Source organism: Lotus japonicus, chromosome 2, assembly GCF_012489685.1.
Source record: "Lotus japonicus ecotype B-129 chromosome 2, LjGifu_v1.2".
NCBI lineage: Eukaryota > Viridiplantae > Streptophyta > Magnoliopsida > Fabales > Fabaceae > Lotus > Lotus japonicus.
This window is the reverse complement of record NC_080042.1, coordinates 11,975,812-12,047,900: the sequence shown is the minus strand read 5'-3', so window position 1 is coordinate 12,047,900 and position 72,089 is coordinate 11,975,812. Positions and strand designations below refer to the sequence as shown.

Here is a 72,089-nt window from a genome sequence, read left to right as displayed (position 1 = left end):
ATAGTTTAAAAATATAATAATATATAATTAAATTCATTTTTGTTAATTTAGGTACAAGATCAAGCTCGAATTTTTTTATGGATCTAACTTTGCTAATTTGATCATGTTTGACTCGGATGCACAACAACTTGTCAAGAAATAGTGCAAGGACATGTTGGCTGATGTGAAGGTAAGTTATTTTCATGTCTACCTATTTGCACATATGATTTCTAAGTCTTGTTTATAATATATTTAAAATTTACTTGTGAACAAGGTCTGAATGGAAGATTGTGTTTAGTTTTAATTTTTTTAAAGATAGATACAATTAAAATTAAAAGTTTTTATGTCTTATATAATGCAACCGGGGGTCAATGATGCAACTGTGGAGGTTCACATATGGAATGCTTGTTATTTTTTTGCTTAAATTTCTCAGATTCGTTGCAAATGTGGAAAAGCTATCACTTATTGACTTTGCTATAGAGGTTTGATCTCATCTTCTGATATTTTATCAAATAGATTCTCTTACATGTAATTTTATAATTCTTTTGATGGTGTATGTCATAGACTCAATCTCATACCTATTATTTAGTGGAGTACTTACCTTTGTTTCACAATTTGGTTGAGCTTCATATAAGCGCATCGGAACTCCCTATTAACTTGGCTAGTGAAGCCTACATGACCATATTACGAAAATCATACCTATCCTTAAAGTTGTTAACTTTGTTAAGATATCATCTTTTTAGTTGAATTTTTTATTTCAATTTCCATACGCATGCTCACAAGTTTTTTAATAGTTAGCTAATATTTTTTTTGTCAATAACGATATAGGGGGTTTCTCTTCCTCTAAATGATGAAAACAACATTGGTCCACTACCAGTGTGTTTTAGGACACACCTCATGTAACACCCCTGACTTTCGGGACGTCACTTTAGTAACCAATTATAAACTATGTGTGGAAAATGCAAGTATTTTTTTCTCTTTTTAAAGCAAGACTTGTCCAATGAGGACTTAAATCAAAACTCAAGACATACCCCGATAAACTATATATATATATATATATATATATATATATATATATATATATATATATAACACGTACAAGCATTGTTGTAACTAAAAACATCACCAGTACTTGTAAGTGACAGAAATATGCCCGAAGGCAAGTGTACGCAAAAGTGATTAAGTGTAAGAGTTATAATTACAATCCTCCAAATATGGGAGAGTCAACCCAAAACAACCTCCTTAGACCTCCTATCGTCCGACTACTCCCTGTGATTCCCATACAGAGAACCACACAAAAAGCAAAATGTCAGGAACCTACCTTGTCCCACAATGTACAACTGACGAACCAAAGCTACGACTATATACACCCTAAACCCAGTCATGCGAAGAAGCAGGTCTCCCAACCCTCCTCTTCCTTCTCGCTTGTGTAGTCATCCTCAGTGTGTGAGTCTACAGTAATCACATCGACATCCAGATCTAGAACCTCCCTCCTCACAGTCTTACGTGCCACCCTAGTCAAGCCGGCCTCCAAGTCGACCGCGTCAGTGGCAATATCCTCCTCAACCACGTGAACCAAGGGTTGCATGCGGTATCCACGAGAGGAAGTTGACGCACCCAAACGAGTCGAAGGCATGGCGACTAGTTCCTCCTTTGGCTCAATGAGCCTCGAAGAAGACGCGATGTTCGTAGGGTCCACAACAAGAGGCGGAGTCGGTCCATAAGGTGTCTCAGTAGCAGCATCAATCTCGGAAGGATCCTCCTCCTTAGACGACGAGGACGACGATGGTGTAGGTGGTCGCACTCCACAACCTGGTCCAAAGCAAACCATCGGTGGCAGGTCAAAGGCTAGTATATATTTCCGCAAAACTCCTGTCGTCAGGTCTCCATATCCATAAATCACATCCTCCATCAATCTCCCCTTATAGGTAGCGCGGTGGTTGGTAAGGTCCGACTCCAATGCGGCAGGGTCGACACGATCAATCATCTCGTACCTGATTCCCCCGGAATGGAGAACGAATGTGAACCACTCTCCCAGCGACATCTGGCAGTTTGCCGACCGCCCAAACACAAACAAGGCATGGCGCGAGGGTCAAGTCACTTAATAGGGTAGATAATACAGATAGCAAGTAAAGTATAGGGATAGATACATACAAGTTCGATAAATCTTATCATGGCATATATTATCATATCCTCAGGTTACCATGTCAACAAACAGTAACATCAATTATCAAAACACATAGCGATGTTCATCAACATCAGATCACCATAACACATAACGATGTTTATCAACATCAAATCATCAAGTGCATGGTATGAAATGCAATGTCATGCTAAAAGAATGCTCCGGACAGGCTGGGCATCCTCGAGTCGCTCTTTTGACTGGCCTTTGTGTTAACCACAATGCTCGTGTGTCGCTTACAACCTAAATGTAGTCAAATCGGCCTTAACCCGTAGGTTAGCTACTAAGTCTACTACTTAAGAAACACTCTCGGTGTTCTTATGTGGAAACTTGATCTTTTAATCCTACTAGCTCCACCGAGGCCCGACATTCCGTCGTGTATCTTCAGACATGAATGAATGATGCAATATGGTTAGCCAAACATCTTACCGTCCTCATAAACGTAAGTGTCTAGCTAAGAATATTGTCTCTAAGATCCCCTAAGGTAATTGTCGAACTATCGACCTCGAATTCCCATAACAAAGAGGCAAACACGCTTGATGACTACTCGAATCATCTGAATCATCTTTTGGCTGGTCGAACTGCTTTGATTCCCTAAGGTACTTGGAAACTTATTGGTTTGCCAGACTTATCCCTTAGGTAGCCTAAACATGAAAATGCATGTTGGCAAAGGTGCAAAAGCACACATGGTTTCTCCTAAACTAGGATCATCAACGCTTCTCATATTCCCGAAACTCATATTCAAGCTCTAAGAATTTTTCACGAAGTTATCAATACTTTAAAGTGTTCGATTGTTGTTTAGCATATTATGAATTTCATTTTTAAAACGATTTCTATTCCTTTTTGTCTCTAACTCTATAAGTTCTAAGATTTCCCTGAAACCCGTGTAATTCTCTGAGAAGGTCTCGATCTCCTAAAACAACAAAGGGTCATACCTTGGTCAGACCTGTTAATCATTCCCTTTAAATTTTCGTAACTAGCATGACATAAACTCTCGTTACCCACACTCTGACGATTCCACAATATATATATATATATATATATATATATATATATAATTAATTGCACAATCAGTTAGTACAATCCAATAAAGCATATTCACAGATATCAACACATCCTACGATTAGCCACTTAGCACAGATAAAGCATGTGATTCAGTCAACATCAATCCTATAAATAATCAAATCATAACCACATATGTCGGGCGAAGCCCCAGAAATCGGAGACACAAGTCTCAAGTTTCACAACGGCTGAAGCCTCAGAAAACATTTTTCAATTCAGCATAATCAACATCAATCATAATCAAAGAAGCAAGTCAAAGTTATCAACGCCCAAGTCATTACCTAGCAAGTAAGTTGCCCTCACCTCCCACTCGTCCAGCTTCACCGTGCAAGGGTTCCTCACTTGTTTCCTCAGCAGCTCCAAGAGTTTCCAAAGTCAAGCCTTTGAGAAAATTCAACATTACTCAGTCAAAAGCAATGCTGAACTTCAGAACTTCTCCTTCTGGAACGTTCATTCTGAACTTCTGGTCTTCAGAACTTGAAGTGCTTTGGTCTTGGAAGCCAGTTACTCTTGGACTTCAGAGTCTTCAAGTCTTCAGCTACTGGACCGTTCCTCGGAACATCTGGTCTTCAGAGCTTCAGTGCTTGAATCTTTCAGAGTCCACATCAGAGCTTTAAACTTGATAACATCTGAAGCGTTTGCTACCGTTCAGAAGAACGTAGTGATTGCAGAAGCATTTCATTGGTTACTCTTGGGTCTTCAACTTTTGATAAGTATGTCTTTGAATCAGAATCAGAGTCTGTTTTTCACACACTTAAAAGACAAACGTTAGAGTACCCTAATTATTCATACACAATAATAAACTTGTTATCTTCAAAACATAGAGTTATACCACCTGACCAAATCTTGGTCTTACAATATTGACAATAAACTCCTTCACAAGCTTATCAAAACACCTCCCCAGACCATACACGTTCTTCATAAGACAAGCAGCAATCAAATCCATAATCTCTTGGCAGCCAAGAGTTTATGGAACAAGCTCCCTCTCTGAGGCAATTCTTCTTTGGAAGACATACTTCCATTTAGCAGCATTTTCAAACTGAAGCTTAATGTAGTAAAGTATAATCTTAGTTGGTTGATATTGGGAAGTTCATTATACATTTCATCGTAATAGGATCAAATTAACAATTTTCACACACTAACAATCCAAAAAACTGGAGAAATTAAAGTCTAACTTTGTTAGTTGAGCCATCTCAGTCATTTGATCCTCTCACTGGCTCAGGTAGTGCGGGCCCATGATCCATATCTTTTGATTTTCCCAATTCGTTGGTAAATTTCTGGGTCAAAGATAAATGAATCATTAACATTTAAGACCATTACAAGTGTAAAATTCTTATGCTTAGAAACAATTAGAATAACTTACCGTCATCTACGAATTGAGAGATTCACGAACCATATTACTGAGATTTTTCTCTTCGTTAATTGAAGAAGTATTGTTGTAGGATTCTGACTCTGGTACACTTGCAGCATTGCTCGACTCGCTTTGCACAGAACTTGCCATCACCACACTAAACACTTATTCGAAGGAACCTTACTCCGGAAAATAAAGCCTAGAGAAACAAGAGGTGATAGAAATATGGTTGGAAGAAGATCTTGTATTTTGTGTGTTTCATATAACCTTATAATCTTAAGTATAAAAAAAATAAATTCACTTTGAAGTGGTGCATGTATTTTGATAAGGTTCTTGTCTTTGTCACAGAGCATTAATTTAATAGCCTTTAATTTTTACATTGACTTTTGGCCAAATATTAAAAAAATTGAGTATTAATAAACATGGCATTTAATAGGGGTTACCAATTATTTTTCTTTTTTATAGTCAAAATGTTTTCTATGCCAAAATCATAACCATTTTGGCATAGAAAAAATTTTTACTATAAAAAAGAAAATAAATTTGTAACCTCTATTAAATTCCATGTCTATTAATACTTGAAAAGTTTAATATTTCTCCAAAAGTCAATGTAAAAATTAAAGGCTATTAAATTAATTTTTTGTGATAAGTACAAGAACCTTATCAAAATGCATGCAAAACTTCAAACTGATTTTTTTTTACTTAAGATTACAAGTTAAAACAAACACACAAAATACAAGATCTTCTTCCAACCATATTTCTATCTCAACTTTTTCTATAGGCTTTATTTTCCTGAGTAAGGTTCCTTCTAATAAGTGTTTAGTGTGGTGATGGCAAGTTCTGTGCAAAGCGAGTCGAGCAATGCTGCAAGTGTACCAGAGTCAGAATACTACAGCAATACTTCTTTATTTAACGAAGAGAAAAATCTGAGTGATATAGTTCATGAATCTCTCAATTCGCAGATGACGGTAAGTTAATCTAATTATTTCTAAGCATAATAATTTTATACTGGTAATGGTCTTAAATGTTAATGATTTTATGTGACACTAGAAATTTACCAACGAATTGGGGAAATCAAAATATGTGCATCATGGGCCTGCCACACCCGAGCCAGTGAGAGAATCAAATGATGGAGATGGCTCAACTTACAAACTAAGAATTTAATTTCTCTAGTTTTTTGGATTGTTAGTGTGTGAAAATAGTTAATTTGATTCTATTACGGTGAAATGTATAATGAATTCCCCAATATCAACCAACTAAGATTATGTTTACATTTCTTGAATTTGTTTTTGTTTTTTCACATCATCATTCTTCATCATCATGATTCTTATGAACTTCTTGTCTTTCAAACTTCACTTCTGGACCATCCATGAATTTTAGAAGAAAAAATCATGCTCTAAAATCACATCTCACAAGCTTTAGGGTTTGTTTCCGTTTGAAAGAATCCATCCGTTGGAGGGCAATTCTGGAATTTCCAGAGGAAGCTAAGGCTGAGCCTCGTACGTAAGGCGGTCAGAGTAGTACACTGCTTTTGTACAATTGACAATGACATTGGCTTAGCCTAGTTGACTCTTGATCTTTGGCAACGCTTCATGTTGGAACTTGTGAAGCAATATGATCAGAGTATGAAGGAAGCTTGGCTCCTCTAACCTTCAGAACTTCTCCTTCTAGACCGTTCATTCTGAACTTCTGGTCTTCAGAACTTGAACTGCTTTGGTCTTGGAAGCCAGCTTACTCTTGGACTTCAGAGTCTTCAGCTTCTGGACCGTTCCTCCGAAATTTGGTGTTCAGAACTTTAGTGCTTGAATCTTTTAGAGTCCACATCAGAGCTTTAATCTTGAGAACATCTAAAACGTTTGCTACCGTTCAGAAGAACGTAGTGATTACAAAAGCGTTTCATTGGTTACTCTTGGGTCTTCAACTTCTGATAAGTATGTCTTTGAATCAGAATCAGAACCTGTTTGTCACACACATAAAAGACAAACGTTAGAGTACCCTAATTTTTCATACACTATAATAAACTTGTTATCATCAAAACATAGAGTTGTACCACCTGGCCAAATCTTGGTCTTACAATGTTGACAATAAACTCCTTCACAAGCTTATCAAAACACCTCCCCAAACCATACACTTTCTTCATAAGACCAGCAGCAATCAAATCAATAATCTCTTGGCAGCCAAGAGTTTCTGGAACAAGCTCCCTCTCCGGGGAAATTCTTCTCTGGAAGACATACTTCCATTTAGCAGCATTTTCAAACTGAAGCATAGCGTAGTAAAGTATAATCTTAGTTGGTTGATATTGGGGAGTTCATTATATATTTCATCGTAATAGGATCAAATTAACAATTTTCACACACTAACAATCCAAAAAACTAGAGAAATTAAAGTCTTACTTTGTTAGTTGAGCCATCTCAGTCATTTGATCCTCTCACTGGCTTAGGTAGTGCAGGCCCATGATCCATATCTTTTGATTTTCCCAATTCGTTGGTAAATTTAGGGTGTCAAAGATAAATGAATCATTAGCATTTAAGACCATTACAAGTATAAAATTCTTATGCTTAGAAACAATTAGAATAACTTACCGTCATCTACGAATTGAGAGATTCACGAACCATATTACTGAGATTTTTCTCTTCGTTAATTGAAGAAGTATTGTTGTAGGATTCTGACTCTGGTACACTTGCAGCATTGCTCGACTCGCTTTGCACAGAACTTGCCATCACCACACTAAACACTTATTCGAAGGAACCTTACTCAGGAAAATAAAGCCTATAGAAACAAGATGTGATAGAAATATGGTTGGAAGAAGATCTTGTATGTTGTGAGTTTCTTATAACCTTATAATCTTAAGTATAAAAAAAATAAATTCACTTTGAAGTGGTGCATATATTTTGATAAGGTTCTTGTACTTGTCACAAAACATTAATTTAATAGCCTTTATTTTTTACATTGGCTTTTGGAAAAATATTAAAAAATTTGAGTATTAATAAACACGGCATTTAATAGGGGTTACCAATTATTTTTCTTTTTTATAGTCAAAATGTTTTCTATTCCAAAATCATAACCATTTTGGCATAGAAAAAAGTTTTACTATAAAAAAGAAAATAAATTTGTAACTCCTATTAAATGCCATGTCTATTAATACTTGAAAAGTTTAATATTTCTCCAAAAGTCAATGTAAAAATTAAAGGCTATTAAATTAATTTTTTGTGATAAGTACAAGAACCTTCTCAAAATACATGCACCAATTCAAACTGATTTTTTTTTTACTTAAGATTACAAGTTATAAGAAACACACAAAATACAAGATCTTCTTCCAACCATATTTCTATCACAACTTGTTTCTATAGGCTTTATTTTCCTGAGTAAGGTTCCTTCGAATAAGTGTTTAGTGTGGTGATGGCAAGTTCTGTGCAAAGCGAGTCGAGCGATGCTGCAAGTGTACCAGAGTCAGAATCCTACAGCAATACTTCTTCATTTAACGAAGAGAAAAATCTCAGTGATATAGTTCATGAATCTCTCAATTCGCAGATGACGGTAAGTTAATCTAATTGTTTCTAAGCATAATAATTTTATACTGGTAATGATCTTAAATGTTAATGATTTTATGTGACACTAGAAATTTACCAACGAATTGGGGAAATCAAAAGATGTGGATCATGGGCCTGCCATACCCGAGCCGTGAGAGGGTCAAATGATGGAGATGACTCAACTAACAAACTAAGACTTTAATTTCTCTACTTTTTTGGATTGTTAGTGTGTGAAAATAGTTAATTTGATTATATTACGGTGAAATGTATAATGAATTCCCCAATGTCAACCAACTAAGATTATGTTTACATTTCTGGAATTTGTTTTTCTTTTTTCACATCATCATTCTTCATGATCATGATTCTTATGAACTTCTTGTCTTTCAAACTTCACTTCTGGATCATCCATGAATTTTAGAAGAAAAAATCATGCTTTAAAATCACATCTCACAAGCTTTAAGAGATAAAAATCACATTGTGAGAACAAACATGATCACTTGATTTTTGGAACTCTATACTATGAGAGGAGGAGAGTTCAGACTCCTCACCCCATCCCACTCTCATCGCCCTCTGCTGTTGAGAAGAGAGGGGGACTCCTCAACTTCTCTCTCCATCTTCATCCTCTTATTTTCCTTGTTTTCCCTTCAATCATTAGCCAAACTTTGTTAAAATGATTCTAAGATGTTTCTGGAAGTCTCTACATGAGATCTGGGTTGCGAGACGAATTTTTGTGCAAAACATGCCAAAAATCAGACTCACCATATCCATAATTCCGTGAAAATGTAAATTCCAAATCATACACTCAAGTGAATAATCTTACAATAAAAAACATGAAAGATCAAGTCGTAGAAAACCCACCTAAGACTCTCTATAGGCTATAGCTGTTGAATGAGCAAAATCCAAGCAAAAGATCCAATAGGACCACTAACTAAAGAGGGCCTACCAACAAGATTAACATAATGATTTAAATGTGGTAACAATCTTCTAGTCATTTGCCTGTAATTCTGTAAATGAAAAATAAATAAAGGGGTCAGTTTCCCTCATCTCCCACTCGTCCAGCTTCACCGTGCAAGGGTTCCTCACTTGTTCCCTCAGCAGCTCCAAGAGTTTCCAAAGTCAAGCCTTTGAGAAAATACAACATTACCCAGTCAAAAGCAATGCTGAACTTCAGAACTTCTCCTTCTGGACCGTTCATTCTGAACTTCTGGTCTTCAGAACTTGAAGTGCTTTGGTCTTGGAAGCCAGCTTACTCTTGGACTTCAGAGTCTCCAAGTCTTCAGCTTCTGGACCGTTCCTCGGAACATCTGGTCTTCAGAGCTTCAGTGCTTGAATCTTTCAGAGTCCACATCAGAGCTTTAATCTTGATAACATCTGAAGTGATTGCTACCGTTCAGAAGAACGTAGTGATTGCAGAAGTGTTTCATTGGTTACTCTTGGGTCTTCAACTTCTGATAAGTATGTCTTTGAATCAGAATCAGAGTCTGTTTTTCACACACTTAAAAGACAAACGTTAGAGTACCCTAATTATTCATACACAATAATAAACTTGTTATCATCAAAACATAGAGTTATACCACCTGACCAAATCTTGGTCTTACAATGTTGACAATAAACTCCTTCACAAGCTTATCAAAACACCTCCCTAGACCATACACATTCTTCATAAGAACAGCAGCAATCAAATCCATAATCTCTTGGCAGCCAAGAGTTTATGGAACAAGCTCCCTCTCTGGGGCAATTCTTCTCTGGAAGACATACTTCCATTTAGCAGCATTTTCAAAATGAAGCTTAATGTAGTAAAGTATAATCTTAGTTGGTTGATATTGGGAAGTTCATTATACATTTCATCGTAATAGGATCAAATTAACAATTTCCACACACTAACAATCCAAAAAACTGGAGAAATTAAAGTCTTACTTTGTTAGTTGAGCCATCTCAGTCATTTGATCCTCTCACTGGCTCAGGTAGTGCAGGCCCATGATCCATATCTTTTGATTTTCTTAATTCGTTGGTAAATTTCTGGTGTCAAAGATAAATGAATCATTAACATTTAAGACCATTACAAGTATAAAATTCTTATGCTTAGAAACAATTAGAATAACTTATCGTCATCTACGAATTGAGAGATTCACGAACCATATTACTGAGATTTTTCTCTTTCGTTAATTGAAGAAGTATTGTTGTAGGATTCTGACTCTGGTACACTTGTAGCATTGCTCGACTCGCTTTGCACAGAACTTGCCATCACCACACTAAACACTTATTCGAAGGAACCTTACTCGGGAAAATAAAGCCTAGAGAAACAAGAGGTGATAGAAATATGGTTGGAAGAAGATCTTGTATTTTGTGTGTTTCTTATAACCTTATAATCTTAAGTATAAAAAAAATAAATTCACTTTGAAGTGGTGCATGTATTTTGATAAGGTTATTGTCCTTGTCACAAAGCATTAATTTAATAGCCTTTAATTTTTAGATTGACTTTTGGCCAAATATTAAAAACATTTAGTATTAATAAACATGCATTTAATAGAGGTTACCAATTATTTTTCTTTTTTATAGTCAAAATGTCTTCTATGCCAAAATCATCACCATTTTGGCATAGAAAAAATTTTTACTATAAAAAAGAAAATAAATTTGTAACCCCTATTAAATGCCATGTCTATTAATACTTGAAAAGTTTAATATTTTACCCAAAGTCAATGTAAAAATTAAAGGCTATTAAATTAATGATTTGTGATAAGTAGAAGAACCTTATCAAACTTCATGCACCTCTTCAAACTGAATTTTTTTTTACTTAAGATTACAAGTTATAAGAAACACACAAAATACAAGATCTTCTTCCAACCATATTTCTATCACAACTTGTTTCTATAGGCTTTATTTTCCTGAGTAAGGTTCCTTCGAATAAGTGTTTAGTGTGGTGATGGCAAGTTCTGTGCAAAGCGAGTCGAGCGATGCTGCAAGTGTACCAGAGTCAGAATCCTACAGCAATACTTCTTCATTTAACGAAGAGAAAAATCTCAGTGATATAGTTCATGAGTCTCTCAATTCGCAGATGACGGTAAGTTAATCTAATTGTTTCTAAGCATAATAATTTTATACTGGTAATGGTATTAAATGTTAATGATTTTATGTGACACTAAAATTTACGAACGAATTGGGGAAATCAAAAGATGTGGATCATGGGCCTGCCACATCCGAGCCAGTGAGAGAATCAAATGATGGAGATGGCTCAACTTACAAACTAAGACTTTAATTTCTCTAGTTTTTTGGATTGTCAGTGTGTGAAAATAGTTAATTTCATTCTATTACGGTGAAATGTATAATGAATTCCCCAATATCAACCAACTAAGATTATGTTTACATTTCTGAAATTTGTTTTTGTTTTTTCACATCACCATTCTTCATTATCATGATTCTTATGAACTTCTTGTCTTTCAAACTTCACTTCTGGACCATCCATGAATTTTAGAAGAAAAAATCATGCTCTAAAATCACATCTCACAAGCTTTAGGGTTTGTTTCCGTTTGAAAGAATCCATCCGTTGGAGGGAAATTCTGGAATTTTCAGAGCCTGCTAAGGCTGAACCTCGTAGGTAAGGCAGTCAGAATAGTACACTGCTTTTGTAAAATTGACAATGACATTACCTTAGCTAGTTGACTCTTGATCTTTGGCGACGCTTCATGTTGGAACTTGTGAAGCAATATGATCAGAGTCAGAAGGAAGCTTGGATCCTCTGACCTTCAGAACTTCTCCTTCTGGACCGCTCATTCTGAACTTCTGGTCTTCAGAACTTGAAGTGCTTTGGTCTTGGAAGTCCGCTTACTCTTGGACTTCAGAGTCTTCAAGTCTTCAGCTTCTGGACCGTTCCTCAGAACATCTGGTCTTCAGAGCTTCAGTGCTTGAATCTTTCAGAGTCCACATCAGAGCTTTAATCTTGAGAACATCTGAAGCATTTGCTACCGTTCAGAAGAACGTAGTGATTGCAGAAACGTTTCATTCGTTACTCTTGGGTCTTCAACTTCTGATAAGTATGTCTTTGAATCAGAATCAGAGCCTGTTTGTCACACACTTAAAAGACAAACGTTAGAATACCCTAATTTTTCATGCACTATAATAAACTTGTTATCATCAAAACATAGAGTTGTCCCACCTGACCAAATCTTGGTCTTACAATGTTGACAATAAACTCCTTCACAAGCTTATCAAAACACCTCCCCAGACCATACGCTTTCTTCATAAGACCAGCAGCAATCAAATCAATAATCTCTTGGCAGCCAAGAGTTTCTGGAACAAGCTCCCTCTCTGGGGAAATTCTTCTCTGGAAGACATACTTCCATTTAGCAGCATTTTCAAACTGAAGCTTAGCGTAGTAAAGTATAATCTTAGTTGGTTGATATTGGGGAGTTCATTATACATTTCATTGTAATAGGATCAAATTAACAATTTTCACACACTAAAAATCCAAAAAACTAGAGAAATTAAAGTCTTACTTTGTTAGTTGAGCCATCTCAGTCATTTGATTCTCTCACTGGCTCAGGTAGTGCAGGCCCATGATCCATATCTTTTGATTTTCCCAATTCGTTGGTAAATTTCTGGTGTCAAAGATAAATGAATCATTAGTATTTAAGACCATTACAAGTATAAAATTCTTATGCTTAGAAACAATTAGAATAACTTACCGTCATCTACGAATTGAGAGATTCACGAACCATATTACTGAGATTTTTCTCTTCGTTAATTGAAGAAGTATTGTTGTAGGATTCTGACTCTGGTACACTTGCAGCATTGCTCGACTCGCTTTGCACAGAACTTGCCATCACCACACTAAACACTTATTCGAAGGAAACTTACTCAGGAAAATAAAGCCTATAGAAACAAGATGTGATAGAATTATGGTGGGAAGAAGATCTTGTATTTTGTGTGTTTCTTATAACCTTATAATCTTAAGTATAAAAAAAATAAATTCACTTTGAAGTGGTGCATGTATTTTGATAAGATTCTTGTACTTGTCACAGAGCATTAATTTAATATCCTTTAATTTTTACATTGACTTTTGACAAAATATTAAAAAATTTCTGTATTAATAAACATGGCATTTAATAGGGGTTACAATTATTTTTCTTTTATATAGTCAAAATGTATTCTATGCCAAAATCATAACCATTTTGGCATTGAAAAAAATTTTACAATAAAAAAAAAAATTTAACCCCTATTAAATGCCATGTCTATTAATACTTACAAAGTTTAATATTTCTCCAAAAGTCAATGTAAAAATTAAAGGCTATTAAATTAATTTTTTGTGATAAGTACAAGAACCTTATCAAAATACATGCAAAACTTCAAACTGATTTTTTTTTACTTAAGATTACAAGTTATATACAAACACACAAAATACAAGATCTTCTTCCAACCATATTTCTATCTCAACTTGTTTCAATAGGCTTTATTTTCCTGAGTAAGGTTCCTTCTAATAAGTGTTTAGTGTGGTGATGGCAAGTTCTGTGCAAAGCGAGTCGAGCAATGCTGCAAGTGTACCAGAGTCAGAATCCTACAGCAATACTTCTTCATTTAACGAAGAGAAAAATCTGAGTGATATAGTTCATGAATATCTCGATTCGCAGATGACGGTAAGTTAATCTAATTATTTCTAAGCATAATAATTTTATACTGGTAATGGTCTTAAATGTTAATGATTTTATGTGACACTCGAAATTTACCAACGAATTGGGGAAATCAAAATATGTGGATCATGGGCCTGCCACACCCGAGCCAGTGAGAGGATCAAATCATGGAGATGGCTCAACTAACAAACTAAGACTTTAATTTCTCTAGTTTTTTGGATTGTTAGTGTGTGGAAATTGTTAATTTGATCCTATTACGATGAAATGTATAATGAACTTCCCAATATCAACCAACTAAGATTATGTTTACATTTCTTGAATTTGTTTTTGTTTTTTCACATCATCATTCTTCATCATCATGATTCTTATGAACTTCTTGTCTTTCAAACTTCACTTCTGGACCATCCATGAATTTTAGAAGAAAAAATCATGCTCTAAAATCACATCTCACAAGCTTTAGGGTTTGTTTCCGTTTGAAAGAATCCATCCGTTGGAGGGCAATTCTGGAATTTCCAGAGGCAGCTAAGGCTGAGCCTCGTAGGTAAGGCGGTCAAAGTAGTACACTGCTTTTGTACAATTGACAATGACATTGCCTTAGCCTAGTTGACTCTTGATCTTTGGCGACGCTTCATGTTGGAACTTGTGAAGCAATATGATCAGAGTCAGAAGGAAGCTTGGATCCTCTGACCTTCAGAACTTCTCCTTCTAGACCGTTCATTCTGAACTTCTGGTCTTCAGAACTTGAAGTGCTTTGGTCTTGGAAGCCAGCTTACTCTTGAACTTCAGAGTCTTCAGCTTCTGGACCGTTCCTCCGAAATTTGGTCTTCAGAGCTTCAGTGCTTGAATCTTTCAGAGTCCACATCAGAGCTTTAATCTTGAGAACATCTAAAGCGTTTGCTACCGTTCCGAAGAACGTAGTGATTACAAAAGCGTTTCATTGGTTACTCTTGGGTCTTCAACTTCTGATAAGTATGTCTTTGAATCAGAATCAGAACCTGTTTGTCACACACATAAAAGACAAACGTTAGAGTACCCTAATTTTTCATACACTATAATAAACTTGTTATCATCAAAACATAGAGTTGTACCACCTGACCAAATCTTGGTCTTACAATGTTGACAATAAACTCCTTGACAAGCTTATCAAAACTCCTCCCCAGACCATACACTTTCTTCATAAGACCAGCAGCTATCAAATCAATAATCTCTTGGCAGCCAAGAGTTTCTGGAACAAGCTCCCTCTCCGGGGAAATTCTTCTCTGGAAGTGTAACACCCCGATTTCCAGGTGTCACTTTAGTAACTCAAAAATAAACTCTACGCGGAAAACAAGTAATTTTTTTTTCGTTTGATTCCTTTAAATAAAAGCGATAAAGAAATAAAGACAAAACCCAACACTAACTAACCAATATACAAATATATACACATGTACAGCCTCAGCCGCACTCCCACGTCACGCGCACTCACAGTGACTCCAAAGTAGTGTGCCCGTAGGCAAATATATACAGATCCCGAAGTGTGAGTGAGAAAGTTATAATTACAATCCATTAGGAGAAAGTCGGCCTCAAAATGGCCTAAGAAAAACCCCTACAGTCCGACTAACTCACTGTGATCCCTCAATAAGAGAACCACACGAAAAGTCATGTGTCGGGAACCTACCCTGTCCCAAAGTAAAACGAATCAGAGCTCTACACAAAATTTGACGCCTGCCTAAACCTATCCTTCTAGTACCGAGTCCACAGCGAACTGAAGTCGGCAAGTTGAAGCTCAGCTCCATGCGTCGTAAAACTCCTTTCGTCAGACGTCCACGCTCATCAGTACGGTCCTCCAACTCAAACCTGATCCCCCCCCGAGGGAGAGACCGTCGAAACCCAATCCACCGTGACATCTGGCAGCAGGCCGACCGCCCAAACACAAACATGAAACCAAAGCCAAGGCGCTAGGGTCAACTCACGGAAATAAGTAGATATACACTCAACATGTGACAAGGGTATAAATATATATATGTTGTTATATATACATATAGATAATCCTAGCATGTTATGGCTCTAACAATGCTTCAATAAATCAAACAGCACACAATTCCAGTCAGAATGAATGTATGCGTGAAATGCAATCATGATCCGGATTTGTGACGCGTTCCCGTTCGCCACAAGTGAAGCATTCCCGTTCTTCACTATGGATGAACCATTCCCGTTATTCATCCTTGGTGAACCATTCCCGTTATTCACCGTATGATGAACCATTCCCGTTATTCATCATTAATGCAGTGGTGAACCATTCCCGTTATTCACCATGATATGCACAGGTGAACCATTCCCGTTATTCACCCGATTGATGCAATATGGTTAGCCAAACATCGAATTGTCCTCACCACATAAATGTTTAGCTCAAACCCAAACTCAAAACAAACCCAAGAGTTAGTGTCGGTCAATACAACACAACTCGGAGTTAGTGTCGGTCAATACAACACAACTCCAATAACAAAACCCAAAATCAAAGCCAGAGTCAGTGTCGGTCAATACAACACAGCTCCAACAACAAGAGAACCCAAGGGATTAGTGTCGGTCAATACAACACAACCCCCAACAACAAGAGTACGTAAGGTACTCGGTGACTTTCAATCATCACCGTAGCTCACCTCAGTGGCTTTCCCAATTCCAATAACTCTCCAAACCCACAACATAAGTCGACTTTTCCCCGTCTTTCGCAATTGTTTTTCCCCTTTAGTTCTCCTATGATTATTCGTTTAGTAAAAACGTTTCGAATTGGATTAGTCAAGTTATGAGTTTACTTCTCAAAGTCTAAGTCTCCCAAAGTCTCTAGTTTTCGAAAGTCTAATCATTCTAAGTTTCCAAAAACCCTCCAAAAGAAGTTTCTCGGGGAAAGTCTAAGAATACGAACAAATACCAATGAATGGCTAAGTCTCAAACCCCACGTTTGGACTTGCCTAGGGTTGTTCATCCAACCCGAAATATCAAAGATCACCAGATCAATGAATCTCCACTCCGAAGTCGCGTCAAAACGCACAATCCAACAATATCGCAAGTTATGGAAAAACATCATAACATCAACTCATCATCATAACCATCAGATAAAGCATAAGTCGAATTTATCGACGCCTATCATGCAATCATAGCTATTAGTAAGTTGCCCTAACATCGAGCTGCTCTAGCCTCGTAATCAAAATCTCCTTCACACAAATGCTCTGAAACTCCCAAAGTTCCTTCAACTGAACCTCGGAGAAAAACAAAGCAGAATCCAAACAAAATCGATTAGTTCGATCACAATACAACACATAAACGCTAGACAAAGCATTAAAGCTTCAGAATACGACAATCGGATGCGAAAAGACAAGTTTTCGAAAACGAAAAACTTCCCCCCCCTTGGAATAGCTCTCGGCCAAACTCCGGCTCTTTTTCTTCGATCAAATCTGTTTACAAGGTAGTTTTAGGGTAAAACTAAGGCAAAGAAACTGTCGGAACAATTTTCGGACAATCGGATCAAAATACGGCCGTTTAGGGGCGTTTTGGTCCAAAATAAAAGTTCAAAACCTCAAAGTTATCAGTTCGAAAAACAAATTTGACAGCAATGATCCTAACGACATCCGTGACAACAAATCCTAAAGGCACGAAGTTAGATTACGACTTTTCGACAGTAAAGTTTTGAAATGTGCGCAAAAAGGGTTTTGAAACTGTTTTTCAGATCCTGGACAGCTCGATCACAATCGGCGATTACTGACAGAGGTTTTAGACTCTTGGGAACGTAGGGAAGATAATCCAAGCAAGAAATCAGAGAAAACAGACAGTTTTACAAAAAGCTCAAAACTGTGAGCACAGAAACGACTACTGAAACGCAGTAGAAACAGTAATCAGAGGTAAGAATCATGTTAGTTACCTCAGTACCTTGAAGTAGGAACGAACTGCGCGAAGATCGGTCGAGTTTCGGCGAAAATCTCCTCTCCCTCTCCTCTCCCTAACTCGCGGCCAACAAGGAAGAAAATGAGAAGATATTTTGCTTTTTCGACTATTTATAGGCGGGTGAAATCGCGGGAAAATGAAAATTTCGCGATTCCGATTTTTGCAGCACGTTCACCGATGAATTCTAAGAGAGATTCTGGCGTCAGAATTCTAGAACTCAAAACATATCTCGTACATTTGGGAAAAACGATATCTAAAATCCCAAAAGCGGTGTAAGTTAATCTGTCCCGAAAAACTACTTTTTGCTGTGATGGTCAGATGACAAAACTTCCTTCTGAAGAAAGATTGGAAATGTCGAAACAAATTTGGCAACGCAGACGGAAACTTCGTTAGAAGTCCCGAATAGAAAAAGTCTACATCCATCGCTCGAATCTAGGGTTTCGAAGCAAAGAAATTAGCGTTGTCGGACTTCCGAAAAGTGAATACTATCGTGCGTACAGTCTAGAGTTCCGAAATAAAACGCTGGTCGAAGGAAAAATAAAGAGAACCTTTAAATTTTCCAAGGATTCGAAATCTCACTTAAAACGTTGCTCTAAAAGCGAAATAGCCTATTCTGGACACGCTCGCCATAAGGCAGGTGTGCAGACGACTCGCACTAATTCCTACAGCGACTACGCAACATTCCTCAAGCAATTCCTGAACTTTCTTCTTCATTAATCTTTCTCAAATAGCAAACTCCTGTCACGCTTACACTGATTCTACGCGTGAGTCGGAAATTAACTTGCTCTGTAAATCCAGGTCTTACAATACTCCCCTCCAAAAAGAAAGTTTCGTCCTCGAAACTCAGAGTTCTGCAAAAAGTCCGGGGTACAGTTCCTTGATCTTGTCTTCCAATTCCCATGTAGTATTGCCCGTGTCATTGTTCCTCATAACCCTTACTTAAGCAAGCTGTTTTCCCCTTAACTGTTTCACTCTTCTATCCCCACTGCTAACTGTCGGCGTCTCAAAAGACAACCCATCATTCAACTTCATGTCGTCTGGCTCGATCACTTGCGTCGGATCTCTGCTTGAAATGATACTAGTTGGCACTCCGTGCAGTCGCACAATCTTAACCACTTGCTTCTTTACCTTCGGTCGTCCGAAATTCTTCTTAAACTCGGTGCCTCTCTGTCATTCCAAAGTAAATACTCAACTTGTCCTCGTGATCTTCATCTACAGTCCAAAACTCCACTTGTCCGTTCGATAACTCCTAGACGAAATATTGTGTTGGAATCTAATAGTCCATTAATGTCACATCCAACTTCGTAACTATCATCACTCGCACCATGAAATCAATCTTCTACTTAGTCACCATTCAAATTAAAACTCGACTTGAGTCTTAATACCTTGTGCATCACAAGACTCATTCCCTTTAACATTAACTTATCAACAACTTATAAGCTAATCTTCATCTTAATATCTAACAATCCATTATTATCGTCTTCGTCCTCAAAACTTTCCTCACTCCAACCAATTTACACTTACTGAAATCCCTACTACTTCGCATGAATCGAGACTTATCCTCTAAAAGATCAAATCATAACTATACCTCAAGGGTCTTAACTAGTCATTTTATCATCCGATCCTTCAACCTTCTGAGATTTAACTACTATCGTAACCTGCCAACACCACTAATTCCCTTATTCGTACATGAATCTCAGCTCACTAGGTCAACCTTAGCCCTAGGATTCTCATTCAACTTTAGTAAAATTCACTTGTTATCCGTAATATGCATCATCAAAATCCATAACAAAGTTTCATTGACTCTTAAACTCCACGAAACTTGTTCAAGTATAACAACCTCAGGTATTCATCTTAATACTAACATTTTCCTTCCTGTAACTTAATCATCCTCCAATCACTCCGACACTTAGCCTCTCGATCAGAACTTGACAAGACTTCATGTCTCACGCGTTTGTGATCAAATCGATTGGCTTAAACTCTAAACCTTCACTAAGTTTGGACCACCAATATCCTTTAACTCCCCAACACTTCTTAAATGAATATTCATTTCTTAAAGCTACAACTCCTTCCCAAAGAAAATCAATTACTTAACACGAACTTTCCTCTCAAATCCGACTAATCCTCGATCAATTCAAATTCATCTTACACATCCTTCTATCAAAGTCCATGACCAGCTGTGATTCTGAATGTCACCCCCTCAATATTAGGTTGATCAGGCCCAATACATCGAAGGTGGAAATTTAGAAAAACCCACTGGAACAGACAATGAGTTCCTATCCTCCAGTAGTCACAAATATCCTGATATTACATCACAAGCCTTGATACGAAGCATCACAATAAACTTCATAAGGTTCCTCCGGTTGTGGCAAAATAAGCACAGGTGATGTCGTCAAACGTTCCTTCAGTGTCTGAAAACTTGATTCACACGCCTCAGTCCATGCAAAAGGTTGATCCTTCCTCGTCAGTTGAGTCAAAGGTCCAACAATCTTGGCAAATCCCTCAATGAAGCGTCTATAATATCCAGCTAAACCCACAAAACTTCTGATTTCTGTCACTGTCTTCGGTTGCTCCCAAGCCAAAACAGTCTCTACTTTCGCCGGATCCACAGCTATGCCTTCCATGGAGATAACATGGCCTAAGAAATTAACTTCCTCCAGCCAGAATTCACACTTGGAAGGGTTCGCATACAGCTTTTTCTCTCTCAACACTTGTAAAACTTGGCGCAAATGTCCTTCGTGTTCCTTCGCGTCCTTCGAGTAGATCAATATGTCATCAATAAACACCACCACAAACCGATCTAAGAACTCATGAAAGATGCGGTTCATATAATCCATGAAAACAGCAGGTACATTCGTCACTCCAAACGGCATCACTAGGTACTCGTAGTGTCCTTAACGTGTTCTGAATGCAGTCTTTGGTATATCCTCAGTCTTCACTCTGATCTGATGATAGCCTGACTTCAAGTCTATCTTGGAAAATACGGCAGCCCCTCGTAATTGATCCATCAAATCATCTATCCTTGGCAACGGGTATCCGTTCTTGATCGTCGCCTTGTTTAGTTGTTGATAATCCACACATAATCTTGACTTCCGTCTTTCTTCTTGACTAAAAGCACTGGCGCTCCCCATGGTGAAACACTTGGTCGAATGAATCCCTTTTGCCGAAAGATCCTTTAACGGCTCCGCTTCAAAACTAAACGCCCTAAAATCCTACGTATCGTACCCATAAGGAATCTCCCTGAGATCCTAGCTTCCTTATCGACGCATCGGTAAAACAACTCCCTAGCTCAGCGTGCTATTCTAGACCTCGTGTAACTTCTATAGTTAAATCACGAGCAACCTCGAATAAGGTCCTACTAGGGATAATAATCATAAGATCATAGTCTAAGTAGTAAATACAAGTTAGGCGCGTCGCACTCGTTTCGAGAATAAGAGAACAGTTAAAATATTATCATCGCTCCCACGTTCTTCCTCGTTCAACTCCTCAGCTCTTGCACCCTCCTTGGTGTAAACCTCTCCCTCTGCAGCAAGTTGTTTTCCTTTCCCAACATCCCCTGATGATTCGCCCTTGGGTGCCTTGCAATCTCTGGAGAAATGTCCCGGTTGGTTGCAATTGAAGCATAGACTTGCCTTGATCTTGCACCTACTGGCGTAGTGCCCGCTTTCCCCACAGTTGAAGCATAGAGATCCCCCGTCTGGACACTTGTTATTGTAGTGCCCCAATTTCCTGCACCTGTAACACGTCACTGTTTTTCCCGAAGTCTTGTTTCCTGTCCCTCCGGTAGCATCATTCCCTTTCATCTTACCGTCAGACGTTTCCCCCTGGAGTGTCTTGTAGTTCACAGCTAGATGCCCCTCTCGGTCACACTTGAAGCATCTCCGTCCAATCACTGAGCACTTGTTAGCAAAATGCCCAAACTTTCCGCAACGAAAACATATCACACCCTTGTCACCAACTGGCTTCTCTCCAGTATCAGCAGTTGTTGGTTTGTACACTCTTGAGATAAGATTTCTTCCCTCGGAACACTGATATGGTCCCCACTGATGGTAGCTCTCCCTTCTGTTGTAGCCTTGGGAACCTGACCTCATTGGTCCCCCAGCTCCTGTTCGGTTCATTCTTCTTTGTTGATTCATTTCCGTCGCCATCAGTCGTTGGTGATGCTCACGTGCAGCCTCTTCAGCGCGCATATAAGCGTCTTCCGCAGCCTGGTTCATCATTGCCTCGATCAATGTAGCTATTGCCTCCGCCATCCGGTTAAGGTCCACCATCCTATGTCTCATCAACCGTCCAATTAGTACTAACCATAAGGTAGCACTAGACAAACCATTCAATATGGTTAAGTAGTAACGCAAACAATTAGAGCGAAAATCGCTCTGCGGACAATCAATTTTCACTCTTTGCAGAGTCACACAACCTAGCACAGAAGACCTATTCCCCAAAGACTCCCAAAAGACTCGACTAAGCTTTGATACCACAATGTAACACCCCGATTTCCAGGTGTCACTTTAGTAACTCAAAAATAAACTCTACGCGGAAAACAAGTAATTTTTTTTTCGTTTGATTCCTTTAAATTAAAGCGATAAAGAAATAAAGACAAAACCCAACACTAACTAACCAATATACAAATATATACACATGTACAGCCTCAGCCGCACTCCCACGTCACGCGCACTCGCAGTGACTCCAAAGTAGTGTGCCCGTAGGCAAATATATACAGATCCCGAAGTGTGAGTGAGAAAGTTATAATTACAATCCATTAGGAGAAAGTCGGCCTCAAAATGGCCTAAGCAAAACCCCTACAGTCCGACTAACTCACTGTGATCCCTCAATAAGAGAACCACACGAAAAGTCATGCGTCGGGAACCTACCCTGTCCCAAAGTAAAACGAATCAGAGCTCTACACAAAATATGATGCCTGCCTAAACCTACCCTTCCAGTACCGAGTCCACAGCGAACTGAAGTCGGCAAGTTGAAGCTCAGCTCCATGCGTCGTAAAACTCCTTTCGTCAGACGTCCACGCTCATCAGTACGGTCCTCCAACTCAAACCTGATCCCCCCCGAGGGAGAGACCGTCGAAACCCAATCCACCGTCGACATCTGGCAGTAGGCCGACCGCCCAAACACAAACATGAAACCAAAGCCAAGGCGCTAGGGTCAACTCACGGAAATAAGTAGATATACACTCAACATGTGACAAGTGGTATAAATATATATCTTGTTATATATACATATAGATAATCCTAGCATGTTATGGCTCTAACAATGCTTCAATAAATCAAACAGCACACAATTCCAGTCAGAATGAATGTATGCGTGAAATGCAATCATGATCCGGATTTGTGACGCGTTCCCGTTCGCCACAAGTGAAGCATTCCCGTTCTTCACTATGGATGAACCATTCCCGTTATTCATCCTGGATGAACCATTCCCGTTATTCATCCTTGGTGAACCATTCCCTTTATTCACCGTATGATGAACCATTCCCGTTATTCATCATTAATGCAGTGGTGAACCATTCCCGTTATTCACCATGATATGCACAGGTGAACCATTCCCGTTATTCACCCGATTGATGCAATATGGTTAGCCAAACATCGAATCGTCCTCACCACATAAATGTTTAGCTCAAACCCAAACTCAAAACAAACCCAAGAGTTAGTGTCGGTCAATACAACACAACTCAGAGTTAGTGTCGGTCAATACAACACAACTCCAATAACAAAACCCAAAATCAAAGCCAGAGTCAGTGTCGGTCAATACAATACAGCTCCAACAACCAGAGAACCCCAGGGATTAGTGTCGGTCAATACAACACAACCCCCAACAACAAGAGTACGTAAGGTACTCGGTGACTTTCAATCATCACCGTAGCTCACCTCAGTGGCTTTCCCCAATTCCAATAACTCTCCAAACCCACAACATAAGTCGACTTTTCCCCGTCTTTCGCAATTGTTTTTCCCCTTTAGTTCTCCTATGATTATTCGTTTAGTAAAAACGTTTCGAATTGGATTAGTCAAGTTATGAGTTTACTTCTCAAAGTCTAAGTCTCCCAAAGTCTCTAGTTTTCGAATGTCTAATCATTCTAAGTTTCCAAAAACCCTCCAAAAGAAGTTTCCCGGGGAAAGTCTAAGAATACGAACAAATACCAATGAATGGCTAAGTCTCAAACCCCACGTTTGGACTTGCCTAGGGTTGTTCATCCAACCCGAAATATCAAAGATCACCAGATCAATGAATCTCCACTCCGAAGTCGCGTCAAAACGCACAATCCAACAATATCACAATATCGCAAGTTATGGAAAAACATCATAACATCAAATCATCATCATAATCATCAGATAAAGCATAAGTCGAATTTATCGACGCCTATCATGCAATCATAGCTATTAGTAAGTTGCCCTAACCTCGAGCTGCTCCAGCCTCGTAATCAAAATCTCCTTCACACAAATGCTCTGAAACTCCCAAAGTTCCTTCAACTGAACCTCGGAGAAAAACAAAGCAGAATCCAAACAAAATCGATTAATTCGATCACAATACAACACATAAACGCTAGACAAAGCATTAAAGCTTCAGAATACGACAATCGGATGCGAAAAGACAAGTTTTCGAAAACGAAAAACTTCCCCCCCTTGGAATAGCTCTCGGCCAAAAAGGAAAAAGAGCTCCAGCTCTTTTTCTTCGATCAAATCTGTTTACAAGGTAGTTTTAGGGTAAAACTAAGGCAAAGAAACTGTTGGAACTATTTTCGGACAATCGGATCAAAATACGGCCGTTCAGGGGCGTTTTGGTCCAAAATAAAAGCTCAAAACCTCAAAGTTATCAGTTCGAAAAACAAATTTGACAGCAATGATCCTAACGACATCCGTGACAACAAATCCTAAAGACACGAAGTTAGATTACGACTTTTCGACAGTAAAGTTTCGAAATGTGCGCAAAAAGGGTTTTGAAACAGTTTTTCAGATCCTGGACAGCTCGATCACAATCGGCGATTACTGACAGAGGTTTTAGACTCTTGGGAACGTAGGGAAGATAATCCAAGCAAGAAATCAGAGAAAACGGACAGTTTTACAAAAAGCTCAAAACTGTGAGCACAGAAACGACTACAGAAACGCATTAGAAACAGTAATCAGAGGTAAGAATCATGTTAGTTACCTCAGTACCTTGAAGTAGGAACGAACTGCGCGAAGATCGGTCGAGTTTCGGCTAAAATCTCCTCTCCCTCTCCTCTCCCTAACTCGCGGCCAACAAGGAAGAAAATGAGAAGATATTTTGCTTTTTCGACTATTTATAGGCAGGTGAAATCGCGGGAAAATGAAAATTTCGCGATTCCGATTTTTGCAGCATGTTCACCGATGAATTCTAAGAGAGATTCTGGCGTTAGAATTCCAGAACTCAAAACATATCTCTGACATTTGGGAAAAACGATATCTAAAATCCCAAAAGCGGTGTAAGTTAATCTGTCCCGAAAAACTACTTTTTGCAGTGATGGTCAGATGACAAAACTTCCTTCTGAAGAAAGATTGGAAATGTCGAAAAAAATCTGGCAACGCGAACGGAAACTTCGTTAGAAGTCCCGAATAGAAAAAGTCTTCATCCATCACTCGAATCTGGGGTTTCGAAGCAAAGAAATTAGCGTTGTCGGACTTCCGAAAAGTGAATACTATCGTGCGTACAGTCCAGAGTTCCGAAATGAAACGCTGGTCGAAGGAAAAATAAAGAGAACCTTTAAATTTTCCAAGGATTCGAAATCTCACTTAAAACGTTGCTCTAAAAGCGAAATAGCCTATTCTGGACACGCTCGCCATAAGGCAGGTGTGCAGACGACTCGCACTAATTCCTACAGCGACTACGCAACATTCCTCAAGCAATTCCTGAACTTTCTTCTACATTAATCTTTCTCAAATAGCAAATTCCTGTCACGCTTACACTGATTCTACGCGTGAGTCGGAAATTAACTTGCTCTGTAAATCCAGGTCTTATAGGAAGACATACTTCCATTTAGCCGCATTTTAAAACTGAAGCTTAGCGTAGTAAAGTATAATCTTAGTTGGTTGATATTGGGGAGTTCATTATACATTTCATCGTAATAGGATCAAATTAACAATTTTCACACACTAACAATCCAAAAAACTAGAGAAATTAAAGTCTTACTTTGTTAGTTGAGCCATCTCAGTCATTTGATCCTCTCACTGGCTCAGGTAGTGCAGGCCCATGATCCATATCTATTGATTTACCCAATTCGTTGGTAAATTTCTGGTCTCAAAGATAAATGAATCATTAGCATTTAAGACCATTACAAGTATAAAATTCTTATGCTTAGAAACAATTAGAATAACTTACCGTCATCTACGAATTGAGAGATTCACGAACCATATTACTGAGATTTTTCTCTTCGTTAATTGAAGAAGTATTGTTGTAGGATTCTGACTCTGGTACACTTGCAGCATTGCTTGACTCGCTTTGCACAGAACATGCCATCACCACACTAAACACTTATTCGAAGGAACCTTACTCAGGAAAATAAAGCCTATAGAAACAAGATGTGATAGAAATATGGTTGTAAGAAGATCTTGTATTTTGTGTGTTTCTTATAACCTTATAATCTTAATTATAAAAAAAATAAATTCACTTTGAAGTGGTGCATATATTTTGATAAGGTTCTTGTACTTGTCACAAAACATTAATTTAATAGCCTTTAATTTTTACATTGGCTTTTGGCAAAATATTAAAAAATTTGAGTATTAATAAACACGATATTTAATAGGGGTTACCAATTATTTTTCTTTTTTATAGTCAAAATGTTTTCTATTCCAAAATCATAACCATTTTCGCATAGAAAAAAAATTTACTATAAAAAAGAAAATAAATTTGTAACCCCTATTAAATGTCATGTCTATTAATACTTGAAAAGTTTAATATTTCTCCAAAATTCAATGTAAAAATTAAAGGCTATTAAATTAATTTTTTGTGATAAGGACAAGAACCTTCTCAAAATACATGCACCACTTTAAACTGATTTTTTTTTTTTACTTAAGATTACAAGTTATAAGAAACACACAAAATACAAGATCTTCTTCCAACCATATTTCTATTACAATCTGTTTCTATATGCTTTATTTTCCTGAGTAAGGTTCCTGCTAATAAGTGTTTAGTGTGGTGATGGCAGGTTCTGTGCAAAGCGAGTCGAGCAATGCTGCAAGTGTACCAGAGTCAGAATCCTACAGCAATACTTCTTCATTTAACGAAGAGAAAAATCTCAGTGATATAGTTCATGAATCTCTCAATTCGCAGATGACGGTAAGTTAATCTAATTGTTTCTAAGCATAATAATTTTATACTGGTAATGATCTTAAATGTTAATGATTTTATGTGACACTAGAAATTTACCAACGAATTGGGGAAATCAAAAGATGTGGATCATGGGCCTGCCATACCCGAGCCGTGAGAGGATCAAATGATGGAGATGGCTCAACTGACAAACTAAGACTTTAATTTCTCTACTTTTTTGGATTGTTTGTGTGTGAAAATAGTTAATATGATTATATTACGGTGAAATGTATAATGAATTCCCCAATGTCAACCAACTAAGATTATGTTTACATTTCTGGAATTTGTTTTTCTTTTTTCACATCATCATTCTTCATCATCATGATTCTTATGAACTTCTTGTCTTTCAAACTTCACTTCTGGACCATCCATGAATTTTAGAAGAAAAAATCATGCTTTAAAATCACACCTCACAAGCTTTAAGAGATAAAAATCACATTGTGAGAACAAACATGATCACTTGATTTTTGGAACTCTATACTATGAGAGGAGGAGAGTTCAGACTCCTCACCCCATCCCACTCTCATCGCCCTCTGCTGTTGAGAAGAGAGAGGGACTCCTCAACTTCTCTCTCCATCTTCATCCTCTTATTTTCCTTGTTTTCCCTTCAATCATTAGCCAAACTTTGTCAAAATGATTCTAAGATGTTTCTGGAAGTCTCTACATGAGATCTGGGTTGCGAGACGAATTTTTTGTGCAAAACAGGCCAAAAATGAGTCTCACCATATCCATAATTCCGTGAAAATGTAAATTTCAAATCATACACTCAAGTGCAAATCTTACAATAAAAACATGAAAGATCAAGTCGTAGAAAACCCACCTAAGACTCTCTATAGACTTTCAAATCATACACTCAAGCTGTTGAATGAGCAAAATCCAAGCAAAAGATCCAATAGGACCACTAACTAAAGAGGGCCTACCAACAAGATAAACATAATGATTTAAATGTGGTAACAATCTTCTAGTCATTTGCCTGTAATTCTGTAAATGAAAAATAAATAAAGGGGTAAGTCAAGACCTAGTGAAGATTTTTCACTCTCAAACTCGATGTAAATAATTTAAATCATCTATTATATTAATTCAAATCATTTTAATGATGAGTGTACCAAAATTGTAAAATTTATAAATAATCATTTCAAAGAAATATAATTAAATCATGTCAATTCATGAAAAACTGAAATTTAAGGGTTAAATATGTTTTTAATTCCTGCAAAATAGAGGTGTATTATATTTGATGTCTGTAAAAAAATTTCATAGCTTTTCCGACATTTATTAAATGGGTGAAATTAGTCCCATTCATTTTGAAGAGATTTAAACCACTAGTAAAATCAAGAATAAATAATTTGTGGCGGTTAAATTTCGTCGCTCATACACAAAAACTGCTACAAAAAGTTTGACAGAGACAAACTTCACTTATTTTCATAATGTTGGGGATTAAAAGTTATGATTTTTTTTTGAGAGGTCAGATTCAATTCACTCCTATTTAATAGGGATTAGGAACATATTTAACCCGAAAATTTAGTATGCGCACACCAAAAAGCATGAGGCAGTTTCATCTTACTGATTGTTCTCTCATTTTAAAGGATGACTTCTCTGATAGAGACGACTCCTTTAGAAAAAGAGGAGAAAGAGGAGAAAGAGGTGGGTGGCTCTCGCGTTTAGGAGGAGAGAGGAGTAGGAGGAAGGAAGGAACGGGGAAGAAGGAAATACATAGATTTCAATTTTCTCATAGTGACACGTAGTATTTGTAGAACTTTCTACCATTCCTTACCTGCGAAGGTTTCTAATTTGCCATAGATTTTGTCCTCATGTTAGACAAGTCACACATCTTAGTAAATTCAAGTCTTAAATATGTTGGAGGTCCCTCTCAAATAGGGGTACTTTGGTTTAGGCCCCTACAAAATATTTTTTGGGAAAATAATATGGGATAAGCCCCCACCATTACAAAAAAAGTTAGATTTCTAACGGAGTAGGATGATGTAGCAGCCACACCATAAGGCCACGTCATCAATTTTGCCAAGTAAGCACAAAAGAAAATGTTTAAAATAAAAAAAAACTGATACCTTTGCCAGGGTTTCAACACAAGACCTGCAACAGAAATCAAAGAGACCTTACCACAAGGCTACACGACTTTTTGTGCTACAAGTCTAACGCACCCAATACGTACCTGATCTTAGTGAACACAAGAATGAGTGAATTTCTCTTGAACTTAGTGGACTCTAGATAAGACCCCCAATACACACCTGACCTTCAAATCTATAAAGGCTTCGCCATAGAATATTTACACCTTTAATTTTAGGCCTTCATTCACCTTCTTGGATTGCTCATGAGTGCTCTAGAAACATTGTCAAAGTCTTTTATAGAAGATGGTCTAAATCTTCACACTCACGTAGTAGATACATCAAGTGTGTTTCTCAAGCACCATCCAAATCCTAGACTATATATGTATCCATTAAGAGATGTGCTAATTTATCAAGTGCGTCTCTACAGAACTACCGAAATAGTGGGTTATGTATTAATGATGAGTTCTGCAGATACATCAAACGTGTCTCTATAGTCTATATCACCACCCAAACACTAGGCTATGTATCAAATGGAATTTTAGCTCCATCATCACATCACGCACTACCGCATGCCATAGAGATCAGATGTAGTGTATATGAGTCTTTGCATGGCTTCGTTTTTAGCACACTTATTTTTTTAACTTTCACTTTTCCTTTTAATTCTCCATTCTTTTTCTCCCTCTCCAAAAAACTTTAAAATCACTATTTTTTTTTTATATTCTTTCATCTTACATCATTTCCTGTTATATCCCTACCTCTCATTTTAACCTCTCTATCCAAATAAAGCATTAAGAATGAACTATTAAAGGCAAAGACCTATACATATATTAAAAATTCATTCTAGTCTTTATAGTCTTTATTAACCTCATTTTTCTTTTTTATTGATGTTACTGTGTTGATTAAAATCCAGCCAAGGTTAAGGAAATAATATTCTTTATTACAAGTACGAGGAGGAAGGAAGAGGAAGAACTGAAGAAGGAAAAATATAAAGATTTCAAATTTCTCATAGTGACACGTAGTATTTGTAGATGTTTCCACCATTCCTTACCTGCGAAAGTATATAATTTGCCATAGATTTTGTCCTCGTTGGGACAAGTCACATCTTAGTAAATTCTAAATGTGATCCCTTCCTTGTCATTTCTACCAAAAATGCCTCAGGTTTCTTTCTTGACATGGTCATATTCACATACCTAGCTTGCTTGCCCAAGATACCCGTTTGCTTCAACTTCAATAAACCATTGTTTCTTCTTAACTCCCACGCACGAACCCCACCCTCATTCATTCATGTCCCCATTATTGAACCCAAAAACACCCTCTCCTCAAACACCGACCATCTAACCCAATAAACTTCTGACATACCCCTCCAACAAATCTCATCCAAAATCCAACAAATCCATCATCCATTTGAATAATAAAATCACAAATCGATGTTTGCTAAGCATCACCAAAGGTATCATCACACGACTAATCTCTCACACCAGTCAATACTCAATTATTACCTCTGACAACTTTGTCTTCAAAATATTATGGTCATAGACTCATATATATTTTGATTCAATATTTTAGTCAATAAAAACTTGTTAATTACATAATAATTATATCTCAAAAAATTATTTAATATATATTTTTTCGTAAGAAAAATCACTAGATTAAACCCTAAGATAATCATTTATTGAGAAAGACAACTACCGTTTCTCAAATGTACGTATTGGTTGGACCGCCTTGTTGGTTAAGCAAGTTAATGCAAGTTCAATTTGAATGAGCATTGAGTTGTTTAAAGTTTAATCACACTTAACTACTTCCTTGAAAAATGCTGAAAAAACTAATGCACAAAGTGAGCACATCCCTCAACAAAAGCTTTAAAAAGCGCACCAAACCCTATATAACCCACCAAACCCCATCATCTCCACCACCCCAATTGCCACCACCACCACCACCACCACCACCACCACCACTTCGATCACCATCTCCGCCACCAATGATGCCACGAAGCACAAAGCAATCAATACCATTCACATTCCCACAGGCACATTCCACTGTCCTCCCTGACCCCTCCAACTTCTTCTCCCCAAACCTGCTCTCCACACCACCACCCACAAACTCCTTCTTCCAAAACTTCACTCTCAAAAATGGTGACCAACCTGAATACATTCACCCTTACCTCATCAAATCCTCAAACTCCTCTCTTTCCCTCTCATACCCATCTCGCTTTTCCAACTCTGCTTTCATATACCAGGTTTTCAACGCCGATCTCACCATCTCTTCCTCTTTGAAAACCGACCCAGTTCCCCATTTGAACCATAGAATCTCATCCTACAATGATCTCAGTGTCACATTGGATATCCCTTCTTCAAATCTGCGGTTTTTCCTCGTCAGGGGAAGCCCCTTTTTGACTGTTTCTGTTACCCAACCAACCCCTCTTTCAATCTCAACAATCCACGCCATTCTCTCTTTTTCTTCCAATGATTCCCTCACCAAGCACACTTTTAGCCTTAACAATGGGCAGACTTGGATTCTCTATGCTTCTTCCCCAATCAGGTTGAGCCATGGCCTCTCTGAGATTGCCTCTGATGCGTTTTCCGGCGTGATTCGGATAGCGTTGTTGCCGGATTCTGATTCGACGCACGAGGCGGTTCTTGACAGGTTCAGTTCTTGTTACCCTGTGTCTGGTGATGCTGTGTTTGCAGGACCGTTTAGTGTGGAGTATAAGTGGGAGAAGAAAGGGTGGGGTGATTTGTTGCTGTTGGCTCACCCTCTTCATCTTCAGCTTTTGTCTGATACTGATTGCGATGTTACGGTTCTGAGTGATTTTAAGTATAGCAGCATTGATGGGGAGCTTGTTGGTGTTGTTGGGGATTCATGGTTTTTGAAAACTGATCCTGTTTCTGTGACTTGGCATTCCACCAGGGGTGTGAGAGATGAGTCCCGTGATGAAATTGTTACAGCCCTTTTGAAAGATGTTGATGGTCTGAATTCATCTGCAATCACAACAAATTCTTCATACTTTTATGGGAAATTGATTGCAAGGGCAGCAAGGTTGGTATTGATAGCTGAAGAGGTGAGCTTCCTTGATGTTATTCCAAAGATTAGGAAGTATTTGAAGGAAGCCATTGAGCCCTGGCTGGATGGAACTTTTAATGGGAATGGATTTCTCTATGATAGGAAGTGGGGAGGGGTTATTACAAAGCAAGGTTCTACTGATACTGGGGCTGATTTCGGGTTTGGAGTTTACAATGATCATCATTATCATTTGGGGTACTTTGTTTATGGAATTGCAGTGCTTGCAAAGATTGACCCAGTTTGGGGAAGGAAATATAAGCCTCAGGCCTATTCGCTCATGGCAGATTTCATGACCTTCAGCAGAAGATCAAACTCGAATTACACGCGTCTAAGGTGTTTCGACCTTTATAAATTGCACTCCTGGGCTGGAGGGTTAACCGAGTTTGGTGATGGAAGAAATCAGGAGAGCACCAGTGAAGCTGTGAATGCATATTACTCTGCAGCATTGATGGGTTTGGCATATGGAGACACCCATCTGGTTGCTACTGGATCGACACTTACAGCTTTCGAAATCCACGCAGCTCAAATGTGGTGGCATGTAAGAGAAGGAGATAAGCTTTATGAGGCAGATTTTACCAAAGAGAACAAGGTAGTTGGTGTGTTATGGGCTAACAAGAGAGACAGTGGACTATGGTTTGCTCCTCCTGAGTGGAGAGAGTGTAGGCTTGGGATTCAGCTCTTGCCTTTGCTGCCTATTTCTGAAGTTCTATTCTCAAATGTTGATTTTGTTAAGGAGCTTGTGGAGTGGACATTACCTGCATTGAATAGGGAAGGTGTTGGAGAAGGATGGAAGGGGTTTGTGTATGCATTGCAAGGAGTTTATGATAATGAAGGCGCATTGCAGAAGATCAGAAGCTTAAATGGTTTTGATGATGGAAACACATTGACTAATCTCTTGTGGTGGATTCACAGCAGAGGTGATGAAGAAGAGAAATTCGGTCATGGGAAACACTGCTGGTTTGGTCATTACTGCCACTAGGTATTGTTAATGATTTCAAATACTTAGAAAGAAAAGAAGATATTAGTAGTTCTTGCATTGTACCTATTTCTGTATTCAACTGATATATGTCTCTTACAATTTGTTTGTAAATAAAGTCTGTTTGTGTGGAATTTTGAATTCATTGTCTATCTTTACTGTGTCATGAAGAACCTTGTGGTTGCATTGTCTAGCAGCTTCCCTTTATTTTTGTTTTGTGCATTTTTGGCTTTTTCAGCTTTAAAATTAAAAAAAATTAGCTGTTAGCTGATGGATGCCCTCTGAAATTTGGAGACATTAACTATTATTAAGGAAGCAATATATGAGTAATGAAAATTAAATTTGTCTAATCTTGGTAAGTAATGCCAAATTTTATTGAAATATCAATGCATTTGAAAGCAGCAAAAATCTGTGTATTTGGGACTCTTCGCAATTGAAGTGTGCACTTTAAAGGTTAAAACTGAGAGTTAGTTGGTTGATTTCGTGATGAAATACAGACACATAGAGAAGTTTCTAATGATGTTACACATATCCTGATCTCTTACTGTCAAAGGTGACAAGAAAATGACAATATTTGTTTTAACTGATATCTGTGTTCTCGTGTTCCCTTCATTTTCATTTGTTGATCAAGATCAAAGGAAAACTTAATTGAAAGATGTATATTGAAAACGTTTCACATTAGCATGTGCAGGTGATAATATTTTCTTTTTAGGAGACTACAGGAACGTCTAAGTTTTTCCTACTTAACTGTTAATTATAATAGCCATGTTTCGGTGAAACTGAGCTTGGCTTCCAGCCCACTGTGCTATTTCTATGTGCCATTAGGCATTTAATAAAAGTTTGGATTTGACAGAAAGTAAATAAATAAATAAAATTTGAAACTTTGGCTCCTGGTGGTGCTCTCTGAGATAAAGACATCGAAAAGAACCACTGTCTCATGGATGAGTTTGTCTATTTCTCTCAACAGATTTTATGACAACTTCGAAACCTCCTTCAACATTTGTTGCTTCGCTTGTCCTTTTGATGCTACCTGATGTGCATTGCTGTATTATACTGAATGTTTTGGAAATCATTTATTTCAAACAAGTTGTCAAATATATGAATTAGAGTCTACTTTTCTTTTGAATCCTATAAATTAGAGACTGAATAAATTTGATGCTTGAAGCATTACTTATTTAGAGTCATTGTGATCATGAAATGAAACTGCTGTATCCTAATTGTGTCTGAGGCAATACATTATGGTGCCATTAGAACACCGGAATGAAAATGACTCCTTCATTTTCCAAATTTCTCTCTTGCTAGGCGCACTATTGAGCATGCAGCTTAACTCTAAAGTCCCTCAGATCTATCCCAGCACTTATTAGTTTTATAAGCATGTAACTGGGAATATATTTCTCTTATTGTGACCAGGCTTGTTAATAGTGCGCTATAGCGGCGCAATAGCCTATAGCGTAGCGGCCTGGGGGTTCACCTCTACTCCACTATTCACTGCTATTTGCGCTATTTTCCGCTATAGCGCCGCAATAGCGCTCGAAATAGCGTTTTTTGGGCTTGCCGCTACACTACGCTATCCGCCATTAACAACCCTGATTGTGACCAAGACAAGGCTTGTTTTTATATTGCATAGTCATGACAAGCATTAAGCAAGAGAACTTATTGTGTTTAAGTGTTTTATTTTTTATCTATGTCTTAATTTTGATGAATTATATCTTGAGTGCTGCCTTTATGGTTCAAATATTTTTATCTATTATGGGAAACATTTTTTCCATGCATGTGTTTTGTTCTGTTATCACATGACCACACTGTACTTTTTCCACCCCTTTTAAATAAAAATGACATGTGAGACTGTGAGAGGGATATCTACTTAGAACAACCATAAACTAAATATAATGTGTGGAAGGCCCTTGTTGTTTTCTAGAGCAGCAGATGGGATCAAAAGTTCATTTCCATTGAATCAAATTGTCTTAGTTGCACTATTATCACCATTCTTTTCTATATGAATTCTTTTATGATGTCCTGCAAGCTTTCCATATAGCCTCTGTTACTTAATCTTGTTCATGCATACTGTTGAGGATGATGCTGACCAAATAAAGCTTACACCTCCGAGTGTGTCATAGAATGCAAAGCCCGTTTTGGTCCTATGCATATGACATTGGTTGTTCTCCTTGTGTCCTTTCTTTGAAACTGATACTAATCCTACAATCTTTTGGCCTTGGTCTTTCAAAATAAAATTTAGCAAAAAAAGGAAAACCAGTATTATAGATTTGACTGCTGATCAAATTTTAACGGGAGAAAAGAACATTCCATGTTTACACAGATGTGCTGATTGAGTAATTATTCACTGTTAACCCAAACCTTGTGAGAAGTAAAAGTAAACTTGGAGAATTCAACCCCCCATCTATTTGGGGTCAGGGCCTATTTTGTGTGCTGGCACTAGAGTGTTTCATGGTGTGGGAGCATAATATTAAACCAAAGCCATTTTTTGCAGCTCCCCACAAAGACAACACCCATGTATACAACCAAATCATGTTGTCCAAAAACAAACTTCACAGAATCATTCCCTGAAATTGGCTGCTTCTACTTCCCTAAATACTCTACTACCTATGGAACCTGCCCTTGTTGTATTCTTGCTTGTTACTTCAATTAGTCCAGTTTTGACACCCCCCCCCCCCCCCCCCACCCTTGCCTCAGATTTCATACTCTCTCATTCTCACTTCAATGCTTGCCAAACTTTTAGACCAGGTTTGGAGTTGCATAATTAAGGGGGCTCAGTGCTCTCTTTAAAAAGATCAACAATCCCGCCATCAAGACCATTTAGGCATTTTCATCTGCTTGCTTTAGAAGCTGTTACAGAAGATAACAGTCCATGCATTTTTGTATTCATTTACATGGTTTTTTGTTCTTTTGTTGAAGAGCTCCGATGGGGATTTGATAGATTGTGTTTTATCCCATCATCATCCAGCTTTTCACCATCCTGAGCTCAAAGGAAAAAGATCATTGGTAGGTAATTTCATCCCAGTCTTATCAATGCAAATGACTTTGCTTGGAATCTCAGATACCCATCCAGATCCATATGCATAGGCATTCTCTAATATTCCATAAAGTTGAGGAGAATTGAGGAGGGATTATAAGTTTAAGCATACCAATAATAATTAAGTTATATATCATTGTGTGGTTTTGAAATCTGGGTACAGGCCCTGTCTGTTCTGGGTTTTGTAGGGATTGGTTTTTCCCTGCTTTTATTTCACTATTTGAACTTAGGAGTGCTGAAACTTACAAACCCTCTAACTGTAGAAAAAAAGAAAAGAAAAAACGTGTTCTGTGCTGATTTATGACTTATGAGATAGTAAATTTTACCCCACCTGCAAAATAGATGTTGAGTTGAATGACTGCTAAATGCAGATTTGTTATATTGGAGTTCATCTACAAGCTACAAATCAACCATCCAGGAGTATCACTGCAGTGGTCTACACATACACAGGACAACAATGCATCACTTTAATTTTACCAAAGCCAGTGGAAGTTCTCTAATGGAGAGGGAATGATCCAGGTATGGTCTGTTTGATACAACAGTTTCTGTAGCTATGCTGACACTTTTGAGGTTGCTAAAGACTGAAAATGTTGTAGTGCCATACTGCCATGTCATGAACTGTTTATGCTTTTCACTATCTATGTGCATTTGAATTTGGAATGGTTACCCAATATAAACACTCCAAAGAAACAAAGCAATAATATTATCTGCATATATTTTACATAATTTTTACACTCTTTTTCTAGATAACAAACAAGAAAACGAATGTTCCAACTTCCATCACATGTGTCTATTTATAAGTACCGCGCCGTGTGTACCAGCTTTCTACACGTATCTCACTCTTTTAACCTAAGCTTTGATTTTCTTTTTTTAGAATAGTGCTTGTGCAATTTCATTATGTGTCAAATTTGCAGAAACGAATTTCGCACTGTGGCATGATTTTATTAGATTTTGTTTCCATTAACTAGACAGATGCAATTTCATGCGGAAAGTAATACAGAAACTTTGTGCTCATGGGTAGTGATGGTTTTCTTCTGCATTATGCTCATGTGAAAAAGTAATGTACTTTTAGATTAACCTTTTCGTTAGGAAAGCATAATAGCTGTATGCATGAATAACTTCATTGTATTGTAATGTATAATGTAAAGTATTCTAATTTATAATAATTTTTTTTTTATTCCAAATGGGAAAAGAATTCTTTTGAACAAGTTAATGAAAGATCTTTCTTCGAAACAAGGTACCTAATAAAATGCTAAACGACCTCATCATGCTATCTCTTCCTTGGACATTCAAGTACAGAAACCTTGAATTTCTTTCCTCGATTCCTTCCCAGTTCCCAAGGAATAGCATAATTTCTTTTTCATGTCAATTTTTTATTCTGTTTTTGTTGTATAACAATTGTATATTATTAGCATCCTTTCATTTTCAACAATCAATTCCTTTCTTCATACAATTCTAAATTCCTTTCTTTTATTTTCTACTTCATTTTTCTCTTTAATATAAAATAAGTAACCAACCTTTCTATTTCTCTCCAACTAACTTAACATCCACCACTTCCAAATCCAAACCAAGTTCCAAAATCCAACCTCACCATGCTGAAGAAACTTGCAAGAAAATTTAAAAGTCCACCAAGACAAAGACCAAGACCCCCTTCTCTACCTCCACCTCCACCTCCTCCTCCTCCTCCTCCTCCACCACCACCACCACCACCTCCTCCTCCTCCTCCACCACCACCACCACCTCCTTCACCGCCACCACCGCCACCAAAATCTCCTCCTCCCCCTCCACCTCCTCCTCCTCCCAAACAACCAAAAACTCCTTTTCTCTTCCCTCAAGCCCACTCAACAGTTCTCCCTGACCCTTCCAACTTCTTCTCCCCAAACCTACTCTCATCTCCCCTGCCTACAAACTCTTTCTTCCAAAACTATGTCCTACAAAACTATGTCCTAAACAATGGAGACCAACCTGAATACATTCACCCTTACCTCATCAAATCGTCAAACTCCTCCCTCTCCCTTTGCTACCCTTCATGCACCTCCAATTCTTCCTTCATAACCCAGCTCTTTAGCCCTGACATCACCATTTCTTCCTCTCAGAATACCAACTCAGATTCACACGGGAAACATGTAATCTCTTCCTTCAATGATCTCAGTGTCACTTTGGACATTCCCTCTTCTAACCTGAGGTTCTTCCTTGTCAGAGGAAGCCCTTTTGTGACAGCATCTGTGAAAACTCCCACACCACTTTCCATCACCACCATTCATGCCATTATATCATTCTCATCCAATGACTCCCTCACTAAACACACCTTGCAGCTCAACAATAACCAGACATGGCTCATATACACATCCTCCCCAAGTAGCTGGACTCATAGCCTTTCTGAGATTACTACCTCTGATGGGTTTTCTGGCATAATCAGGATAGTGGTGTTGCCTGATTCTGATCCCAAGTATGAGGTAATCCTCAACAGGTTCAGTTGTTGCTACCCTGTCTTTGGGGAAGCAGAGTTTACAAAGCCATTCTGTGTGGAGTATAAATGGGAAAAGAAAGGGTGGGGAGACTTGTTAATACTTGCTCACCCACTCCATCTTCAACTTTTGTCTTCTAATGATTGTGATGTAACTGTCCTGCATGATTTGAAGTACAGAAGCATTGATGGAGAGCTTGTTGGTGTTGTTGGAGACTCATGGATGTTGAAAACCAATCCAGTTTCTGTTACTTGGCATTCCATCAGGGGCGTCAATGAGGAATTCCATGAACAAATTTTAACAGCACTTTCTGATGATGTGAAGGCTCTGGACCCCTTAGGAATAACAACAACATCATGTTATTTTTATGGGAAGATGATAGCAAGGGCAGCAAGGTTGGCATTGATAGCTGAGGAGGTGTCCTTTCTTGATGTGATACCAGCAATTAGGAAGTTCTTGAAGGAGACCATTGAGCTATGGTTGAATGGAACTCTCAATGGAAATGGTTTTCTCTATGATGACAAATGGGGTGGAATTGTTACCCAACAAGGGTCTAAAGACTCGGGTGCAGATTTTGGGTTTGGTATTTACAATGATCATCATTATCATTTGGGGTACTTTGTCTATGGAATTGCAGTGCTTGCAAAGATTGACCCAATTTGGGGAAGAAAGTTTAAGCCTCAAGCCTATTCACTCATGGCAGATTTTATGACATTGAAAAGAAGATCAAACTCTAATTACACTAGTCTAAGGTGTTTTGACCTCTATAAATTTCACTCTTGGGCTGGAGGGTTAACTGAGTTTGCAGATGGAAGAAATCAAGAGAGCACAAGTGAAGCCGTGAATGCATATTATTCAGCAGCATTGATGGGTCTTGCATATGGTGACACGCAACTTATTGCCACTGGATCAACACTTGCAGCATTGGAGATTCATGCAGCTCAAATGTGGTGGCATGTGAATGAGGGAGATAAATTGTATGATGAAGATTTTACCAAAGAGAACAAGGTAGTTAGTGTATTATGGGCTAACAAGAGAGACAGTGGATTGTGGTTTGCACCTGCTCAGTGGAGAGAGTGCAGGCTTGGGATTCATGTTCTGCCATTGTCACCAATTACTGAGGCCTTGTTCTCAGATGTTGGTTATATGAAGCAGCTTGTGGAGTGGACATTGCCAAATTTGAATAGGAAAGGTGTTGGAGAAGGTTGGAAAGGGTTTATCTATGCCATGGAAGGGACTTATGATAAAGAAAGTGCATTACAGAAAGTAAGAAGCTTGAAGGTTTTTGATGATGGCAACTCAATGACTAATATGTTATGGTGGATTCACAGCAGAGGTGATGATGAGGATCAAGGATTTGGTCATGAAAGACAATGTTGGTTTGGCCATTATTGCCATTAAGTACTGTTCTGGTAATATTGTTGATAAGAGTCATCGGAAAGAGTGTTAAATGAAATATTTGTATGAGTGTTAAGAATATTGTATACTAATCTGTATATAATATGAAATGAAGTATTGAGTGTTTAATGTTTTGATATGAATTATTGAATATATATTATGTATTCGTAATATTAAATATGAAACAAAGACTATGATTAGAGCTGTCAATACGGGCAGCCCGGCCCATATGGGTCAGCCCGTATGGGTTGGGTTGAAAACGGGTTGGGTTGTGTCAACTCGGTGTCTTAACGAGCCAGGAAAATATGAACTTAACCCGGCTCGCTACGAGCTCGCGGGTTGGCGGGCTGCCTCGCGGGTTGAGTGAAATAAATATAAAAAATAGAGAAATTGGATTAGAAAATGTTATAAAATGTTATAAAATTTTAAAAAAATACTTATAGATATTGGTATCAACTCATAAAAAAGAGGTTTATCAACACAATTATTTTTATCTCACATTTGAAATATAGAAAAAGAATTTAGTTTACAGGATTTAAGAACACAATTATTTTACTGTCACATTTAAAATGAGATAAATAATAGAATAAAATAAATAAAACACAAAAAATCGACTCAAATTTAAAGAAATGAAAATTTCCATTTTTCTATCTAAAAATAATCCATAAAACTAACCTAGAATTAAAGACAAATAAAATAATTTTTTTAATAAAAAATAACTCTAACCCGACGGGTTGGCTCGCTTGACCCACGGGTTGGCCCGTCTAACCCGTGGGTTAAACGAGCCGGGTTGCACTAACCCAAGTTCTTTTCGAGCTGGAATTTAACCAACCCAACCCGGCTCATTTAGCCAACCCGTCGAGCTGGCCCGCGAGTTTGAACCCATATTGACAGCTCTAACTATGATATGGACATGTCAATTATTCAGTTAGTAAATTTTAGGTTTAAATGCACTTTCCCTCCTATAGTCCCTTACTATTTAATTGTTGGGAATCAAATCTCTCCATCATATCAATCTACTTAAAACTCTTACATTCTAATTTTCTAAGAAAAATCTTCACAAATTAAATAAATATAGTCATTGCAGATGTTGTTCACATAAAAAATCACTAGCTAAAATATTAAATTTGAATTAAAAAATTATAAATCCCAATTTTCCATCTCTTTACACTGAATGAACTCTAATCTCTTATGCTACAAAATCCTTTGAAATTCTACCAAATTTCACTAATTATTTTTTCACTTATTAAACTTTAAAATTGCATCATATATCAAATTCATATGGGTTGGGAGGATTAGGTCCCAGGATCGAAGCCCTCATCCACGTTTTCTTCTCCTGGATTGATTTTGAGGCCCTTCATGAACATAAAAGATGAATGATGACGATGCTAAAGTCGTCGAATCTAAAGGACTCACTTACATCGTCGGAATTGGTTCCCATAGTTGGATTCCGTAGATACCGTCCTCGACTTAGATCAAGAGCTCGATTGAGCCCTTGTCTTGACAGTAAGACACTAGATATGAATACTTGAAATGAATAATCAACTTCTTTCTAATGTGTCCAAACTTAATTGAAAATTCAATGATATTTGTGTGGCAGGAGTTCATTAAAAGTTTTTAAAACTAAATGATTTAAATAAAAAGTTTAAATTTTAAGGATGTAATTACAAGTGGAATCAAATAATATGACCTAAAGATTAAGGTAGTTGTTATTGTCCACCACCCCCATCTAATTCCACCTCCGTTAGTAACGTAAAATCCAAAAACATCCTTGGTAAAAAATACTTCGCACTTCAATGTGCATGAACTACGCACCTTCAAGGACGTTAACTGCGCACCTTCAAGTGTGTTAACAACGCACCTTCAAGTGCATTTGGGAGTGCGTAGTTCACGCACTTTGAAGTGCGTCCGCTACGCACTTTAAAGTGCGAAAATATCAGAAACCGAAACAGAAACATAAGCAAATTCACTAGAAACATAAGCAAAGGTAAAAACAGAAACAGATAATCCAACACATAATCCAATAGTTTAATATATCATATTACAATACATTAGAAGTCACTATTGTTGTTTAAACTAGCATAATACAACACATAATTTTAAACGTGTCTGATGGTGGTGAGATTACCAGGATTGACATTCTTCAATGCAAGTAGCATATTCTCTGGCTTAACCTTGTTGTCAACCATTTTTCCAAGCATGACATTTTCTTCACTAGAAAGGCGACCGACATATGGATGGCAAATCAAGGTCTCTGATCTTTCATGATTGTTGTATCCATTATTAATCACTATAATCCTCCACCCTTCCTTGGTTGCGGATGCTCGAAGCCGGAAAGGACAATTACACTTCTTAGTGGCGGTGCTCTGACGCTTTAAGACCTCCTTGTATGGAACATATCTGCTGGCCCTCTCACATCCTAATATCATAAAAGTCTTCCTGCTAACACCACCATTATCAGACCTCGTGATAACGACAACAAAGCCATGTTGAATCCCAAGAATACGAGCCAATTCCAATACTTCTTCTCGGGAAGCAAACACCTACAAGCACATACTGTCGCAACCAGGATTGCGGCGGGACGACGCTACAAACATTATAATTCAGAAGAGTCGCCACCAATGTTTTTTAAGAGGGAAAACATTAGAAAACCCATATGAATATAGTCTTCGAAACCAAAAACGGGTCCGGGAGTCAATTACGCGTAGGGAAGGTACTAGCACCCTACGCGTCCATTTATAAATGGTTACCCTAATTAATTGTATGAAAGAAGATAGCTTTTCATTTATTCCACCCCAAGAAATGATTTTGATTAAAGAATAGTTTATATTTTATTAAGAAAAAAAGGTTTTTATTTACAAATTTGGCTTGACGGTTGTTGATGCCCGCTCCTACGTATCTCCAAAGTCCGATGGAGAATTCAAAGCCACGTAGTTCTTGATAATTTTTTGTTGGTTTGTGTTTTTTATTTTAAAAATATTTGATATATTAACATGTCTTAATTTGTGTATAAAACAGATTATTTTAGTTGGTAAGTGTTTTCTAATTCACTAAAAAAGTAAGCCATTCACGGGTTTATACATTAAAATTTAGGAGATTGGAATTTGATCAATTACAATTATAGAAGAAAATAAGAAAGGCACCCAGTAGGTGATTTACAATTGATATTCATGTATTATATTAGGTAAAGGATCAAATGGATCTATTAGAAAAAGAAAGCAGATATGCGGTGGAAGTAAAAAAATGAAACAGCTATCAAGGGAAGAATAAGATCTGGGCAATACTTAAGTTTGGAACCGTGAAAAAATAAGTTCATTATCATCATTCGAGCATTTTCCATAACAGAGAAAAAGAAAAAAAATTCTTTCCAATCACAAACAGAGTGGACGAACGGATACACTACAAATGGAGACTGTTGATGATACTGATTGATATCCTAAGTATCTGATATCTGTGTACTTGAAGGTATATATGTGTACTTGAGTAAAGTCTGATTTGGTTTTTATGTTCGATCGAGTTTTGAAAGTTTTATGCTTCTTTCCATTTGAAGTTTCTGTGCCAACAGGTCAGCCGCATGAAGCAACTCATCATCAAACTCCCAAATGACAACTAAACAAACAAATCAAATACAACAGTATCAGACCATTGGGGTTGTATGACCTTTTTAGATCATTCATTTTGATGATTGTACATGGTAGTGACATTGTTTAGGCCTTTCTCTTGCTGGTAGCTGTTTATTCGTTTCTTTTTCCCTTACTGCTTCCATTCATTTTGATGTTCATGAATTTAAGTATGTACCCATGCATATATTAAATTGTTAAGGTATTTCTCTTACTGCTAACTGTTTATTTGTTTCTTTTCCTCATCATGATTCAATTCATCTTTATGTTTGTGAATGTAAAAATGTTATGGTGCTTATATTAATTTAAAGAGTAATGACATATATAAAATTTTGAGTGGAAGACTAGCCCAATATGTCAGGTTACACATTCTTTGTATGAGAAGTATCCGATTCCTGGATTTGATATTTTGCAAGTGTAGTTTATCTATGTTCACCGTGTGAGAGATTGGGTAAAATATGAATGATTGAACAATCTTTGATTTTAGTATTTCATTTTTAAATGCACCAATAGTCCAATACTGAAGTAATATGAGTATTGTAGTTCCAACATATATTAGTGGGGAAAGTAAATAAGATATATATGCATAAACAGTTGAGTTCTGAAATCTGAAGAATGGTTTAGTCACAGTGAATGGTTTTACTTGGTTTACTCAAAGTTTGTTTACTTGAATCCGCTAAATACCCTTTTTAAGTATTGTGATAAAATATTTGTTGTATGACCTTTTCACATTGTAATCTTGAATTCTCTCTTTATTGCTCTCACTTCCTATGCAGATTCTGGTCTCCAACAAAGTTTATGTTTTAAGTGTATCCCACTGCTTTCTTTCTTTCTCTTTCGTAAGGATCTCTCTCGAGTTCACAAGGTACCCTCTCCTCTACATGCTTTCGGTTTCAACTATTAGATTTGATTAAAAAATAATGAGTTTATTCGTAAATAAGTTGATTATACTGTTCTAATTTCATATTTGATGTCTCAAGCTTCATTTGAAGGACACTCTATGTCTCAAATGGAGCCTCCACCCTTTGGGTTGTATGTTGTTTTAAGTTTATTATTCAACTGTGAATTCACTTGAAGTTCTGAAGATCCAGACGTTTTGACAACCCAGACACTCTGAAGGTTCAGATGTTCTGATGGTGTAGAAGACTCTGATGATCCAGAAGCTGAAAAGTGGAAACTCTGAAGTCCAGAAGCAAGATGGCTCTGAAGACCAAGTACTTCCCTCTGAGTTCAGAATCAGAAGGTACAACGGTCAGAGGATCTCTGCTTCCCTCTGACTCTGATCAACAAGCTTCACAAGTTCCAACATGAAGCATTCCCCTGATCAGAAGTCTACTAGGTTAAAGGTCAAGTCACTTTCCAAAGTACAAAAGCAAATGTACTATCCTGACGACCTACCTAACATTCTCAGCCACAACAGAAGCTGGAATTTCCAGAACTGCCCTCCAACGGTAGCATTCCCATGCAGCGTTCAAACCCTAATCCTTGGAGTATAAATAGAGGCTGAAGATTGAAAGATGCGGTTGGAAGAATCTCACACGCGCAAGCTATATTCAAACCTTCTAAGCATTCTTTCATCTGAATTCATTGTGTTTACTATTAGCTTTTCAGAAGCAAAGTCTTTGTAAACATTCTTTCTTAAACAGTTGTTTAGTTACCTTTAGGAGATCAAGGTTGATCGGATCCTAGAGAAGACTAAGAGAGTGAATCTTAGTGTGAGCTAAGTCAGTGTATTGTTAGTCACTTGTAGGTTTCAAGTGCAGTTGTAACATTTACCTGATTAGTGGATTGCCTTCATTCTAAGAAGGAAGAAATCACCTTAACGGGTGGACTGGATTAGCTTGAGTGATTCATCAAGTGAACCAAGATAAAATCCTTGTGTGATTTTCTATCTCTTATCTTAAGCACTTTGTTCTCGAAAGATTTGTTAAAATATTTAAGGTGGAAGTTTTATTCTGAAAACGTTATTCAAACCCCCCCTTTCTACCGTTTTTCATACCTTCAATTGGTATCAGAGCGCAAGTTCTGATTACCACACCTAACAGTGTTCAGTGATCCGGGCCGGTGTGAAAAACAATGGCTACCACCAATGAAACGCAAAAAGATGGTTACAATGCAAAGCCTCCCATGTTCGACGGTCAAAGGTTCGAATATTGGAAAGATAGAATTGAGAGTTTCTTTCTGGGCTTCGATGCAGATCTCTGGGATATTATTGTGGATGACTATGAGCGTCCAGTTGATGAAGAAGGCAAGAAAATCTCCAGATCAGAGATGACTGGTGAACAAAAGAAGCTTTACTCACAACATCACAAAGCTAGAGCTATTCTTCTGAGTGCCATTTCCTATGAAGAGTACCAGAAGATTACACATCGTGAGTTTGCCAAGGGCATCTTTGAATCCTTGAAGATGTCTCATGAAGGAAACAAGAAAGTCAAAGAATCAAAGGCGTTGTCCTTGATCCAGAAGTATGAGTCCTTCATCATGGAGCCCAACGAGTCCATAGAGGACATGTTTTCCAGATTTCAGTTGCTGGTAGCTGGAATAAGACCTCTCAACAAAAGCTACACTACAAAAGATCATGTCATAAGGGTCATCAGAAGTCTTCCTGAAAGCTGGATGCCTTTAGTGACTTCAATAGAGCTTACAAGAGATGTTGAGCGTATGAGTTTAGAAGAACTCATCAGCATTCTGAAATGTCATGAGCTGAAGCGCTCAGAGATGCAAGATCAGAGGAAGAAATCTATAGCTTTGAAATCCAAATCTGAAAAGGCTAAATCTGAGAAGTCAAAAGCTCTCCAAGCTGAAGCAGAAGAATCTGAAGAAGCATCAGAAGATTCTGATGAAGATGAGTTGACTCTGATTTCAAAAAGGCTCAACCGTATCTGGAAGCACAGGCAGAGCAAGTACAAAGGCTCTGGAAAGGCCAAAGGAAAGTCTGAATCCTCAGGCCAGAAGAAGTCCTCAATTAAGGAAGTCACATGCTTCGAGTGCAAAGAATCAGGGCACTACAAGAGTGACTGTCCAAAACTGAAAAGGGACAAGAGGCCAAAGAAGCACTTCAAGACCAAGAAAAGTCTGATGGTGACTTTGTAAGATCAAGTTTTGATCAGTGGTTGCATCACTATGTTTTGATGATTACATTAAGGTTTGTGATGATGAACAATTGTGGTACCCTAACGTTTGTCTTCTTAGTTGTGACAAACAGGTTCTGAATCTGACCCAAGTCTATCCATTCAGAAGAAGAACTAAGGGATACTAAAAAGAGAGCTTTAAAGCGTACCATGTTCGTTCAGAACAGTGGCAAATCCTTCAGAAGTTCTGAAGATACAAGCTCTCAAGAGGATCTGAAGAACCAGAGTCAGAAGTTCTGAAGACCAGATGTTCCAGTGGAACGGTCCAGAAGCAAAAGACTCAAGTTCTGAAGACTGGCAAGAAGTTGGCTCTGAAGACCCAAGCTATTCTAGCTCTGACGATCAGAAGTTCTGAGGAACTTGTTCAGAAGCAGAAGTTGCAAGGTCAGAAGAATCCAAGCTTCAGTAGCTTCAGTCTGACGATGATCAGAAGCTTCACCAACGTTCATCTGAAGCCTTCAGATCTCAAGTCAACTGGTGAAAGGACAGGTCACTATCACAGTACAACGACGTACAAGTCTCAGTCTGTCCGCCACCTACCTTGTACAGCCTAGCAGTCTGATATTACAGAATTGCCACTCCAACGGTTAAAACCCTAGCAACGGCTACATCACAAGTCTTGGAGTATATAAAGGCTGAAGAAAGAAGAAAGAGACTAAGAAACTTTGCTGAAAACATTCAACACATACGAACCTATTCTCTTAGCATTAATTCTTCACTGTTCTTAAACATCTGAGTTTACTATCAGCTTATTAGAAGCACTCATTGTAAACCCGAAACCTTTTACATCCCATTGTAAAGTTTCTTAAGAGACCAAGGTTGGTCGGATCTTAAGTGAACTGAATCAAGGCTAATTCAGTGTTTAGCTAGTCTTAAGAGGATCGGTAGATCAGCTTCTTAAGAGGATACTAGTGAGAAAATCAGTGTATTTTTAGTCACTTAGCAGGTTGCAAGTGCAGTTGTAACACTCATTGATTTTAGTGGATTGCCTTCATCAGAAGAAGGAAGAAATCACCTTCACAGGTGGACTGGATTAACTTGAGCTTTTATCTCAAGTGAACCAGGATAAAATACTTGTGTGCTTTACTTCTTATACTTCAGCACCTAGTTCTTATCTTTGAGTTTTCGAAAAGAAACAAAAAGTTTACTATTTATTCAAAAACTCTATTCAAACCCTCCCTTTCTAGTGTTTTTCGCACCTTCAATTGGCATCAGAGCTCCGGTTCTGATTTAAACACCTAACAGTGTTCAGTGATCCAGAACCTTGTGTGAAAAACAAACGATGGCCTAAGCCAATACTTCCGCTGACAACAACAACAACAACAATCAACTCAGAGCACCAATCTTTGATGGTGAAAAGTTTGAGTACTGGAAAGATAGAAAAGAATGTTATTTCCTTGGCACTGAACCAGATCTCTGGGATATGGTCATTGAAGGCTATACTGATCCAGTAGATGCTTCAGGAGTGAAGATCCCCCGTTCTGAAATGACTGACGCTCAGAAGAAGCGTTTCAAGGATCATCACAAGGCAAAGTCCATGCTATTCAGCTCAATATCATATATTGAGTATGAGAAGATCTCTGACAAAGAAACAGCTAAATCCATCTTTGACTCCTTGGTCATGACGCATGAAGGAAATGAAGAGGTCAAGGAAACCAAGGCTCTTGCTCTCATACAACAATATGAGCAGTTTAAGATGGAATCTGGTGAAACCATTGAGGAGATGTACTCAAGGTTTCAAACTCTGATTGCTGGAATCAGAGTACTAAACAAGGGCTACTCTACTGGTGATCATGTCAAGAAGATCATCAGAAGTTTGCCTAAGGAGTGGAGAGCTTTTGTCACTGCACTGAAACTCTCCAGGAATCTGAACTCATTGAAGTTAGAAGAACTCGTGAGTCATCTCAGAAGTCATGAGATTGAAATCAAGGAGGACAAGCCTCAGAAGAAAGACAAATCTATTGCTCTTAAGTCAAAGTCTGACAAAGCAAAAGCCTATCAGGCAGAAGAGGAAGATTCCTCTGAAGAGCTATCAGATGCGTCTGGTGATGAAGAGCTATCTCTTTTCATAAAGAGATTAAGCAAACTCTGGAAGAACAGACATAGCAAAAGCAAAGGACCAAAGAAGAGTTCAGGAAAATATGAATCTTCATCTGGTCAGAAGAAATCATCTGGAAAGGAAGTCACTTGCTTCGAGTGCAAGGAATCTGGGCACTACAAGAGTGACTGTCCCAAGCTTAAGAAAGACAAGAGACCAAGAAAAGTCTTCAAGAAGAAAGCTCTCATAACCTTTGATGCAACTGATTCTGATGAAGCTGAGTCAGAAGAAGATGAAGCTGTGGAGGCTCTGATGGCTACCACCAGCAGAGGTACTGAAGCTTCAGAAGATGACTCAGACTCTGAGAATGACGATGAGGTATTCTCTAATTTTTCTCCATCTGAACTAAGAACTGCACTATCTAAAATAATGAAGAAACATGATGTTTTAGTAAGTAAATATAAAGAGCTTAAGAGAAAGTATGCTGTCAAAAATAGCGCTTCAGAAGTTCATGAGAAGTCAGTCTCTGAACTCATGGAAGAAAACTATACTCTTGTTAATGACAACGCTGTTCTTCGTGCTAAAAATGATGTGTTAGAAGATCAACTTGCATCGTCTGATGTTAAGTATGAGACAAAGTATGAGAAAGCGTTTCAAAAGTTCCTTGCAAAGGGCATAGACAGAAGTCTTATGGCTTCAATGATCTATGGCATGAGCAGAAATGGGAAAAGTGGCCTTGGCTACTCTCAATCCATGAGAGATGAGTCATCTGAGCCCAAACGCAAACCATTGCATAAGCATTTCGTTCCCGCTGGCACTGTCATTCCAGAGAAGGTTAAACCAAAGGTGGTGAAACCAAAGGGAAAGTTCAAACTTGAAATGTCTAGATACTATACTCAGGTTCCTATGCATTATCCTCCTGCTGCACCCAAAGTTCCAAGAACTTCTGGGAAAACTAACAAGAAAGGACCCAAGATATGGGTACCTAAGACAAAAATTATTCCTGTTGCAGACATCTTATGCAGCTCAGTTAAGACACCTGTCATGGTACCTGGACAGTGGATGCTCGCGACACATGACGGGCACAAGGTCTATATTCCAAGAACTGACACCGCTTAAGTCAGGAGGAGACGTTGGCTTTGGAGGAAACCAGAAGGGAAAATCATTGGAAAAGGCTCTATAGGAGATGGAAAAATTCCAGTTATCAATGATGTACTTCTGGTGGAAGGATTATTTCACAACTTGCTTTCCATAAGCCAAATTGCTGACAAAGGTTACGATGTGATCTTCAATCAAACCGGATGCAAAGCTGTTAGTCAAACAGATGGATCTGTTTTATTTTCTGGGAAGAGGAAAAATGATATTTACAAAATCAGATCTTCTGAACTGCTATCTCAGAAGGTCAAGTGTCTCATGTTAGTTAATGATGAGCAATGGATCTGGCACAGACGTCTAGGACATGCTAGTCTCAGGAAAATCTCTCAACTTAGCAAGCTAAACCTTGTCAGAGGATTGCCTCGTCTGAAGTACTCATCAGAGGCTCTATGTGAAGCTTGTCAGAAGGGAAAATTCACCAAGAAGCCATTTAAAGCAAAGAATGTGGTATCTACAACAAGATCCCTTGAGCTACTTCACATTGATCTTTTTGGACCAGTAAAGACTGAATCCATTGGAGGAAAGAAGTATGGGTTAGTCATTGTAGATGACTACAGCAGGTGGACATGGGTAAAGTTCCTAAGGCACAAAGATGAAACACACACTGTGTTTACCAACTTCATTACCCTAGTTCAGAAGGAGTTTCAATCTTCTGTGATTACTGTCAGAAGTGACCATGGTGGAGAATTTGAGAACAAAGCTTTTGAAGAATTATTCAACTCCCAAGGAATCTCTCATAACTTCTCCTGTCCTCGTAATCCTCAACAAAATGGAGTAGTTGAAAGAAAGAATAGAACTCTTCAGAAGATGGCTCGCACCATGATGCAAGAATCAAGTATGGCCAAGCACTTCTGGGCAGAAGCAATCAACACTGCATGCTACATCCAGAACAGAATATCCATTAGACCAATTCTGGAGAAAACTCCCTATGAGCTATGCAAAGGAAGACAACCTGATATTTCTTACTTCCATCCTTTTGGAAGCTGTTGCTATATGCTCAACACTAAGGAGCAATTGGGTAAATTCGACTCTAAAGCTTTAAAATGTTATTTTCTTGGTTATTCTGAAAGATCTAAAGGTTTTAGAATTTATAATATTATTCATCAAACTGTTGAGGAATCTATCCAGATTAGATTTGATGATAAGCTTGGCTCAGAAAAGTCAAAGCTGTTTGAAAGATTTGCAGATTTAAGCATTGATTGTTCAGAGGCAAATCAACCGAAGAACAACTCAGAGGATGTTGCTCCAGAGGCAGAAGCATCTGAAGATGCTCCAACAACTTCTGATCAACTTCAGAAGAAGAAAAGAATAGTTGCTTCACATCCAGAAGAACTGATCATTGGCAACAAAGATGCTCCCGTCAGAACCAGGTCTATGCTCAAACCTTCAGAAGAGACTCTTCTGAGTCTGAAGGGACTTGTCTCTCTCATTGAGCCCAAATCAGTTGATGAAGTTCTTGAGGACAAAGGCTGGATTCTGGCAATGCAAGAAGAGCTAGATCAGTTCACCAAGAATGATGCATGGACCTTAATGCCTAAACCCAAAGGTTTCCATGTCATAGGAACCAAGTGGGTGTTCAGAAACAAGCTGAATGAAAAAGGAGAAGTAACAAGAAACAAGGCGAGACTGGTGGCTCAAGGCTACAGTCAACAAGAAGGGATTGATTACACTGAGACTTTTTCTCCTGTAGCAAGGCTTGAAGCTATAAGGCTACTGATCTCCTTCTCAGTAAATCACAACATCACCCTCCATCAGATGGATGTCAAGAGTGCCTTCCTCAATGGCTACATTTCAGAAGAAGTGTATGTCAAACAACCTCCTGGCTTTGAAGATGACAAATATCCAGATCATGTTTACAAGCTCAAGAAGTCACTCTATGGATTGAAACAAGCTCCCAGAGCGTGGTACGAAAGGCTCAGCTCCTTTCTTCTACAGAATGAGTTTGTAAGGGGTAAAGGTGACAATACTCTCTTCTGCAGAACCTATATGAATGATATTCTTATAGTTCAGATTTATGTTGATGACATCATCTTTGGTTCTGCTAATCCCTCCTTGTGCAAGGAATTTTCTAAGTTGATGCAGGCCGAATTCGAAATGAGCATGATGGGAGAACTCAAATACTTCCTGGGAATTCAAATAGATCAACCACCAGGAGTAACCTATATCCATCAGAAGAAGTACACATTGGAACTTCTGAAGAAGTTCAACATGAGTGACTGCAACATCTCTAAGACTCCAATGCATCCAACATGCATTCTTGAGAAAGAGGAAGTTTCCTCTAAGGTTTGTCAGAAGCTCTATCGTGGAATGATAGGCTCTCTTCTTTACTTAACTGCCTCTAGACCTGATATATTGTTTAGTGTGCATCTCTGTGCTAGATTCCAATCAGATCCTAGAGAGACTCACTTAACTGCTGTTAAGAGGATCCTCAAATATCTGAAAGGAACCACTAACCTTGGCTTGATGTATAGAAAAACATCAGAGTATACACTTTCAGGCTTTTGTGATGCTGACTTTGCTGGAGATAGAGTGGAAAGGAAAAGCACTTCTAGAAGCTGCCATTTCCTTGGATCTAATCTTGTCACATGGTCAAGCAAGAGACAGAACACAATTGCTCTATCAACTGCTGAAGCAGAGTATGTCTCAGCTGCCACATGCTGTACACAAACCATATGGATGAAGAATCATCTGGAGGATTATGGTTTGTCTCTGAAGAAGGTTCCTATTTACTGTGACAACACAGCTGCTATCTCACTCAGCAAGAACCCGATTCTACACTCAAGAGCAAAGCATATAGAGGTAAAGTATCATTATATTCGTGATCATGTTCAGAAGAGCACTCTATCATTAGAGTATGTTGATACTGACCATCAGTGGGCATATATTTTCACTAAGCCCTTAGCAGAAGATAGGTTTTTATTTATTCTTGAAAACCTGAACATGGATTTTTGTCCAGAGTAAGGTTTTCTTCAGAACTTCTGACCATGGTACCTCTGAAGTCATCAGATGTTACCTCTTTCAGAAGTTACCCGATCAGAAGCACTTAACCCACTGGTTAACCTTCTGTGGTTGGCAACAATACACGTGTCACTTCATTTGTGCCATAGTTCCTTGAGTCGCGTGGTATATCTGCTATAATGATGATGCCTACTCTCCTCTACTATGCTATTTTCAGACTATCTATTTTATAACCGTTGATTTTGCCTTTAATTTCTTAAAACTGTCAACGGTTACCATTAAACCCACTATATGCACTATCACACACGATCTTCCACTCACTTACACTTACGGTTTGAAACTCTTCGTGTGCATTGCATTCATTCATACTCCTCCCTCCAACATTTCCCCTTTCTCTCTAAACCCTAAACCTCATTCTCTGAGAATCATGGGCAAATCGAGGAAACCCAAGGCAAATGTATCTGCCTCTTCAAAAAAAACTACTGAAGAACAAGAGAATCAAAGATTTGAAGAAGCACAGAAGATTCTGAATGCGCCAAATGTAGTCACATGTGTCAAGAAAGCAGAAGAACTGAATGTGTGCTGTGAAGCAAGAGTTGATTTTGACAACCTAGCTGAACATGGGTTCGACATCAGGGATCAAGTCAACTTGCAAGGGTGGTCTGGCTACTTCAACAGGCTCTGTGGTCCGATCTATCACAAATTAGTTGAAGAGTTCTGGAAAAACGCAGTTTGCAAAGACTACTACGTCGTCTCTCATGTGTTGGACAAGAAAATCGTGATTTCAGAAGAATCCATTGCGAAGCTGCTGGGTATGGAGTTCCAGCAAGGTAAAATGATTAAAAACGTTGATGCAAATGTTCCTGGAATGAGGAACGTGGTCAACAAGGCGCTTTATGATAACTGGTCTCAGGAGAAAACCAAGTACAACATAAAGGACTTGAAGCCTCAGATGAAGATTTGGCAGAAGATCTTCATTCAATGCATTCACCCCAGAACTGGAGGAACTGATTACCTGAATGCAACTCAAAAGGTAATCATGTACTACATTTCTATAGGTGAGCCTATATGTTTGCCATTCCTGCTCTTCAATTATCTGAAGGAATGCGTTGAGAAATCAAGGACCACAACTGGTTCTGAGAACAAGAGGTTCATTTCTTACATTCCGTATGGAAGGCTGCTGTCAGATATCTTCGTCCAGAATAAGCTTGTCAAGACTCTGTCAGAGATTGGACTTCATGAAGATCTGGCCATGTCTATTGGCGATGCTCTCAATGGAACAAAGTTGAAGAAAATGCAGATCATTGAGAAAGTTCAAGTTGTTCCCAGAGAAGACACTTCTGATGAAGTTCGTCAGAGGAACTACCCTATTGATGATTTTCCTCTGTGGTCCAAAAAGGATAATCCAGCATGTATTCTGGAGTATGTGAGAATGCTCAGAAGACAAGGAGATCCTATCACTCTTGAGGAGTTTGTCAAAACACTTCCTGAAAGTCCCCCTAAGTTGGCAACAAGGAAATCAAGGAGGGCAACAAGCAGCAAGCCTTCAGATCCTAAGGGCAAAGGGATTCTGACGGAGGAACCTACAAAGAAGAAAGCTGCATCCAAGACTGTGGTCATCAGGGAACCCTCTCCTGAAAGACTTTCTAAGAGAACCTCAGTTCAATCACGTCAAGTATCTAAATCTGAAAGCTCTGAAGACTCATGGGAAGACTCCTCCGGTGAGGAGACTGAAGATGATGATGTTCCTCTAGCCAAGAGGAGAAAAGTTATTGTTGAGGAAGAAGATGAGCAGGATGACCATGAGATCATCCAGAATGTGCTTCAGGGTATAAGGGAATCCTCAGACGCTGAAGAATCCACAGACTCTGACGAAGTGCACTTGGTGAGGAGAAGGAAACTGCCTCTGAAAGGTCCACTTCAGCAAAAAGAGGCAGAATCACAGCAGGCATCTGACCCTGCTTCAGAAGCACAAAGGGAAAGAAGATCAAAACGCACTTCTGATCCTGCCAGGGCTGCACAACTCACCAGATCCACATCCATCAGAAGTCCAAGTAAGGTAATTACTGAAAGCATTAACTCTGATTCTGCTTTAGTAGTTATACCTGAACAACCCCTGCCTATATCTACCTCCATGCCTACCTCAAACCAAACAGCACCCACTCAACCTGAAACACAAGCTGAAACACAAGCTCCTAAATCAACCATCCAAACAGCTACCACAGCCATCCCTTCCATTCCAATCCACACCTTCTCCACATCTACCACAACTGCACCTGTACCTCCTTTCAATCCCTTCATCCAAGGTATTGTTCAAAGTGAGGCTACTCTCCGAACCCTGGTTCAACACTTCAATCCCAAACCTTCATCGACTTCACACACCCTCCTCATAACCCAGACTGGTGAGATCCCTGGTGAGATCCCTGCTGAGGTAGCAAAAGAGGATGATGATGATGTTCAGATTCTTGAACCGCCCTTCAATGTGGAGCCTCTTCAACAAGTAGCTTCCAACTTTGAAGACCAGCTTCAAGACGTTCCTGAAACTTCCTATGTGTCTTTGTCCAACTATTCTGCAGTCAACTCACAGGATCTGAGTTTCACTTCACCAGAGAAGACTGCCACCTCAAGGCAAAGACCTGAAACGATCTCTGAAGCTGAGCACATGGATGAATCAGATCATTCAGGCATTGAGAAGGATCATGAGATTGATTCTACTCCCTCTAAGCAACCAAGACCTGATAGCTCCCATGCTTCAAGCTCCAATGCTGCCAGAACTCCTCAGCCTGTTCTGACCCTGGCCACCTCCTTCCAACCACAGAATCTTACTCAACTCATTCAGGAGTTTTCTGAAGATGCCACCAGAAGACTGAAATGGTTATATCAGGTGACTGATAATCAGTTTGATGCCTCTCTTGTGGATGGTCTATGGTCTGCCTTTGAAAGATGGTTAGAAGGCAAAGTTCAGGAACTTCAGAAGCAGCTTAGCAGGGAGAAACGACTAAGAACTCATGATGCTTCTGAGAGGGCCTATGAGCAAAGGCAGAGAGTGCTGCACAGGGTTTGTGAGCCCTTGAGAAGAGCTATGGCTGAAAGACCATGTGTTGTCTCTGAATGTACCTTAGAAGATGCTGAGATGCTTGCAGCAGAGGTTGCAGAAGAAAGCTCTGACAGTATAGTCATTCTGGAGGATGCATATGTTAATGAAGTTGAGAAGCAAGGGCCAATTCAAGTTGAGACTGCAATGTCTACAGAGGCTGAAGTTGCTACTCATACACAAGCTCCAGAAGTTCCTACCTCAGCTCCAGCTCCAGAAGTTGCTATTCTTGCTGCCCGGATTGACAGGATTCAGGATGATCAGCAGAGGTTATTTCTGATGGTTGAGCAACAAGGACGTGTTCAGAATGAGCAAAGCAAGCAAATTCAGGAGTCCTCAAGCAAAATGGAAGCAATCATGAAGTATCTGATGGACAACCTTCCCTCAACTTCCAAGCCTTGAATTCCTCACCTCTATCATGCATGCATTTAATTGTTATGACTGAATTTAATTTATGCTGACTATGTTAAATTATTCTTCTCTGATTCAATGCACCGTCCATTTAGTAACTCACATGCCTTTATGACTTGATAAGTTTTATGCATGTTTTTCTGTTATTTTTTTCTCCTTATAATCTCCGCAATCCTTCTTCTCCATCACAACGCAATTCACTTCCCTATCATTCAGTTCAATCTTCCCTTCCTTCAAGTTCAAGAATGACTTCTGTCGAATCAATTTCTGAACTCAAGACTATGGTATTTGACCAAGTCTTTCCATGGAGTGTCAATCTATCATCTTCTCAGATCTCTCAAGCTCTTGAGAAGATTGAGAACCTTCTGACATGTTGGCTCACTTCTCATCAGACTCACTGTCTTCAGAACCTTCAAGAAGTTCTGAATGACCTCCTTCGTCTGACCACTCGCCGGGAAGACGTTGAAGCTCAGCTCCAGGGTATATGTCTGCTTCTGGACTATGAAGAAGTTCACCATGAGCGAATCCAGACGCTGTCCAGGAGAATGTTGCCTTGAAGGAAGAACTGGCTACTCAGTTAGCCTCACTTGATCAAGACTTGCGTCCTCTTCATCTTCGAGTTCTCTCCATGAAGAATTCTCGAGCTTTCCTATATATCTAGGATTAGTCTTCTTCATTCCTCTCAATCCTCTGTACCCCTTCTTCGATTCAGCAATAATAACAGTTTTTCTTGCATCATTTACTTGTTTGTTATTGTTGGTTGTGGCTTTGTTTTTCACTCTTTTTGATTGTGACAAAAAGGGGGAGTACATAAAATGTTTTGATAAACCTTTATATTTTTGATAAACCTTTATATTATATAAAACCAGTAGAGGAGAACAAGTATCAATACTTATAGCACATAGATTTTGTCAAGCGTCTCTAATAAGGAATACATTTTGAAGTAATCTTGCTTCTGACGCCTTATTCCAATTATATCTGGACAAAACTCTATGTTATTATGTGATATACGCTAAGTTCTGAACCATCACTTCTGATGAGTATACATCTCTTCAAGCGTAAATTCTGATCACATAACCAGACTCCGAATCTAGATTCTTCACAAATTCATCAAGTCATAGATTCAGGGGGAGTCAGGGGGAGACCCTAGCTCAGAATCAGGTGCTATCCCAGATTCAGAAAGAGCAAGGCAAACCGATACACAAGGATAAGTTTAATCTCTGATTCTTTCTCTCTTATGTATTCAGTTTATTGTGTAAAAAAATTGTTCATCAAAATACTTGTTTTGTCATCATCAAAAAGGGGGAGATTGTAAGATCAAGTTTTGATCAGTGGTTGCATCTCTATGTTTTGATGATTACATTAAGGTTTGTGATGATGAACAATTGTGGTACCCTAACATTTGTCTTCTTAGTTGTGACAAACAGGTTCTGAATCTGACCCAAGTCTATCCATTCAGAAGAAGAACTAAGGGATACTAAAAAGAGAGCTTTAAAGCGTACCATGTTCGTTCAGAACAGTGGAAAATCCTTCAGAAGTTCTGAAGATACAAGCTCTCAAGAGGATCTGAAGAACCAGAGTCAGAAGTTCTGAAGACCAGATGTTCCAGTGGAACGGTCCAGAAGCAGAAGACTCAAGTTCTGAAGACTGGCAAGAAGTTGGCTCTGAAGACCCAAGCTATTCTAGCTCTGACGATCAGAAGTTCTGAGGAACTTGTTCAGAAGCAGAAGTTGCAAGGTCAGAATGAGGTATTTATGGATAATTTTTATAAGCTTTTGCATTACTTATTATTATGCTTATCTATATGATATGAGTTCTCACCCTTCTGTTGGAATGATGTTCTATGCAGACATCGCTCAAGTACCGAGAGTGGTGGAGCTTCTCGCAAGGGTTAGTCGGATGAGCTAGTCTTTAAATATGTTTTTAGTGATGGAGTCATACTCTGTTATGCAACACGGGGAAACGTTTAGTATTTTACCTGAATGTTAAGAAATATTTCATGTATTCACTCTATTTTTTGGATTATGATTAAATTTTGGAGTTGAAATAAATCTGTTGTGCTATGCATATGATGTTGAGAAAAAAAAGTTGAAAATTTATATCTAAATTATGAGCATGACAGGTGTTTTGATTTATGTTTCTAGAGAATAAATGTGATACCCTCTATGTTATGGAGCTTACTCTGATTTATGCTATAATATTTACGCGGAGTTTAGAGGATGTTACAATAAAGTTTGAATAGCGTTTTAAAACTAAAACTCAACCCACTTGAGATTTAATTAAATCTCTTCAACCACCAAAGATAAAAGTGCTGAGATAAGTGTTAAGGAAAGCACACAAATGATTTTATCCTGGTTCACTTGATAAATCCCTCAAGCTAATCCAGTCCACCAGTTAAGGTGATTTCTTCCTTCTTAGAATGAAGGCAATCCACTAATCAGAGTTTCGTTACAACTGCACTTGCTACCTGCAAAGTGACTAACAATACACTGACTTAGCTATCACTAAGATTCACTCTCTTAGTCTTCTCTAGGATCCGACCAACCTTGATCTCCTAAAGGAAAATCAAACAACTGTTTGAAGGTTTGGGTTTACAATGAAATGCTTCTTAGAAAGCTAATAGTAAACACAATTAATACAATGTGAAGAAAGAATGCTTTGAGAGAGTATTTGATTTTCGCGTGAGCTTCAACAAAGTTTCTTCTAAAAAAGCATCTTTCATCTTCAGCCTCTTTATATACTCCAAGGAATTAGGTTTGGAAGTTTGCATGGAATGCTACCGTTAGAGGGCAGATCTGGGTTTTCCAGGTTCTGCTGTGGCTGAATCAGTTAGGTAAGGTCGTTAGGAATGGTACAATTGCTTTTGTACTTTGGATCGCGACATGACCTTTATCCTTGTTGACTTCTGATCAGAGTGATGCTTCATCTTGTAACTTGTGAAGCTTGGTGATCAGAGTCAGAGGGAAGCTTGGATCATCTGACCTTTGTACCTTCTTCTTCTGAACTCAGAGGAGAAGTACTTGGTCTTCAGAGCCAGCTTACTCTTGGACTTCCGAATCTTCACTACTCAGCTTCTGGACTTTCAGAGCTTCTGGACCTTCAGAGCTTATGATCCTTCAGAGCTTCTAGTGAGCTGAATCCTTATCAGAGCTTTATAATCTTCAGATCTTCTGAAGCTTGATCTACTGTTCAGATTGAACATAGTACGTGCGAAAGCGTTGCAGAGGTTACTCTTTGAGCATTGTGCTTCTGAATTATGTGAAATAGGACCAGAGTCATGGCCTGTCATTAGAACACTCAGAAAACAACGTTAGAGTACCAAAACTGTTCATACATAATAGTTAACATGTAATCATCAAAACATAGAGTTGTACAACTAGATCAAAACTTGATCTTACAATCTCCCCCTTTTTGATGATGACAAAACCAAGTATTTTTGATGAACAATTCTTAAACAGTAAACTGAATTCACTTAGAGTTTAAAGAAAAGAAGTAAACTTATCCTGAGGTGAATGGTTTATGTTGCTCATTCCGAATCCAAGTCATAGCTTGATTCTGAGCTTAGCTCCTCCTGAATCTAAGATGAAATTCCGGTTCTCTCACCGGACGAATGTCCTACACGATGCTGGGTCAACAAGTTCGACAATTGACTAACAGTAACAACAATAAACAAAAACACAAGTAAACAAGACACAAGAATTGGTAACCCAGTTCAGTGAAAAACTTCACCTACGTTTGGAGGGTTTCACCCAAAGAAAGGAAATCCACTATCTCATGATTTAGGAATTACAGACACTCATGAACACAACAGTTCATAGTTCACTTCCTAATCTACCCAGTGTATTTCTACTTAGAACCTCAACCTGAGTATGAGAGCCCCTCTCACTTTCTCTCAATCACTGCCACAGTGATTGGTAATAAACAATCAACAATCAGAGTTTGCAGAAGCAACCAACACAGATCATAACCTTGCTTTATAGAATTAGTGAGCAAGATATGATCACAATTAACAAAGAACAAAGAACAATCACAATCCTAAAACACTCGATCTCTCTATTAGTTTCCGTGGTCTTCAAGCTTTAGGTCTTTGTTCTTTTATAGTCTTCAGCAGCGGTGGCTTCGGCAATAGGGTTTCCTTTGCTGAAGTAACAAATATCAGCAACAAATCAAAACTGAATCTCCAAGATATTGTTGCAAAATTCAAACGTGAAGATAGAAACTCAATCTTTTATCAAAGATTGTTTCAACAAATCAAACCCTTCCTGTACAACTACTTGTTCCTCAAGTAACTATAAAAATATATCTTTATAAAATCTACAAGGGCCCACAATTAACGTTCCAAGCATAGGACTGATGTCCTAGCAACACAAAGGCAGATGCCACGGCATCAGCTTCGACATCTAGTTGTTTTTGACAAAATGCAAGACAAAAAAGTAACAACAATCTCCCCCTTTGTCAAATTTTGTCTAAAACAACTTATTGAACAGAGAGAGTAAACAAAGTGAACCAAAGCTCCCCCTTAGTAGAAGACTCCCCCTCAAATGATGCATCTTACTAATAACCAACACACTTCATAAAGCACAGTAAGTGCTAATCAACACACTAGAAGCAGTGTGAACAGAAGCTAATCATCAAATGCATCAAGAACCAACAGTAGCTAAACAACCAGTCAATTACTTGCCTCTGTCTTGAACTTGTCTTCAAATTGTTACAGACCAAAGCTATCAACACAACAAAACACATAGTTTGCACAGCTACACAGATCTACTCCCCTTTTTTAGCACAAATTTGGCAAAGGGTATACAAACTACAGCCAAAAGAAAAAACAAGAACCACAAACTAATCATCAGAACTGGAGTCGCCTTCAGTGTCTTCTATATTCTCTTCAGATTCTCCCTCTTCTTCAATGCTGGCATCCCGAGGAGCAGCACCACCACCACTTGGTTCACCTTCTTGGCCTTCTTCCTCTTGAACCTTGAGAAGCAAAGCATCAGCCTTTAGCTTCCTTGCAGTGCTGATCCTAATAGTCTCCTGTAGGGCCTTAGAAACAGCCAGTAATTCAGCAATATTATCCTTAGTGCTAGATTCACTCACAGGAGCAGGGGCAGAAGTCCTGCTAAATGGCACAGCAATGTCTGTGACATGTGGCTCCATAAACAATCGTTGATCCAGGGTAATAGGAACACTCTTTGGTAAATGAACCTCATCAGCCCTGATGATCTGAGGATGCTGTTGAAGAATAATCTCTGTAAGAAGAGATGGAAATGATATGGGTAGCTTCACAACACAAGTGTCAGCATGCTTCAAGGTCTGTTCAAACACAAAAGACCCAAAATCAAAAGCAGTAGAAGTTCCAATCTTGTAGATCAATCTGGCAAGAGCAGTAGAAACTCCAGAAGTATGTTGGGTAGGAACCCAATTCACAGCCCCAATCCTGTTAAGGATTGCATACTTCACACTCAGTTTTCCTGTAGACAGCAACTTCTTGACTTGGCCAGTAGTAATCTCCTTGGCAATCACATCCAAGGACAACTCCTCATCAACAAACTCAACAGCACTTCTGCCAAGTGCTTTGTTGAACACAGCAGGGGAGAATTCAACACATTTTGCCCTGACACACACCTTTCTAAACTCAACACTTTCAGGAAGTCCCACTTCCACAGACAAATTCACCAGAAATTCTCTCACCAGTTTTTCATAACACCTTCCCACCTTGAGAATGGTCTTCATCAGTCCAGCCTTTTCAATAAGTGCAACCACTTCCTTGCACTCAAGTAGAGCCAACTTCCCTTTCCTTGGCAACTCTGCGTTGGCACACATACTTCCACTTCTGAACATGACCTTCAGCATGAAAGGACACATTGTCAATAGGAACAGCAGGGACATTCTGAGGAATGCGTTTTCCTGCATACTTCTTCTTCTCAGAAGGCAAGATGTCCTCGACATCCCCCTCAACATCTGACCCAGATTCCTCAGCAGCAAGTGGAACCTTCTTGGATTTAACTTTCTGTTGCTTACCTTTTCCCTTCATATCTTTTTGCGTGGACTTGGAAGTTGTTGGAGTGGACTTGGTCTTCTTCTTTGGAGCAGGAGATTCTTCAACATCAGGAACCCTTCTTTTTCTCTTGATCCTTGCAACAACACTATCAGGCAGAGAAGCAGTTAACGGAACATCATCAGAGTCATCATCAGAGATGTTCTGAATAGAGGCACGAGCCTGGCTTGATTCCTTGGACTGAGAATCATCAATGGTCACATGTACTGGTTCATCCTCTTTCGAAGGAGAAGAAGAGCCATCAGAATGAGTGGGTACACCTGAATCTTCACGAGCAGTGAATTCCTTTCCAGAAATTTCTTGAGTTGAACCATCTGCAAGTACAGAAGCCCTAACATCGGGCACAACATCTTGATTAGAACCAATGGGAGAGTTTTCAGCAGAAAGTTCTTCTTCATCTGTGACATCTTCAATAATAGGAGCTTTTGCGGTAGTCTTGTCACAAGCTTGAGACTGATACACCTTTCTTGATGGAATCTTGGTTGTCTTCTTCTCAAACTTCTTCTTAGAACCTGATGAACCACTCTTGAGGCCCATGCATTTCACACCAAGTGGAGTTCTTTCAACCTTGGCCTTGACAGAGTCGTGCTTCCCTGATGCTTCAGACATGATGATTAAAGTGAAACAACACTTTGAACACAAAAAATTGATGAGAAATTGAAAATGAAGGACGTTAAAACTTGCAAAATGAAGAAGTACAATCGGTTGAATAGAGACAATTTGCCCGTTGAAGGAGGTTATATAGCAGTTGAGCAAAGAAGTAGCCTTCTATTTGCTGACATCACAACGACAGTTAATGATGAGAAAAGTAAACCTAGCCGTTAACACCTTTAGGAACGTTAATTGCTATGCTCCTTCAAAGAGGCAAATCCCAAGATTTCCTCTTAATTTATCAAAAGTGCTTGCATCAAGGGGCTTTGTAAATATGTCAGCCAATTTCTTCTCAGTTGTAACATGCTCCAAAGTGACGATTTTATCCGCCACTAATTCCCTGATAAAATGATGTCTTATGTCAATGTGCTTGGTCCTGCAGTGCTGAATAGGATTTTTGGAAATATTGATTGCACTGAGATTGTCACAATACAATGTCATGACATCTTGTTCAACATCATACTCCTTGAGCATTTGCTTCATCCACATGAGTTGAGTGCAACTACTTCCAGCAGCAATATACTCTGCTTCTGCGGTTGATAAAGATACACAGTTCTGCTTCTTACTAAACCACGAGATTAGATTATTTCCTAAAAAGAAACAACCTCCTGATGTGCTCTTTCTGTCATCTGCACTACTTGCCCAATCTGCATCACAATATCCAACTAAAGAAGAGTTTGTATCATGAGTATAGAGAATACCATAATCGCTTGTAGCATTGATGTACTTGATGATTCTCTTTACTTGCAGTAGATGACTTGCTTCAGGAGCAGCTTGGTATCTGGCACATACACCAACATCAAAAGTGATGTCAGGTCTACTAGCAGTAAGATACAACAAGCTTCCTATCATGCTTCTATAGAGACTTTGATCAACATCTTCTCCCTGCTCATCCTTGGTTAATTTAACATGAGTTGCAGCTGGAGTTCTCTTGTGACCTGACTTCTCTAAACCAAACTTCTTGACCAAGCCCTTGGCATATTTGCTCTGTGAGATAAACATGGAATCCTCCATTTGCTTAACTTGTAAACCTAGAAAATAACTCAACTCACCAACTAAGCTCATTTCAAACTCAGACTTCATTTGTTGAACGAAATGCTCCACCATCGTGTTTGACATCCCTCCAAAGACTATATCATCCACATAGATTTGTGCTATCATGAGCTTTCCTTTGTCATTCTTAACAAATAAGGTCTTGTCAATTCCTCCCTTGCAATATCCATTACTAACAAGAAATTCAGTAAGCCTCTCATACCAAGCTCTGGGAGCTTGCTTCAATCCATATAGTGCTTTCCTTAATCTGTATACATAGTCTAGATGATGAGGATCTATGAACCCTGTAGGTTGCTCTACATATACTTCTTCATTTAAGTAATCATTCAGAAATGCACTCTTGACATCCATCTGGTAGAGTCTGAACTTAAGAAGACATGCAACTCCCAACAATAATCTTATAGACTCCAGTCTTGCTACTGGTGCAAAGGTTTCATCAAAGTCAATTCCCTCTATCTGAGTATACCCCTGAGCAACCAGTCTTGCTTTGTTTCTGGTGACAATTCCATTTTCATCAGACTTGTTTCTGAAAATCCATTTTGTGCCAATGATGTTTACTCCTTCAGGTCTTGGAACCAAATTCCAAACTTCATTCCTTGTGAACTGATCAAGCTCTTCTTGCATAGCAGTTATCCATCATTCATCAGTAAGAGCTTCTTTGACATTGCTAGGTTATATCTTTGAAATGTAGCATCCATGAGCCATAAGACTTCTGGATCTGGTTGTTACTCCCTCCTGAAGCTCACCAATGATATTTTCTTGAGGATGGATCTTTTGAATCCTGATGGATGGGGCTTTATTCTGTGTAGACAGCTTGTCTTCATGTTCACCTGTACTTGTATCAGACTCATTGTCGAGGTTGGTTGCTGGAGCATCTGCTAGAACATCTGCACAATCTTCATCTTCACTAAAATTGGATTCCATGCTTGCACTAGGCTTATCATCAACACTCACATTTACTGACTCCATCATGGTTTTTGTGCGAGAGTTGAATACTCTGTAGGCTTTGCTATTTGTTGAGTATCCCATAAATATCCCTTCATAACTCTTTGGATCCAACTTTCTTCTCGGTTCACGATCAGCAAGAATATAGCATTTGCTTCCAAATATATGAAAATGTTTTACTGTAAGTTTCCTACCTTTCCATATTTCATACTGAGTAAAGGAAGTTCCAGGTCTACTGGTGACTCTGTTGTGAATGTAGCATGCAGTATTCAAAGCCTCAGCCCAGAACTTAAGAGGAATCTTCTTGGCATGCAACATGACCCTGGCTGACTCCTAAAGTATTCTATTCTTTCTTTCAACAATTCCATTCTGTTGTGGTGTGATGGGTGCTGAAAATTCATGATCGATTCCTTCTGATTCACAGAACTTAGAGAATTTAGAATTCTCAAACTCCCTTCCATGGTCACTTCTGATCCTTACAATCACAGAGCTCTTCTCATTCTGAAGCCTCAAACACAGGTTCATGAAGATATCAAAAGTTTTTGACTTTTCTCTCATGAATTATATCCAAGTGTACCTAGAAAAATCATCAACACAAACAAACACATATCTTTTACATCCCAAGCTTTCAACCTGCATTGGTCCCATGAGGTCCATGTGCAGTAGTTCCAGTACCTTTGTTGTGGTCTGATGCTGAAGTTTTGTCTGAGATACCTTGGTTTGTTTTCCAATCTTGCATTCTCCACACAGCTTACCTTCACTTATTCTCAGCCTAGGCAAATCTCTTATGGCTTCTTCAACAACTATCTTCTGCATACTTTTCAAATTGAGATGACCAATTTTTGGTGCCATACATTTAGCTCATCCTCCTTTGTTAACAAGCATCTAGAGACTTTAGCTATCTCTTGGGGTGTCCACATATAGCAATTATCTTTCGATCTGACTCCTCTCATAAAGACTTTGTCATCTTCTGTAGTTACAATACAACCTGCTCTGTTGAATTTCACTTCAAGCCCTTGATCACAGAGTTGGCTTATGCTAATTAGATTAGCAGTTAGACCATTAACCAGAAGCACATTATTCAATTCTGGGGATCCAGGATTTACTAGTTTTCCTACCCCTTTAATTTTTCCTTTAGCTCCATCTCCAAATGTGACATAGTTGCTAGAATGACTTCCGAGATCCTTCAGATATCCTTTATTTCCTGTCATATGCTTTGAGCAACCATTATCAAAGTACCAGTCTTCTCTTGCAGAGGCTCTGAAAGATGTGTTGGCAACTAGACAAGTAACTTCACTCTTGGGCTTCCATTCCTTCTTCATCTGTGTGACCTTTGAGTTATTAAACCTATCATAAGCTTGAGGATAGCCATACAATTTGAAACAGTAGGGTTTTATATGTCCATTCCTTCCATAGTAATGACACTTCCAAGGTGCTATTTTGATATTCTTAGTTTGAGAACTCTCATGACGAGGCACATGTCGAGGCATCGGTCTTGACATCTGATAATTAGCAGGTATCTTGAATTCAGATTTTTCTGCTGCAGCAACAAAATTCTTTGACCCCTTCTGATCTTTCTTGTTTGCAATTCCATAGTCAAATCCAATTCCCTTCAAGCTTCTTCCCTGCTTACTTGTTTCTTTCAGAATCTCATCTAACATGTCAGAACCACTGTTCAACATTCGGAGTGATTTGTGAGTAGCTTCAAGCTTGCTTTTCAGAATTGCTATTTCCTCTTGTAATTCTGTATTGACCATCATCAGTTTTGCCTTTTCCATAGTCTCAACATTTTCAAGTTTAGATTTCCACTTATCACAATCTTCTTTTAGTTTAGCACTGAGTTCTTTCAATCTTTCATTCTGAGTGGAGAGTTGTTCTATCTCACGTTCCTGTTCTCTTACAAGTTTACAGGCTTCCTCCCATTTGATATGCAACAGCTTGTAAGTCTCAGCAAGTTCCTCATCTGAAATATCTTCATCACTTGTATCTGTATCACAAACAGTCCCAGAGAAGGCATTTACCTTGTTGCCAGAGATCTCCTCCTCATCTTCAGTGTCTTCATCTGACCAAGAGACCATCATCCCTTTCTTCTGCTTTTTCAGATAAGTAGCACATTCAGATCTTGTAAGGCCCTAGACTTGTCTTAGTGCCATTTATGCAAAACTTTGAATAAAATGAATTTTTAAGTTAAGTTTGAAGGTTGACAGATTCTTCCTGTCAACTTGTGTGAATTGTAAGAGGGTCTTAACGACCTCATTTAGGAAAACTTCCTTCATGAGAGTTGTAGCCCTTTAAGTTAAGCAAATTCTCCAAGTGGTTTCGCGTTAATCCGATGTCTGTAGCTCCAGATATTCGTGATTTAATGGACAAAGGTCCAACTGTCCAGACCTTGCGAACTCTAATTTAAAACTTTGGGTTAAAACCTTGTTTAATGTGTTAATTGGGCTGATTAGTGGGCTCAGGAGATCATAATCAGAAGATTAAGAGGAAGCATAGTGGGCCAAGTGTGTTTGGATTGCAAAAGAGGGAGCTATGGTTATGAAAACCCTAGCCACACTAACAAAAGGGGGGAAATCCTATTTCTTTTTTTTCCCTACTGTGCAAAACAGAAAACAAAACACGTGAAACACCAAACACTACAGAGAGCCATCATCACCATCTCCTCACCATCACTCGCTGCCACCCCAGCACCCACCCAACCACCGCCGGCCGCCGCCAGCAAGAGAGGAGGAGGGAGCGACTGCGAGAGAGAGTGCGACGCGAGCGGGAGAGGGAAAGGAAGAGGAACGCGTGGAGAGAACATTGGACAGCAAGGGGAGTCGACTTTCTGAACCTTACTTCCTCTATATTCAGATCACCCTCAAGGTAAGGGCTGATCTAGGATGGGTAGCTTCATTAGGAAATTGTTTACCATGACTTGATATGAAAGGTTTGTGTTGGAGGGTTTTGCATGAGGGTTGGATATTGGGATTAACTTGCTGGATTCTTCTTATGATCATGTTCTTACTGGATTTGCCATGAGCCATGTGTTATTCCATATGCTATTCTTGCTTTAGTTCTCGATGCTTTGTGAAGATCTCATGCAATACTTGCTAAGTTTGACATGAAGCTTAATTGTCCAACATGATGTTTGAGATGTGTTAGGTTCTGAAATCTTCTCTATGGATGATTCCACATGATTATAAAATGTTTTAGTTGCTGGAAAAGGGCTTCGAAACCTTGTACTTGCATCTCCAAAATTTTAACTTAGGGCAGAAGTGACCCTGCCAGTTTTCTGCACTGGACAGCGCACTTCATGGCCCGATATCACCTGTTTCCGGTCTTCAGATGAAAAAGTGGTAAACTAGAAAATTGTGGGATTTTGCATTAGCGTTCCAGACATGTGTATTTCGAAAATTTTGGTTGAGAACCGAGCTCTGTGGGTCGATTTTAGTGAGCGCTGTTCCTGCTGTCTTTTAAAAAAAAAATGGCCGAGACTCTTTTTAAGGGTTTTGGTGAAATTCTTTCTTCCGATTTATGCACCAGTTCACATGATGCTATGATTAATGGAATTGCTATGAATTATGTGTTGAGATGCATGAGATTTATATTCATGATATTCCTTAAGTAAATTATTGTGTTTATTAATTAATTGAATAAGGGGTCGCTCACCTAGCCGTAATTCCCTTTATTCATTGTGAATGTGATATTGTGCTAACATAGTTGAGACAAGATTTAATAAGACTCTAGGATAACCATAGAGCCAAACTTAAAAGAGAATGAGACATAACTCGCATGCAAGTGTAATTTTTAATGATGAGATTTGAGATGGACATAGGTCTAGAGTGGACTATGGGCCATGAGAACGATGGTACCTTGCACGCGAGGGAGATTTTCTTGAGAACTGTGCCTCTGCGGACGCACGTGATGTGTTTTGTGGATACTGTGGATCCACGTGATTGAGGTCTTGGACGGTGAGTCCCCCTCTTAGAATTGTGCCTCTGCGGACGCACGTGATTGGCCAAGGAGTTTTGGTGGGTTGTGTGAAGTGAGGATGCGCTAGTCTAACTAACTAATTGTCATAAAACTTAATTTCATAAGCGAATGATTATTGTGCTTTATGATATGTTTATGATTATCTTGTTTGCGACCTGACCCTTGCGCTACTTGTTTATGTGTTATCTGTTGGGGGGGGTAGATGGTCGTGACGAGCCACTACCGGAGGACGACTACACTCCAGATGAAGAGGAAGAAGATAAAGAGGAAGAGGCCAAGGAATAGGTTTGGGTTGAGAGACATCCATTTTCTCTTTGGGTTGAGAGTACCGAGTTCGGGAAGCATTGAACAATTATTTTGCTTTCATTTGGATAAATAAAGTTGATGTAATTTTACTTTGGTTTTAGATGTATATTTCATACTTATTTTATTTAATTCCAAAGTTTTGAGATGATGTTTACTTCCGCGAGATTTGTAAAGGTTAATCTTTCAAGAGTTTCGCAAAAAAATGAACCTTTGTCATTAATCAAAGATTGATAATTGAACGACGAAAATTCTGTGTGAAAATGGCTAAGTTGGTTACTGTGTGACACTCGAGAAATCGGGGCGTTACAGATCTAATATGACCATAACCTTCACACTCATGACACTACACTCCTTTATTCTGACCAGATCTTTCTTCTTCCTTGGTCCTCCTCTGAGCATTAGAAAACTTGGGTTTGTTGTCGAACTTCATGTCCTGGACATTAGGCCTGGTTCTTTTGTCAATCTTTCTCAGTGCTCTGTTAAATTTTTTTGCTAGCATAGCCAGAGCTTCAGAAAGGTTTTCACCCTCACAGCCTTCATCATCATCCTCATCTGTGTTAGATACAAAAGCAATACTCTTATGTTTCTTTTCAGACTTGTCATCAAGTTTCAACTCAAAAGTCTGCAGAGATCCAATTAACTCATCAACCTTCATGTGCTCAATATCTTGAGCCTCCTCAATTGCAGTAACTTTCATAGCAAATTTCTTTGGTAGAGACCTCAAGATTTTCCTTACAAGCTTTTCATCTGACATAGGTTCTCCAAGAGCAAAAGAAGCATTGGACAAGTCACGAACACGCATGTGAAATTCAGAGATAGTTTCTTCTTCAGCCATCATTAGATTTTCAAACTAAGTAGTAAGCATCTGAAGTCTTGACATTCTCACTCGAGTAGTTCCTTCATGAGCAGTCTTCAGTATCTCCCAGGCATCCTTGGCCACCGTACAAGTGTTAATTAGCCTGAACATATTCTTGTCAACTCCATTGAAAATAGCATTCAGTGCTTTAGAATTCCCAAGAGCATCTTCATCTTCTTCCTTAGTTCATTCTTCCTCAGGTTTCTCAGCAGTAACAATTGAAGTTCCTTCAGTTTGTGCCTTGGTGGGATGCTTCCAACCCTTAATAATAGCTTTCCAAGTCTTGTTGTCAATTGACTTGAGAAAGGCTGCCATGCGAACCTTCCAGTAGTCATAGTTAGTACCATCCAGAATAGGTGGCCTATTGACTGATCCTCCCTCCTTGTTATCCATGAGAACTGAATTAGATTCCCTAGAGCTCACCCAAACAGAACAGGGTACCTGCTCTGATGCCAATTGAAATTCTGGTTCTCTCACCAGACAAATGTCCTACACGATGCTGGGACAACGGGTTCGAAAATTGACTAACAGTAACAGCAATAAACAAAAACACAAGTAAACAAGACACAAGAATTGGTAACCCAGTTCAGTGAAAAACTTCACCTACGTCTGGAGGGTTTTCACCCAAAGAAAGGAAATCCACTATCTCAAGATTTAGGAACTACAAACACTCATGAACACAACAGTTCATAGTTCACTTCCTAATCTACCCAGTGTATTTCAACTTAGAACCTCAACCTAAGTATGAGAGCCCCTCTCACTTTCTCTCAATCACTGCCACAGTGATTGGTAATAAACAATCAACAATCAAAGTTTGCAGAAGCAACCAACACAGATCATAACCTTGTTTTATAGAATCAGTGAGCAAGATATGATCACAATTAACAAAGAACAAAGAACAATCACAATCCTAAAACACTCGATCTGTCTATTAGCTTCCGTGTTCTTCAAGCTTTAGGTCTTTGTTCTTTTATAGTCTTCAGCAGCGGTGGCTTGGGCAATAGGGTTTTCTTTGCTGAAGTAACAGATATCAGCAACAAATCAAAACTGAATCTCCAAGATATTGTTGCAAAATTCAAACGTGAAGATAGAAACTCAATTTTTCATCAAAGATTGTTTCAACAAATCAAACCCTTCCTGTACAGCTACTTGTTCCTCAAGTAACTATAAAAATATATCTTCATAAAATCTACAAGGGCCCACAATTAACGTTCCAAGCATAGGACTGATGTCCTAGCAACACAAAGGCAGATGCCACGGTATCAGCTTCGACATCCAGTTGTTTTTGACAAAATTCAAGACAACAAATTTATAAAGTAACAACATAAGACTTAATGAAGACATTAGTAATTTCCAGATTCGGAGCTAAATAAAAGAAGAGTTCAGAGTGAGAATTTATGACATAGATAATATGGGAATATCAGAGCGCATAAATATTCAGAGTCAGGAGCAAGGAAAAATTATCAGAGTCAACCAATATAGCATATGATCACTTCAGAGGAAGTGAAAATGTATTCCTTTCAAATGCCCACGGACAGATCTATGGTCATAAAGAGTGGAACTCTTAAATCCTCCAAAGGAAAAGGAAATCACACTAACACAGCTTAACCATCAAAAACTGGTTATATACTCCCCCTTTTTGTCATAAGCAAAAAGCACAGGGTGTGAAAAACTTAGCTTGAAGTACAAAGTACTCCCCCTTAGAAACGGTCTAAGTGTAAAAAGATGGAGAAAATAATAAGAAATTAAAGAAAACGTTTTGAATTAATGCATATGCAGAAAATTAAATGAATGAGTGGAACGTTTACCACCGGCCAAGGAGTTAAGGATAAACATCTGTTACCAATAAACAATCCTCGAGAAACTGCTTCA

General features: G+C 38.6%; 3 protein-coding genes and 1 long non-coding RNA gene across 5 annotated transcripts; 3 read left to right on the top strand and 1 right to left on the bottom strand.

Moving 5' to 3' along the window:
* Window positions 1–30,335: 30,335 nt before the first annotated feature.
* Window positions 30,336–36,606, top strand: LOC130737594 (glucan endo-1,3-beta-D-glucosidase 1-like). The gene is made up of 2 exons (XM_057589407.1): window positions 30,336–33,075; window positions 36,475–36,606. The coding sequence occupies exon 1, from the start codon at window positions 30,847–30,849 to the stop codon at window positions 33,073–33,075; it is 2,229 nt and encodes a 742-aa protein (XP_057445390.1). The 5' UTR covers window positions 30,336–30,846; the 3' UTR covers window positions 36,475–36,606.
* A 751-nt stretch (window positions 36,607–37,357) lies between these two features.
* LOC130737593 (ascus wall glucan endo-1,3-beta-D-glucosidase-like) lies at window positions 37,358–40,124 on the top strand. The gene has a single exon (XM_057589406.1). It carries the CDS (start codon window positions 37,696–37,698, stop codon window positions 39,970–39,972), a length of 2,277 nt encoding a protein of 758 aa, XP_057445389.1. The 5' UTR covers window positions 37,358–37,695; the 3' UTR covers window positions 39,973–40,124.
* A 3,264-nt stretch (window positions 40,125–43,388) lies between these two features.
* LOC130735258 (uncharacterized) lies at window positions 43,389–44,461 on the top strand. 2 transcript variants are annotated; one of them, XR_009018355.1, is made up of 3 exons: window positions 43,389–43,434; window positions 43,520–43,663; window positions 44,366–44,461. It is a non-coding gene; the product is annotated as an uncharacterized LOC130735258 (long non-coding RNA). The 2 variants fall into 2 exon arrangements; XR_009018354.1 differs by having other exon boundaries at window positions 43,420–43,434; window positions 43,535–43,663.
* A 16,754-nt stretch (window positions 44,462–61,215) lies between these two features.
* Window positions 61,216–62,106, bottom strand: LOC130736061 (uncharacterized). Its single transcript, XM_057587915.1, has 2 exons — window positions 61,829–62,106; window positions 61,216–61,747 (listed from the first exon to the last, which is right to left on the bottom strand). Exons 1-2 carry the CDS (start codon window positions 62,104–62,106, stop codon window positions 61,216–61,218), a joined length of 810 nt encoding a protein of 269 aa, XP_057443898.1.
* Between the last annotated feature and the right edge of the window lie 9,983 nt (window positions 62,107–72,089).

Coding starts and splice junctions, on each gene's coding strand:
- LOC130737594 (XM_057589407.1), top strand. CDS start 30,847: ATGCTGAAAAAACTAATGCACAAAGTGAGCACATCCCTCAACAAAAGC.
- LOC130737593 (XM_057589406.1), top strand. CDS start 37,696: ATGCTGAAGAAACTTGCAAGAAAATTTAAAAGTCCACCAAGACAAAGA.
- LOC130736061 (XM_057587915.1), bottom strand. CDS start 62,106: ATGAAGACCATTCTCAAGGTGGGAAGGTGTTATGAAAAACTGGTGAGA. Junction 61,748..61,828: donor ACAGGAAAACTGAGTGTGAA/GTATGCAATCCT, acceptor TGCTCTTGCCAG/ATTGATCTACAAGATTGGAA.